General features: G+C 46.3%; 1 protein-coding gene across 3 annotated transcripts; it reads right to left on the bottom strand.

The window, feature by feature from the left end:
• Positions 1–13,854: 13,854 nt before the first annotated feature.
• BOD1L1 (biorientation of chromosomes in cell division 1 like 1) lies at positions 13,855–59,479 on the bottom strand. Of its 3 annotated transcripts, none has more exons than XM_070399234.1 (26): positions 59,113–59,479; positions 52,953–53,077; positions 48,257–48,447; positions 46,934–47,548; positions 45,981–46,130; positions 43,924–44,090; positions 42,775–42,886; positions 41,881–42,019; positions 40,681–40,753; positions 33,038–38,900; positions 32,224–32,288; positions 31,087–31,171; positions 29,664–29,707; positions 28,311–28,371; positions 26,735–26,805; positions 26,067–26,139; positions 23,680–23,759; positions 22,998–23,082; positions 22,573–22,646; positions 21,519–21,594; positions 21,402–21,436; positions 20,507–20,552; positions 18,651–18,700; positions 18,469–18,553; positions 17,941–18,097; positions 13,855–15,166 (listed from the first exon to the last, which is right to left on the bottom strand). In XM_070399234.1, the coding sequence occupies exons 1-26, from the start codon at positions 59,353–59,355 to the stop codon at positions 15,049–15,051; spliced, it is 8,883 nt and encodes a 2,960-aa protein (XP_070255335.1). In that variant the 5' UTR covers positions 59,356–59,479; the 3' UTR covers positions 13,855–15,048. The 3 variants fall into 3 exon arrangements, with proteins under 3 accessions (XP_070255335.1, XP_070255353.1, XP_070255343.1); XM_070399252.1 differs by having other exon boundaries at positions 17,968–18,097; XM_070399242.1 differs by having other exon boundaries at positions 17,956–18,097; positions 59,113–59,478.
• Positions 59,480–71,696: the final 12,217 nt, after the last annotated feature.

Raw genomic sequence — 71,696 nt, 5'->3', positions numbered from 1 at the left:
TCCCGAGTTCCTCAGTCGTCTGCTTTCAGACACCAGGGTTTTTTCACACACGTGGTCCAGGTATATCTGACTTCACAGGGAAGCATTGCTATGGGTCAGGGTAGTTTTATATTTTAAACAAATGCTGTGCACCAGCAATGTTCCAGGAGCCAAAGCCTATTGTTTTATTTATTTATTTATTTATTATTTTTTAAATGTATTTTTATTGATTTCAGAGAGGAGGGGAGAGGGAGAGAGAGAAAGAAACATCAACGATGAGAGAGAATCATTGACCGGCTCCCTCCTGGACACCCCACACTGGGGATGGAGCCTGTAACCAGGGCATATGCCCTGACCAGGAATCGAACTATGATCTCCTGGTTCACAGGTTGACACTCAACTACTGAGCCACCACGGCCAGGCCTATTGTTTTATTTAATCTACACAACCTTCAGGGTGTGGTGAGTAGAAAACATTATTATCCCCACTTTACAGATGAGGAAACCGAGAGTCACATAGTTTAAATGACTTGACCACCGTACACGGCTAAATCAGGATTCAAAACTGTCTAATGTCAATCCTGTTTTCTAACCAGTTTTTCTATGAAGCTTCAGGTTTATTCTCATTAAATGTTTCTTATTGTTTTCCTGACCCATTTCAATGGACTCGTTCATCAGAAAAAGAGCCTGGAACTTAAGGAAATCAAAGGAAGAATTCAGGCAGGCAAATCTAATGATTTTTCTGTTTCGTGCCTTTGAAAATAAAAGACGTCAAAGGCCCATGGATCTGGACATAAAGCTTGGAATATGGAAAGAAAGAAACACCATTATTATTATAATCAATAAGATGAACCATGTGTAAAGGGAAACAGTTGGTTGCGTTCAGAAATATGGGGACCTGGGCCTTGCTCGAGGGTGCAGTGATAAAGACCTCACGGAAGACGTTTCCTCTTTGGAGCTTTGGTTTTCTTACTGGTAAAAAGCCCCTGTTGGAGGGAGATGACTTCTCACGTTTAGAACGTGAAGTACGGTCTCGCGAACCCGCCTGGGTACAGTGGAGGACGAGCGCCACCTAGCGGGGACTCTTGCGGAATGCGTGGCGTACGGATCTACTGAAACACCGAAAAGAAAAAGTTGGTTTCACAAAACGGAATGTTTTTGCTGTTAAATGTCTCCACAGTCTCACGTTATGAGCAACCTAATAACGGAGACGTTCCTTTCAAAAGACTCATGCAGACACAGCCCGATCCCCACTGAAAAATCACTTCACTCCAGGGCAGGGATAGGTAGGGGATCAGCTGTAGTTGCAGTGGCCCAGGACCTGACCTGACCTAACACATCATCCTTGACTCCTCTGTGCTGGCTCCCCGGGCTGCCTCTGTGAGTGCTCGACCCAGGCTCTGACGGGATGCTGATTTAGGGCACATGTAGTCTGTATGCTTAATTGGAGTCATAGGACGGTTTTTCAGTTCTTCAGAAACTAATTTCTTCATGAGACTAATGGGGGTATTTCACCCTAAACATCAGAAATTTCAGGCATTACAAATAAGCCCATCTTGTCCCTCAGGTTTTATTTTCTCATTCGGGTTGTAGATGGTGCTATTTCATTTTTTTGCTTTTGTGGGACGAGGTTAGGAGAAGGTTTCAGTGGATAAACAGGAAGATGATATGTCTGATTGTTTGTGTTGAGATGCTTATACGATTTTTTAAAAGTCTTCTGATTCTATTACCTTTCTGAGTCTAAGTAACTATATGGGGGACTCTCAAGGTGATATGCCAGGTTCTCCTTGCAACATTTCCCAACTCATTTCCCTTTCTCTATTCTCTCCCTTTCACTCATTTAATATTCAACAGATTTTCCCTGATGCCTACTATGTCTCAGATGCTATTCTAGGCTTTGGGGTTCAAGGTCCCTTTAGACACTACTCTCCATAGGCTAACATTTCAGTGGTGGAATACCATCAAGAAATAAATGCTTGCCCAACTGGTTGAGCATCGACCTACGAACCAGGAGGTCATGATTCAATTCTCAGTCAGGGCACATGCTTAGGTTGCAGGTTCGGTCCCCAGTGGGGGACGTGCAGGAGGCAGCTGATGGATGATTCTCTCTCATCATTGATGTTTCTGTCTCTCTAGTCCCCTCTCCCTTCCTCTCTGAAATCAATAAAAATATATTTAAAAATTTTTCTCTTAAAAAAAGAAGAAATAAATGCTTAAGTACCACAATGGACAAAACATCAGACAACGTAAGTGCTATAAAAAATTAAAGCACAGTAGTTGGGAGAGGTGATTTGGGGATACTTTTGATGGAGTGAGATGGGAAGCAGAGGAATATAGTGGACAAGATTTTTAGACATAGAGAAGAACTAGAACAAAGGACACGTAGTGGGAACCATTAGAGTATGCTCAAGGACCCAAGGGGATGCTCCTGGGCCTAGAATGGGCAGAGTGGCAAGAGTTGGGGTCTCAGAGGCAACCGGAGGCCAGACTGTGCATCCTTCATAAGCCACAGAAAGGAGAAGCCACGGGAAGATTCGAAGCAAAGAGTTAACTGAATATGATCTGCACCTGAAAAAGATCATCGCTCTGGCTGAGGTGCAGAAAGGCTGTGGGGGTTGCAAAAGGAGAACCGTGGAAATCTGTTAGCAGTTACTGAGTCCAAGCCAGAGATGATGGTGGCTTCTATTAGGTGGTGCTGAAGATGGAGGGAAGGGCCGGGCGTGGCATGGATTTGGGTGGCATTTATTATTTTTTTAAAATTGTGGTGAAATATACATAACATAAATTTTACCCTCTTTGAAATCTTTTGAATATGCTGTTCAGTGTCGGGAAGTACATTCACTCTGTTGTGCAACCATCACCACCATCCCACTCCAGAACTTTTCTCGCGAGAGCAAAACGCATTAAACTGCACCCATGAAAAGATGACAGTGCTGGCTGGAGTGGGAGCCTGAGTATCAGGGATGTTAGTTGGATGTTAGTTGGCCATAGATTTGGGAACTTAGTGAAGATTTCAGAAGTGCTGCCCTAGCCAGTTTGGCTCAGTGGATAGAGTGTCAGCCTGTAGACTGAAGGGTCCCAGGTTGGATTCTGGTCAAGGGCACATGCCCCAGTTGCGGGCTTGATCCCCAGTAGGGGGCGTGCAGGAGTCAGCCAATCAATGATTCTCTCTCATCATTGATGTTTCTCTCTCTCTACCCCTCTCCCTTCCTCTCTAAAATCAATAAGAATATAAATACATACATACATACATATACACACTGCCTTAAAAAAAAAAAGACTTCAGAGATGCTCAGGTTATCCGTGACACCCAGGTGCAGGGTGATGGCCGTGGGTGGAGGCCTTGAGTACTGGAGGTGCCCTTCTGCCTTATTCTCCCAATTCCTCAAACAGCCCAGAGAACCTATGATATTCCTGTGAACACCTCCCCCCACACCCTTGGCTCCTGTTTCTCCTACCTACGTGCCATCTGTGCTGTTCCTCGCTGTGGAGATCCTACCGACCCACAGGTCTGGAAAAGGACACGAAAATAAGAAAATATGCTATTTTTAAAAGATACTGTTCTTCACAGCCAGGCTCAGCTCATGCATTCCTTTAGTTCTGCGTCCTTCTGAGACTCTCTCACCCCACCTGCTGCGACCTTTCCCCCCTGGAATCTGGGAAGCCCAGCTAGCCCTCTTTGTCTTTAACTAAATCAATTCATGGGGCAAGTTGCCAGCTGATGATGATAGATAAAGACACATCCTTGGAAAGTCTTAGCGTAGCACTTCATACACTACAGCCATTTGCAGACCTCTTCACACAGCTTGCCATCTTTGCATATCCTCCTAGATCACTCTTTACTTAATATCTTTATGTAAATGCTTGTAATCTAAACCACCAATTTACACCATACACAAAAATAAACTCAAAACGGATAAAGGAAGACAGGAAACCATAAAAATCTTAGAGGAATCCACAGGCAACAAAATCTCAGACATATGCCAAAGCATTATCTTCATCGATACAGCTCCTAGGGCAATGGAAACTAAAGAGAAAATAAACAAATGGGACTACATCAAAATAAAAAGCTTTTGCACAGCAAAAGAAACCATCAACAAAACAACAAGAAAGCCCACTGCATGGGAGAACATATTTGCCAATGTTATCTCCAATAAGTGTTTAATCTCCAACATTTACAGGGAACTCATACAACTTAACAAAAGGAAGGTAAACAACCCAATAAAAAAATGGGCAATGGACCTAAATAGATACTTTTCTAAAGAGGACATGCAGAACACCAAGAGACATATGAAAACATGCTCAAAGTCACTAATCATCCGAGAGATGCAAATCAAAACAGCAATGAGGTACCATCTCACACCTGTCAGAATGGCTATCATCAACAAATCAACAAATGACAAGTGCTTGTGAGGATGTGGAGAAAAAGGAACCCTCATGCATTGCTGGTGGGAATGCAGACTGGTGCAGCCACTGTGGAAAACAGTATGGAATTTCCTCAAAAAACTAAAAATGGAACTCCCATTTGACCCAGTGATCCCAAGAAATATCCCAAGAAAACAGAATTACCAATCAGAAAGGATATATGCATCCCTATGTTCATAGCAGCACAACTTTCAATAGCTAAGATTTGGAAACAGCTTAAATGCCCATCAGCAGATGAGTAGATTAGAAAACTGTGGTACACCTACACAATGGAATACTATGCTGCTGTGAAAAAGAAGGCACTCTTACCATTTGCAACAGCATGGATGGACCTGGAGAGCATTATGCTAAGCAAAATAAGTCAGTCAGAGAAAGATAAATATCACATGATCGCACTCATAAACTGATGAGCAAAAACAGATCCAGAGATAGAGAAGCATCGATCAGATCATCAAACCTCAGAGGGAAGGCAGGGGAGGGTGGGGGGAAGAGGGAGAGATCAACCAAAGGACTTGTATGCATGCGTATAAGCATAACCAATGGACACAGACACTAGGGGGGTGAGGGCATGAGCAGGGGGGTGGGGGGGGGGTGAGAGATCAACCAAAGGACTTGTATGCAGGCATATAAGCATAACCAATGGACACAGACACTAGGAGGGTGAGGGCATGAGCAGGGGGGTGGGGGACAATGGGGGGATAAGGACACATATGTAATACCTTAATCAATAGATAATAAAAAAAACTCAAAAGAAATGATTGTTGGTGAGCTTGAAACACCATAATTTCAAAAGAATCTTTGTATAAATACATACAAATAATATATTTGTATGTAAATATATAAACAAATGGAGCACCTCTCACCACATATAATCTTACCCATATATTTTTTTAAAATTTAGATTTTTAAAAATTAATTTCAGAGAGGGAGAGATAGAAACATCAATGCTGAGAGAGAATCATTGATTAGCATGGCCCCTACTGGGGACTGAGCCTGCAACCCAGGCATGTGCCCTTAGTGGGAATCAAACTGTGACCTCCTGGTTCATAGGTCAATGCTCAACCACTGAGCCACCCAGCCAAGTCATATTCTCTCTCTCTCTCTCTCTCTCTCTATATATATATATATATATCTACACTAATAAAAGAGAAACATGGTAATTAGCGTACGACTGCTACCCTTCCCATTGGCTAATCAGCATATCCTTATGCAAATTAACTGTTAGCCAAGATGGCGGCCGTCAGCCATGCACTGAAGCGAGCAGGGAGGCTTGCTTGCTCCAGTGACTGCGGACTCCAACGTTCCTTGCCTAACTTGCCGGCCTCTCAGCTGCAACTCTAAGCAACTATGTACTATGTTGCAAATAAGAAGCTAAACAAAACCCCAGAAACCAGCCGGACTGAAAGCCAGCCAGACCGCAACATTGTATCGATGTTTTCAGCAGCGAGGCCTCAGAGCTAAAGCTGGCCCAGAATAAAAAAAAAAAAAAAGAAAACAAGGAGCGGTTGGAAGCTTCAGTCACTCGCCAGCCGGAAAACAGCCCTCAGCCCCTCACCCAGACTGGCCAGGCACCCCAGTGTGGACCCCCACCCTGATCCAGGACACCCTTCAGGGCAAACCAGCCAGCCCCCATCCGTGCACCAGGCCTCTCTTCTATATAGTAAAAGGGTAATATGCCTCCCGGCACCGGGATCAGCGGAGCAGCGAGGCTCCCGGCACCAGGATCAGCGTGACAGGGGGCAGCGCCCAAACCCCTTGATCGCCCTGCGGCTCTGTGTGTGACAGGGGGCGGGGCCACAACCTCCCTATTTGCCCTGCTCTGTTCGTGACAGGGGAAGGTGCCCCAACCCCCTGATCAGCCCTGCTCTGTGCCTGATAGGGGGGAGCTCCCCAATCCCATGATCGCCCTGCGGCTCTGTGTTTGACAGGGGGGAGCTCCCCAACCCCCTGATCTCCCTGGGCTCTGTGTGTGACAGGGGGCGGGGCCACAACCTCCCTATCTGCCCTGCTCTGTTCATGACAGGGGAAGGCGCCCCAACCCCCTGATCAGCCTTGCTCTGTGCCTGATAGGGGGGAGCTCCCCAATCCCCTGATTGCCCTGCGGCTCTGTGTTTGACAGGGTGCGGCGCCCCAACCCCACCCCACCACGGGCCCTGCTCTGTGTGTGACAGGGTAGAGCCATAACCTCTCCATAGGCCCTGCCCCGAGTGTGACAGTGGCGGCGCCCCAACCCCCTGATCGGCCCTGCTCTGTAGGTGATAGAGGGTGGCGCCCCAACCCCCCTCCACGGGCCTTGCTCTGTGTGTGACAGGGTAGAGCCATAACCTCCCCATTGGCCCTACCCTGAGTGTGACAGGGTGCAGCGCCCCAACCCCCTGATCCGCCCTGCCCCGAGTGTGACAGGGGGCAGTGCCCCAACTCCCCTATTGGCCCTGCTCTGTGAGTGACAGCGGGGAGCTCCTCAACCCCCTGATTGGCCCTGCTCTGTGAGTGACAGGGGGCAGCGCCCCAACCCCCTGATTGGCCCTGCTCTGTGAGTGACAGGGGGCAGTGCCCCAATCCCCTGATTGGCCCTGCTCTGTGCGTGACAGGGGGTGGCGCCGCAACCTCCCCATCGACCCTGCCTTGAGTGTGACAGGGGGCGGTGCCCCAACCCCCCAATCGGCCCTACGCTGAACGTGACTGAGGGTGACATCGCAATCTCCCGATCCGCCCTACTCTGTGCATGACAGGGCAGCGCCCCAACTCCCCAATCGGCCTTGCTCTGAGACTGACCAGGGGCTTCACTTAGGGATTGGGCCTGCCCTCTGCCACCCAGGAGCAGGCCTAAGCCAGCAGGTTGTTATCTCCCAAGGGGTCCCAGACTGCGAGAGGGCACAGGCCGGGCTGGGGGGCCCCCCTCCCCCCCCTCCGAGTGCACAAATTTTTGTGCACCGGGCCTCTAGTATATATATAACTAGAGGCCTGGTGCGTGAAATTCATGCTCTTGTTCGGGTTCCCTCAGCTTGGCCTACACCCTCTTGCCGTTCGGGAACCCTCAGGGGATGTCTGACTGATGGCTTAGGCTTGCTACCCATGGGGAATGGGCCTAAGCCGTCAGTCAGACATCCTTAGCGCTGCCATGGAGGCAGGAGAGGCTCCTGCCACGGCCGCTGTGCTCACCAGCCATGAGCCTGGCTTCTGGCTGAGCAGTGCTCCCCCTGTGGGAGTGCACTGACCATAAGGCCAAAAGGCTGCTCCTGCGTTGAGCGTCTGCCCCCGGTGGTCAGTGTGCATCATAGTGACTGGTTGTTCTGCCGTTCGGTTGATTTTCATATTAGCCTTTTATTATATAGTATGCTGATAAAACAGTGTTTGTAAGCTAACGAGATATAGCAGGATGCTGAAGCATGGGCCTGAAGCGCTCTCTGTTATAAGGACAGATGGACAAGGACTAGAGAGATATTATCGCACTCTAGCATCCACCTGAGGCTTTTTGATGTTCCCAGAAAGACAAGAAAGGAATGGACCCAACAGAAATGTGTGTGTAAGTTCACCAAAAGACACATGCCAGGATGTTCATGGCCTTACCTTCTAGTTCCCCAAAACCTGGAACCTTTTCCAAGGCTCATTAAAAGTAGAATGGATAAGTCAGGTGTGATCTGTTCACAGCATAAGATGTTACACAGCAATGAGAATGAACAAGCTACAGCTACATGCAGCCATATGGACCAATCTCATAAATGATGCTTCCTGTGACTCACCATGTGTCCCAGGTGCCTAGAATGAGCCTGGCACTTGGGATGCTCTTAGCAAATATTTACTGAATGGATGGTCTCATTTTAACCCTCTGAGACCAGTGGGACAGGTACAGGAATTTCTATTGGCAGATGAGGAACCTGAGGCATAGAGAGGCCAAGGGAATTATTCAAGGTCACGGTGAACACGGCCATTGAATCAGGACGCCTGTCTAACAGCCTGTTCTGTAGGCCGGGCTGGCTCCCCATCGCCCTCAGGTACACAGCTATTCCCTTAGCCTTTTAGCACAAATAACATAGTTCAGTTTCTTTTGTTGTTGTTAAATCATTTTCTGAGGCAGAACTTGGAGATGTTTATTTCCATGATGGGATATTTTGGAAAGGGAAAGGGCCAGAAGGCTGTGCTTTCAGAAAAAAGGGGTGTGGGGAGAAGGTGGGGAGAGAGCTCACTGGGGAGATTTATGTCCAGGCATTGCAGCAAGCTGTCATTCTGCCTGAGTAAGTGTGGCTAGGAACAGGAAGGGGAACACAGGATATTGTGGGAGATCTCAGGCTTAATGGAATGTCAAGTGGACAGATGGGACCGAGCTGTCCTGGGAACCATCAGAGGAAGAAGCTTGAGGAGGCTTCGAAGAGAGATCTCCACACAGACGCAGATGACTGGGGCTGGGACGTGGGCTTCCTCTAGATCAGTGGTTCTCAACCTGTGGGTCACGACCCCTTTGGCGGTCGAACGACCCTTTCACAGGGGTCGCCTAAGACCATCCTGCATATCAGGTATTTACATTATAATTCATAACAGTAGCAGCATTACAGTTATGAAGTAGCAACGAAAATAATTTTATGGTTGGGTCACAACATGAGGAATTGTATTTAAAGGGCCAGAAGGTTGAGAACCACTGCTCTAGATTCAAAGAAGGTTCTCAGGGAAATATCCAAAGGAAAAGTAAAGGTGCCTTCTGTCCAAGCCATTTTTCTAGTCAATCTGTATCCAGGTCAGAAGGAAGTAGGACAAAATAAAATGCTGAACAAGACAGATCCAGAGACATGGAAGCATGAAACAGACTGTGGAGTCTTAAAGGGAAGGCAGGAAAGGTTAGGTGGGTGGGGAGAGATCAACCAAAGGACTTGTATGCATATATGCATAGCCCATGGACACAGACAATAGAGTGGTGAAGGCCTGGGGCAGGGGGTGGGGTGGGCAAGAAGAGGTCAATAGAAGGTCATAGGTAATACTTTCAACAATAAAGATTTTTTAAAAAACATGAACAAAAAAAGGAAGTAGGGATGGAGGGGGTGGTGAGTGGACACATTTATTGAAACATGGATTTCACTTAAGGGTTAGCTTTATTTTTTAATTTTAAGATCCAAAACGACCGATTATATCTTTTTAAACTCCGAGGATGTTTACTGGGGAAAGAACCTTTCTGAAGGACCAGAGGACCCCAGAATGACAGGGATGAAGTTAGCAACAACGTTTGAGGGTAAACAGAGACCCAAGAGCCAAAAATAGGCGAAGGCAAGTTCTTGTTGAATAGTTCCTTTTGGTTGAAAAAAAATGGGAGTTTGACTATTTTGAGTCAGAGTTGCTGAAGACTGACAAATTGGTTCCCGCAAATAAAAACAACTCTGAGCTCTGAGGATAAACTCATTTTGAAAGGATGACATTTTAAACAGAGCCTGGACCCCATTCTGGGAGAGGTCACAGGGAAGGCATGTTCTAGATGCGAATGAGGAGACGGGTCCTTCAGGAGATCTAAGCTGAGTGTACGAGGACACACGGTTTCTGCAGAGGGTCTGAGAGAGAGATGCCCGTGGACTTGCCATTTTAGAAAGCAGGGCATCCTAGCATATGTCAAGGCCCTGTTGCCGCGGAGTGCTCAGGTGCCAGGTGAATGAATCCCACACTTGAATCGCACGCTCAGAGTGCATTGCTGAGCTTACCAGGGAAGAAGGGAATCCACAATCAGTTATTTTTTAAGATTTTTTAATTGAATTTTTAAAGAGAGAGGGGGAGAAAACATCCATTGGCTGCCTCCTGCATACCCCCTACCCAGGATTGAGCCCGTAATCCCTGGGCATGTGCCTTGTCTGGGAATCGAACTGGCAACCTTTCGCTGCACAGGATGACACCCAACCAACTGAGCCACCCTGGCCAGGGCATAGCTGTTCTTGTAGAGAAATTTAAGTGTGCTTAGGAGGGTGGGTGGGTGGGTGTGGGTGAGCAGACGTGTGGGTTGTACCGATCACTAAGCTGTGGTCCCTTCACTTTATGCAGCCATCCCTGCTCTGCTTTGTGGTGGGGGCTGGGAGTCTGCAAACATCATTTCTCCTCAGCTGGCTGGCTCTCAGCTTCTGTCAAGCAGAGCACTAAAAGGAGACCGGAAGGCTCAAGTGCGAGAAGGAATTTGCTTCCTCTTCTTTGCTCACCCTTCCTTCCGTTAGCTAGCTTCCCCTGGCCATGGCTTTTCACCCGGCAGTGCCAGCGGGTTCCAGATTCCTTGCTCACCCAGAACCAGCCACAGGGTCTGTCTGAGGCAGACGGGCAGCACCCTTCTCTAGGTCTGAGTCTCCACTCTGCACCCATCCCCTCCCATCGCTTCCCAACTCAGGCTTCCCTTTCATTCCCCAAGCCCAGGGCGCGGAGGGCTGCTTTCTGAAGTTCCTCACTCTGTGTCACATCATGCTGCCCTATTGCTTTTTCGTTCTTAAATAGTGGTTGAAGCCCATTCTCAATATTCAATTATATGTTAAAATAGCTGATGCGGTCTGGCTGGTGTGGCTCAGTGGATAGAGCGTCGACCTGTGAACTGAAAGGTCCCAGGTTCAATTCCGGTCAAGGGCACATGCCCGGGTTGTGGGCTTGATCCCCAGTGGGGACTTGCAGGAGGCAGCCGATCCATGATTCTCTCTCATCATGGATGTTTCTATCTCTCTCTCTCTCTCTTCCTCTCTGAAATCAATTAAAACACAAATAGCTGATGTGGTTCCCAATAGCGGACTGCACCCTAAGACAAGGTCTCCGGTGCAGGATGCAGTAGGAAGAGAATGGTTGGTGTCAGGCCTTCAGTCCAACTGGGAGGGGTGCCCAGCAGAGGAGGAAAGTGACCTGGAGGTAGAAATTCTTGTCCACTTTAATGTTTGACCTTCGGACAAACGGCTGACGGGGGAGTAGGTACTCATGGAAGGTCTTTAGTGGAAGGTGCCTGGTCTCTCCAGGAACAAGACACACAAAGAAAAACCCTGGAAACCTAGTGGTTTACGGGGCACGGCTCCCTGGAGAACTTCACACCAGCCAGGCCACCGGAGGGGAGGTGTCCCACCTCTGTCACAGCGTCCGTCGTGTGTGGAGCTGCGGGTGTCCTCAGACACTTCATGTTAGTCTGGGCACCTTGCGTCCTGGTGGGAACCCAGGGAAGTAGGTCGGCTGTCCCGAGCTCTCGACCTCACTTTTGCCCAGCAACTACTTACATCCTTGGCCTTATGAGTAAGCTCGATGCTGGGTATCTCTCGCTCACGATTCTTAGTTATTGCAGAAGTCATTTCTTAGATGCTATTAGTGCTTCAGCAAACTAGGGGAGCAAACAAGCAAGAGGAAGGTGTGGGAAACAGGTCTGATGGGATCTAAAAGGGAAGAGATGTGAAGGGCAATGGTTAGAGACAGACCCCAGGGGGCGAGGCGGCCAGTCCATACTGGAGCAGTCTGACTGAAGCTGCCCCAGCTGCATGCCTCTGGCCTCGGATCCCATTAAAATCTGTCAGTGCCAGGAGTTTGGCCTAGACCCTTTTGTGGACTTGGCTTTCTGGGTCATGCGCTAATATTGCTTTCTTTCTTCTCTATGCCATAAACATGGGAGGCAAAGCATCAAAGCTTTTAGAATATAGATATGGTTTTCAGCCAAGATGCATCAAGAACTAACCACAAAACGAAGTTTCTATTCACTTACATTAAAATTAAAAACTTTTCACCAAAAAGTACCATAAGGAAAATGAAAAGAAAAACTACACATTGTGTATATGTGTGTTGGAGAGTATTGGCAACACATATACACAAAGTTTTATTATGCTGAATATATAGATATACTAGAGGCCCGGGGCACAAGTCATGCATGGGGGTGGGGTGTGTCCCTCAGCCCAGCCTGCACCCTTTCCAATCTGGGACCCCTCTCACAATCTGGGACTGCTGGCTCCCAACCACTTGCCTGCTTGCCTGCCTGATTGCCGTTTACTGCTTCTGCCTGCCAGCCTGATCACTCCCTAACTACTCCCCTGCCAGCCTGATCGACACCTAACTGCTCCCCCGCCAGCCCGATTGCCCCTAACTGCCCTCCCCTGCCAGGCTGGTCACCCTTAACTGCCCTCCCCTGCTGGCCTGGTTGCCCCCAACTGTCCTCTCCTGCTGGCCTGGTCGCCCCCAACTGTCCTTCTCTGCCAGCCCGGTCACCCCTAACTGCCCTCCTCTGCTGGCCTGATTGTCCACAACTGCCCTCCCCTGCCAGCCTTCTTTGTGTTGGAGTAATGGTCAATTTGCATATTACTATTTTATTAGATAGGATGTTTACTAGTCTATCTTCATATAAGAATATATGAAAAACTTCTACAAATCAGCAAAAAAAACCAAACAAACAAAAAAGCCACTAAGAACAAAATGGACACAAGATATGTACAGGCATTTCACAGAAGAGGAAGAAGGATGGAAATAAACACATGAAAAGATGTTCAATCTCCTTGAACATCTTACCACAGTGAGATCTTTCCCACCTCCCAGAGGCACAACTGAAGCAGCCCTGTACTGAAACTGAACTACATGTCAGGGAAGAGAAGTACACTGCTGGCAGGAATACACCGTGGCAACAGCATCTGGGAAACAATTTGGCATTATCCTGCAGAGCTGAAAGCACGCTTACCCTAGGAATGAGTGGTACCCTGGAGCAGAAAGCTGGTGTGTCTTAACGTGGGGGATGGGACTACATTAAAGTCCTAGCCTTCAAAGTGCCGGGTGGGCTGGTGCTCTGATTCACAAGTTATTGGCCCCCTCGGGCAGCCGCCAGCCTTGTCCTCCCACTTACCTCCATGTGCCGACAAATATTGATTTCTGCATGTACAATGATATTAATAAGTTTGGAAAGGTCTGCCTGCCAAATATTTATAGGATATTCATAGAAATGTTGTTTAACCTGGAAACAATCTGAAGACCATACAGGCAAATGGATAGCTTAGTACAGTGGTTGGCAAACTGTGGCTCGCGAGCCACATGTGGCTCTTTGGCTCCTTGAGTGTGGCTCTTCCACAAAATACCATGTGCGGGCGCGCACGTACAGTGCAATTGAAACTTCGTGGCCCATGCGCAGAAGTTGGTATTTTGTGGAAGAGCCACACTCAAGGGGCCAAAGAGCCGCATGTGGCTTGCGAGCTGCAGTTTGCGACCACTGGCTTAGTATATTGCGATACAGTCTTTAAATGGAATACTATGCACCAATGAAAATGAATGGACCGGAACTACATACAACTCTGCCAATTCTTGGTGAACCTTGTCAGAAAAGCAATGCCACCTAATATTCCGTTCTATCAAGGGGGACACCTTCACTATTTAAATGTGAAAATGGAACATGTCTAAGAGAAGAAATGGTTTTCACAGGGAGAAACTGTAAAGTTCAGGAAAAAAAAATTCTTACCACTAAAGTTTTGGGAAACATTTTATAATTTATATATAAAATCTCAGTAAGAAACCATGTAAAATGACAGAAATAACCACTTTACATTGAGTCAAAAAAAATTTCACACACACTGAATGTAAATTTTAATTACAAAACAAGAATATGAATAAAACATTTTAAAATAATCTCAATTATTTGGCAACTCATCACATCATTGCTAGAGACAAATTTGATCGTAAGAACAGTTTAATCTTATGAAAAATGTAAGTTGGACAGTTTGCTCGTATGGGAGTTGAAGGTGTTTAAAAAAGGACCTGGCAGCAAAGCCAGTCTCTATCCTGAAGTAATTGTGCAGGAAACAACACAAAATCCTGAATCATGATAGCAGTGACCTGATCTTCGAGGCGTTTCTCTTCCGGAAAAGGTGATGGGGAAAGAACAGGGCCTCAGCCTAGGGGCAGCAGAGGGGCGCGGCCTCGGGCGGAGGGGTTTCTGCCGCAGGTGACAGCCGCAACGCTACCAGACCAGAGCCCCTCCCGCCCGTGGGCTGGTAGTAAAGTCACAGATGCGAGAATCGTCTAAAACAAGTTACATTCCTAAAACACCGACCCACGACTGTGAGCAGAAGAGCGGTGGGCGGTGAGCTAAGCTACTTCACTGGCTGCATGCGCGGAGGCTCCGGAGTTCCTGCCAGGCCAGGCGGAGACAGGTACAGGGCAGGCAGTCCTAAAACACTTCTAATGACTGCACAGCCTTTAAAACCCTTCCATTAATTAAAAAAATAATAAAATAATAAACAGATATATAGTAAAGTTCACAGATAAGTTTTCTCTGTAAAATAAATAAAGTGTTCATTGATTAGCATCATACACAGAGTAAAATACAACCTATTTTTACATGTTTATATACTGTACACAGGGGACCCGCAGGCGGCCTGGTGTCCGATGGGCGGGAGGGTGTGTGTTGGTGGTGTGCCCCGTGGGGAAATCCCAATGTTAAAATATACAGCTCCTTTGTCTTGAGTTCAGATACAAAGTAAACATTTTCCTTTATCTGAAGTAAATGTACATAATACCTTCTATGAACAATAGTTTATAAAGCTGCTTCAAACCTACGAGGAAAGCCTGCACTAGGAACTCAGCACATGCGTGTCCTTTCCCTGGTTAAAGCCCGCTGACGGCGAGGCTGGAGCGTCCTCCCTCTTCTCCATCGAGACCACTCGGGCTCAGGACGCCCAGGGCGGCAGGCAGATTACCGCTTCACCTTCTTCGTGGGCGCTTCCTCCACTCTCTGCTGGCCTCGCGTGCGCGTCCCTGGTGGGCTGGCCTCCCTCTTGCGCTTGGTGGAAGGGGACAGCTGTGCCTTCGACCTGCAGTGGACAAAATCCAGGCAGGGGTGAGAGGTCATAGGAGCTGCTTTGAAGGATTTGTGAATTCTTTAAAAAGATGGAAGGTTTTTGACCTTGAGCGCCCAGAAGAGAAAACTGGGGTAGCGTTCTATGGGAAAAGGAGAGTCCGGAAGAGCTGGAGCCGACCCGCTATTTGCTGATGGCCTCATCCAGAGTCAGAAGCCTGGCCTGGCTCCGCTCTGCCACACTGTAGGTGCTGACCTTGGTCAACTCGACCTCTGAGCCCCAGTTCTTCCATCTTCACACAGCCACTCACGCACACTGCCCCCTGTGGGAACAGTGGCAGCAGGCATGCTTGCCCATGCTGCGCCGAGTTAGCCAGGCATTCAGACCTGTGACCGACAGGAAAACAGGCCTCGCCTTCGGTCCCGGTCAGGCGCTGGCATGCAAGGCTCCCAGGTGTTGAGGGCAGGCCTGTACAGGAGGGCCGTGTGGGGAGGACAGACCGGTGAGGCCCCTGAGACGCCCTCTGCACCTTCCTAGTCCATTTGGAGTAGGTTTCCACTTGGGAAACCAGTGATCCCCAAAGACAGTTATTTGGCAAGACAAAATTCCTCAAGGAACTTGGGAAGAAGGCATTGCTGTACCAGAACTCGTTTCAGAGGGTTAGTGACCTGAAGTGCGCAGGGGCTTACCCTCCTACTGGGACTGACTAGCTGTTTCTGGCTGCCCAGTTTGGCGCTGGCTGTGCAGATGGCTCTCTACAGTACTTTCTGAAAGGACTGCAGAAAGCTGGGCCTCTGGAAAGGACGAGGCCCCCGTGGGTGAGTCAGAGAAAGGGGACGAAAGGAGGACAATGGCTGGTCTTCGGAACGTTGCTAAGGAGCAGATCTCATGTCTCCAAGACTAACTCTGTTTTTTTCTGTGTGAGACAGTTTCCAGTGATTTACAGAAAGGCGAATCTGTGATACACAGGATACACATTGGCTGACAAGGTAAATATCCCAAAGTGTTCACGAGAGTGGAGTCCGGGGCCGAGCTTAATGAAGGCGCAGTCTGCAGGCTGAAGGTGGAGGCCCTGGGACTGGGTCCACATAGTCTACTACCTAAGTTTCAGGTGAAGAAGACCTGGGTCACCAGCAGAAACGCTACGAGGAGGACCTGCTGGGCGCATGCGGGTCAGGCGGGAGCTCAGGGTCTGCCGCGCCGACGCAAGGCCTCGGGAACGGAGGTGGGCAGTCCTCCGTGTTCATCAGCCTACACTCGGTGCAGAGCGCTTGCTTCTTAGAGGAGACGTAGCTGAGGACAGGGATGACCAGGGGCGCACACGAGAGAAGCCCAGCAGCTGCCCTTGGATGTTTAAGGGGGAGCCTCAGGGAGGCCGGCTCTTGCTGAGGCCCAGGAAGGAGGCCAGGAGAAGGCGGCTGAGAGGCCACCGCGGCTGTGCTGGCGCAGCGCCTGATACCAGCTGTTAGCGGTACTGACCCGCCAAGACCCCTCCCCACCCTGAGAATCTGTGTAACGCGGGGACTGTGAAGACGTGGTACCTGGAACCCATCACCCTGCCAAGGCACCTGAACCAAAGGGAAGAACGCTTGTGAACCAAACGCTTTAAAGCACGTAAGGCAGAGCACCGATAAGTCAGTGGTTACAGGACCGAGTCAGGGGAGATGGACTTCTGAAGAGGGAATTGAACGGGCAGATACAACAGCTACTCTGAGACACTCATTGGAAGATGCTGAGGAGCCGGTGGGACTTTCTGAGGGGCCCTGACTGAGAGGGAGGCGGTGGTGCTGGGGGTGCCCTGCACCTGACACAGGGCACTGGGCTCCCGCACCCACCCCTCCTCTCAGCAGGGATCTAGATTCTGACGTGTCTTCCATTGATCTGAGCTGCCCCCCCAACAAACACACACGGGACCACCTCCCTCCCAGACATGTGGGCACCTCAAGTTTCCAGCTCGACAGTCCGAGTCTCTGAGGAATTACACCAAGGCCCAGTGGCTGCTAATGACAAGCTGGGAGGAGTGATAAATCGGTTGGTATTCAGCCTCTATGTAAACATAAGCCACTCCCATGGCAGGTGTTAATAAGTGATATTCTAGAAATAAATACTCCTGAACTTTTTAATCTTGGATAAGAAAATTACAGATGATGATACCAAGATTAACAGCTGTGAATCACATTAAAAATGGAAAATAGTCTCACTTCAGAAAAATTATTAAACTATAAAGTGATGTGACGTTTCTGAAAAGTGCAGTGGGGCGGGGAACACTGGTGGTAACAGGAACACCGACCCGGCTTCTCTCCTTGAGGACTATGCCAAGCCCCCGATGTTCTAATGCACCCTGAGACGTAAGGGATTGCGCAAACACACTGGACTGTGGTACTATTTCCCAGAGGCTTCTGGCTAGACTAGGGTTTGGGAAACATGAAATTACTAGTTCTGTAAGCTAACAGTGGTCTCATGTGGGCAATTTCACGTGAACAGCCCCTTCCGGAGACTGGTTGGAGGCCCCTCCCTCGCTCGTTGGAGCGAAGCTGCTGCCTGTGGGGACTGTGCTGCATGGGTTGTGTCTCACCCTGGTGATCAGCGTATCAGAGACACCTACGCACGGTCGATAAATAACGTGTAAAGGCTTCCACCAAACAGGTCTCTGAAGCCTGGCCAGGACTGTGATCCCCAGTAATGGTGGAAGATGGAAACAGGTTTTCCAAGGAGAACGAAACGTCAGGGGCTTAGAGCACAGGCTCCCTGACACGCAAAGGCCTCTGGGAGCTCTGTGTGCCCGTTACCTCTGGGCCTCTGACCTGGCGGCGGACCTGGTGGTGGCCCCCAAGGGCTCGTCCTCTTCCTCCTCCTCCTCCTCCTCCTCCTCGGACTCCTGGTCTTTCCTGTCCTCGGTGGCTTCAGAAACCGACTTCTGGCGTTTCCTTTCTGGTTCCGAGGATTCTGCTCAAAGAGAAGAGTCACACCTGGATTGTACAATTCCCAACGTGCTTCCCAGGCCAGAGCCCGGAGTTCAGAGCGTGGGGTGTTAGGGACCTGCAGGCAGAAGTGGTTTTCCATTTCCTCTGGGTTTCGGCGCTTGCGACTCACAACTGTTTAGCTTAGTCTCAAACACATTTGGGAGAGTTTACTTAGGCAGTGCACAGCCAGCGTTCATGCACACTTCACGCCGACTCAGAGCATCTGGGACGTACCACTTCTGACACGGGATTAGAGCCGGTTCACACGTATTTATGTAACATTAATACCAGCTGTGCCCCACCGGAGTTTTCTCACCCGAAGGCTCTGCAACCGAGCACTCGCTGGGAACGTACCGGCATCGTCAGACGAGGTGAGAGAACGCTTGGGCTTCCTTCCTCGCCGCCGTGCACCTGCCACCGTTCTCTCGTCACCGTCATCCTGGAAGCAATTATGTTAGAGTTGAAAGGGTGGTCCGCTGAGCATTTACTGAGTTTATCTCTAAAGGCCATGTCTTGATAAGAAAATCAACACTTACGTTGCTTCCACTTCTTTCTTGCAGGGCACCTGGTTCTTTACTGGACTCATCTTCAAGAAAAGGAAAACCTCCGCATTAATACTTCATCAGTGTAACAATTAAATGGCAACAGTCAGGCTTGTGGTCTATGAATACACCAGTGCTGATGAATGAATTTTCAAACAATTCATCATGTTTTGTATGAGCCAAGCAAAGTCCGAGTTGCAACTCTGGCACATATGGATGTTGAGTCACGACACTGAAGGTTTGTCACTAATAAGCTCTGTGATCTGGGCAAACTCCCGGAGCCTAGTGTTTTCAGCTGTAGGATGAGGAGTTGGGTTAGACTACCTTTATGGTCCCTTTCAGCTCAAAGGCTCTGAAGCTGGAAAGGGAGGAGAAGGGGCCATGGAGGGCCCCCCCAAGGGCACCAGAAACTGTGGTCAGGATTGCAGACTCCACTGGAATCTCAATGTAACTCTGTAAATATTACAATCCCATTATGTAGTTAGAAAAAATGAGGCTCCAGTAACTTCATTTAAGCAATCTGTTCATCACATAACTGAGAAATTGGGTGATAACTGGAATTCTTTGACTCCAAATACATTATGGTAACTAAAAAAAAATTAAAAAAATATTTTAAGACACTATTAGTTTGTATAAGCCTATTCTTCATGTATTTGTTTCCTGTGTCTTGGTAAGAAAAATGAATTTTAGAGTTTAGTTTGATACACTATCTTCCAATAGCTAGATTATGGGATCCTCGTAAGACGCTCCACAACCCAGACACTTATCAGTGATGGGACCATAGCAGTCGCCCTTCTCTGCAGTCAACAGACAAGCACACATGGAAGAGTTGCGTCAAGAAAAGGGCCCACAAAGAGGAATCCGCTCTAAACTGGTCATCATTACCCCGATTCAGAACCCCACTGCTAAACAACCCCAAACACAATCACACAGCTTACACTGGAATTCTTAAAGGGCATTCAAGTTATAAAAACCCTTGCTATAGGGATTTAAAATATTGTAATATTGTGAATAAAAATTGGCTAAAAGCCAAGCATAAGCAGAATCTCCTTTTTAAAACAAACAAGCAAACATTAATCTTCGAAGAGATAAGAAAAACTAAAGTATGGCCACAGATCACATGTGTTAAGTGTGGAGAAACTTACATTCTCCATTTGCTTGACCTCGGTGATCAAAATACATCCCCTCCTGATTTGACCATGCTGCTCATTTGACCCAAAATAGCTGCCACACCCATCTTTTTGCCTATGTCGAACCTACAAAACCCCCTAGTGGCTCTTCTTGCTTTTATGTAAAAATTGTTAGACCATGAAATGAATATATACACATTGTAAAAAATTCTGGAAAATGTAGGCAACAGTAACAAAAAACATGGAATGTGCCCATTATCCCAGCATCCGGAGCTAATCACCATCAACAGTTGGAACCAAGACACAAATACTTGAAACAATTTTATCACTTGCATCCTGGCTTTGACACTGCAAAAGCTGCTTTCGAAATTCTTCTTCTGAGAACAATAGGCTCTTGATAGCAGTGCCCAGCCCCAAGGCTGGTTTATTTCTCCCGGACACATGTTCAATAAGTTATGGTTTGCACATGGCAAAGTGCCTTCCCTAGTTTGCGTTTTCCTGCCTTCATGCTCCTCTCTGAAGGCTTCCCGGACTTCTAAAACCAAGAATGGCTCAGATCACAGGGAAAGCCAAGAGGCACAGTCTCTCATGGCGGTAAGGACAGCTGTCTTCTCCAAGGAGGCAACCCAGTCCAGTGAGAAACCATGAAACTGTAAAGCTACCCCTGCAGCAGCCTCGTGCCTTTCTTACATCACACAGAGCAATGCTGTAGGTACACACCTGCTTGCATTACTTTCGGTTTGCCACCAGGGGGAGACTGTTCTACCTAAATTTAAACAAACAAAACATTGAAGTCAGCATTTGTCATCAGCACATAGAGAGGTTTAGGACCTCCATTTAAATAGACAGAACATTTGGGTCCTATTTTCTGCAGGGGATGAAGAACACCAAGTGAACATGATGCCATGCTTTTATCGGGGCTGCCACAGCCTCCTCCCCGGCCACTCCCCTCCCTGGCACTGGAGGACATGCAGCACAGCCCACTGTTAATAGTCCCCAACTCCCATGACCAGCTCGCACACTGAGAAATGCATTCACATGTGCCTCTTTGGTTTTGTTGTCTTACAATAATTCTATGGTACCCAAGGAAATGGACTCTCAAAGGGCCATGTGGCTGGCCCCATGTCATGGCCTGAGAGTAAGGGGCAGAGCTGAGGCCCAAATCCCACTGCCCTTTGTTAGTTCAGCGGACATATCTGTCCTTCTGATGATGCTGTCACCAAAACTCACGCAGTGAAATCTGGATTCAATGATCTCGTTGGGCATATGTCTCAAAGACAAAGATAAAGAAGCCACTGTCTAAAAACTATGCAATACAGCGAATTTCTGCATTTTAATTAAGAGTGACCACAGAGGGCAAGTTCCTAGAAAATTTTTATGTAACCAAACTCTCACGTGAGGAAGGAAGCAGACTGAAGAACCAACAATGCTGAGGTGAAAATATTAGCAATTAGATAGTAGTTGAATGGTTATTCAATATTTTCTTTAAGAAAGCCTTTTATAGTTTTTCAAATACGGTTAAAAAATAAAATTGTTCAGAATATTAGATGCTGCGGTATACCCATTCTAGGTCAAGAGCAAACGTGAAGAGTTTTTATCTTTTGCAATTACTTACAGTGACAATGCCGGTATCTGCTTTGCAGTCTTCTTCTAAAAAATGCAAAAACAAATCTCACTTAGAAAATCAGTTTGAAAATGTCTTGTGTGAACTACAAACACACCAAGTACCCACTTGTTTTTAATGCTGTTTCCACAGGGTGTTTCCGAGGTCTTCCTCTCTTCCTTTTAATGATCACTGGCTGGTCTTCCTAAGGGGAAAAGGAAAAAATATATATTCATTTTACCTGCCATTACACAGATCATATGTCATTTTCTCAAAACGAGAGTTAGGGTTCCTTCCGAAAGGTCTCCGATCCTGGCTCTGTCACGTAAGAGACACAGGACGCTGGGCTCAGCATTGCTTTTCTCAGTGCTGTCCCCTCACCTCAAACACAGCCAGTGCAGTGCGAACTCTTGGCTGTGAGAATTCTGAGATAACGAGGCAATGCCAGCAGGCACTTGGTGTTTAACTTTCACTTCTGAATCAGTTCGCACACCCATTTACATTCGGGTCCGGTCCAGTCACTTGTGACCACACGTGATTCCTTATAAAGAGGAAAGGAGGCCACTGAATTTCTCATATAGAGTATGAGAAAACAGAAAGAATGATTAAAAAGTCCGGCAAACTAGGCAATGGTTATCCAGAAGGCCTGGCGGGGGCTCAGGCTGTTTCCCTGGATTCATAGGCCTGTCCCAGGCCACTGCGGTTCTGTGCCTCACTGGGCTCTCTGCAAATCCGAATGGAGAGGGAGCGAGCAGCCTCCCAGGAGCCTCTGTCGGGCCTCGAGAATCTGGTCCCCGTGGGAGCCCGCACACCTGCTGCTGCTGCTCCCATTCTGTCCTGCCCAGACCCTGGGCGCAGCCGCACTTGCACTCTGGCCTGCATGGCTGTGTGGGTAGCTGTGCTGAGCTGCCTGTGAGGGACCTGAGTGGCCGTGAGGACGGCTCTGGGCTGATCCTGTGCGGCTGTGACAGAAATAGGCCTCATATAAACGTTTGGGTTAAATGAAGGTGAAGAGAACATAATGAATCAAAATGACACTGATAAAACGGCACCCCCTGTAGTTAAAAAAAAAAAACCCCAATTTCTTCAACTCCTTCAAAAGAAAATTGAGGTCACAGCATTTTATTTGTTTTTAGTCCTTAAGTAAATGGGAACAACAAGTATGAAAGCTGTCCTCACTCACCTCCTGAGACTTAGAGTTGTCATCGTCATTCTGCTCTGTCTTCTCGCCAGCAGCTTCGCCACCGCTATACTCATCTGCAGAAATGGCAGAGCTCCGTCGGCTGGGGACCAGGGTCCGCCTCACCGCCGACCCCACCCAGGGGACCACACAGCCCTGCCACACACGCACTCCACTCTCAGGCCCAGGCCTCCACAGTTAAGAAGCCAGAGTCTGGTTAGCTGGTAAGCAGCACATTTTGGGTAGAACAGGATCCAAATCAGAAACAATGCCCACGCCCTCAAAATATCAAGCAGGCGTGTGACCAGATTGTCATGTGGGAACGAGTGGCGAGTGCCGTTTCTGTTGGGGATGCCTGGCCCCAGATGCTGCTGCCTGAACAGTTAGTCTCCTCTCAGCACATTTCATCTCAGCAGATGGCCCCTCACCTCGCTCCTCCATGGCCCGAGCGGCAGCGGTGCGCGTGCTGGGACTGGTTTTAGATGACTCTTCCGAATCCCCAGAGCTCTCTTCCTGCAGAGGAGTTGAACAAGATAAGAAATGCCTTTTATAAACTCGTCCATTTAGCCTCCAAAAGTTTTCCTTTTTATTATAAAAACAATTCCACAGTGATCTTTTAGAATAGTCTGTTGTAAACTGTTTTAAAAAAGGAACGATTGTTGCTACCAGTGAAAGTATAAAAAGGATACAAATTTTGAAGACAGAAGGACATGAGATAAGGTTCAAGCATAAAGCACCAAGGCTGCCAGTTTTCTCCCTGCAAAATGGAAATCGCTCTTCTCCCTCACCCTTGACTTGGTGTTTTCGAGAGAAAATGCAGGAGAACAGGAACTTGAAATAAATTTCATGAAATAAAAAAAAAATGTACCTGGATTTTTATTAGTGTCTATCTTATAACAAGCACATTAAATATAGTTTATTATTAAAAAGATAAAAAATAAAGTGCACCTTTTGTTTCTTTTTTGAGCCTAAAAAACACACCTTTGATAATACAGTGATTATTATTAGAGATTCATAAAGGAAAAGGGGTACTGGAAGGAAAATATGTACGTGCTCACTCTGCAGGAATGGGGTCACTCCTGACATTTAAACTAGTGTGTGGAAAGGTACCTTCGCATCTCGTGGCTCAGCTTCAGAGCGTCGCCTCCGTGCCGCTTCTATTTTGGAATCCGGGGCATCTGAATTATCGTCTGAAAATCAGTTTGGACAGAATCACAAAGGGATAAAAGCTAAGTGGGAAATGAAACGCTTGGTTCTGTTTTAGGATAGTCTGAGGCTTCTTTCTGGGGCTTGTGCTTCAGAGATGCTAGGTATTCTAAATGTATGTATAATGTCATGTGATTTGAACACTGAACACTGGCCTTGAGAAAGCCAAAAAAAATAAATACTAATATAAAAATCCACAAATGCTCAATGACACCACAAACACAGCAGTTCTATGGAAAGGGCGTAGGGCATGTGGATACTCCACCTTCCTGAAGGAGTTTCCTATGAGGTGCAGTTAGTGATGAAGACCATGGGCGTGGCTGGGAATCTCTCAGGATCTTATTTTCTTTATTTATGAAATGGTGATAATACCTAACACATAGTTATTGTGAATGTGTATATTACCATGGATAATAACTAGGTATAGTATGAACTGAATAATTGTAAAATAGTTATGTTCCCTGCCAAAGAAAGAAAAGTATTTATCCATTCTTTCTCACATATTATTTAACTAGTGGCCTGGTGCATGGATTCATACACATTGAAAGGAAATTAATTAGAAGAAATATTTTAATATCGCTATTCGTCCTTTCTCTATAATAGAAGTGTCAACCAAATTCACGATTGACAATGACAGATCGAAACACATGCGTGCGATTGGCACCAGCGAGAGCTTTATATGTATACTAGAGGCCCGGTGCACGAATTTGCACATCAGTGGGGTCCCTCGGCCTGGCCTACAGGAGTGGGCCGAAACTGGCTCTCCAACATCCCCCAAGGGCGCAGGCCAGGCTGAGGGACCCCACTGGTGCACGATTGGGGCAGGGAGAGACGTGGGAGGTTGGCCAGCTGGGGAGGGACCGCAGGAGGGCCCCAGGGCATGTCCAGCCTGTCTTGCTCAATCCCGATTGACCAGACCCCAGCAGCAAGCTTACCTACTGGTCGGAGCACCTTCCCCCTGGTGGTCAGTGCATATCATAGCAACTGGTTGACTGTCTGCCCCCTGGTGGTCAGTGCACATCATAGAGAGCGGTTGAGCGGCCTTAGCATATCATTAGCATATTACGCTTTGATTGGTTGAATGGCTGACCAGTCGACTGGACACTTAGCATATTAGGCTTTTATTATGTAGGATTTTTAAACTGCCATTGTGTGTTATATGTACTGGCCGGTCAGTCTCGAGCATGTACTAGTCAACGTTTATTTTTAAATTGCCAGTGTGCGTCAGATGTACCGGCTGGTCGGTCAGTCTGATGGACGGAAGGACGGACGGTTGGTCACTTAGCCTTTTATGTAAATAGATAAGTGTTTACTGAACTTGTACTTTGTGTCAGGTATCTATAAATATAAAAGGGTAATATGCAAAGTATCCCCATGGGAGTTCAACCAGGAGCCGATCGCTTGCTATGACGTGCGCTGACCACCAGGGGGTGGCGAGGAATGAAGGAAAGCCCCATCCAGCAGCCAGAAGGCCCTAATCAGCCCTAATCGCCGGTGAGGCCTACCCATGCATGAATTTTGTGCATTGGGCCTCTAGTTAAAGTATAAAAATCTCTGCACTGTCCAGTAATGGTAGCCACTAGCCACATGGGGCTCCTGAAATTTAAACACAATAAAAAATTCAATCTTTCATTTACATGGACCACATTCAAGTACACAGCTAGTAGCCACTGTCCTAGACAAAACAAACATAGGACATTTTCCTGCTGGACAGCACTGCCACAGACCAGGAGGAAGCCAACGAGGCACAGAAGGGCCATTAGGTGCCTTTACTCTAGTGCTTCACTAGCTCCGTGGGGCACTGGTTTATGACCTAAAATAAGGAATTACGTGGTGCCTGGCTGGGCCTCAGGCCCAGGCTGCAGGAGTCCCAGGGGCTGGGTCTCCTCAGCAGATAATCTGGACCAAGTCCATAAAAGACCCTTCAGGCGTCAAGCTGGTCTGGAAACAAACTAGACTCGAGCTGGGAAGTAAACAACTACAATTCATCCGTGAACATACGGGCTTGATTTAAAAATCCGTGTACATGTGGACCCAGGCAATTCAAACCCACGTTCTTCAAGGTCAACTGTATTTTCGATCCTGGTTGGGAATCTGTGTATACGGAGGGCTGACCTAAGTTACACTCAGATTTTCTACTGTGCAGGCGGTCAGGGTCCCTACCCCTCGTTCTGTTCAAGGGTCAACTGTACCACCCTCTAGAATTTTCTGCTCTTAGCCCACTATTTCACATGTGAAAATAACATGATTTTCAAATATGCCTGAAACAAGGACATGTATGTTCTAAGTACCCAGTTCGTCTTCTGAGGAGGGGTCGTGCTTCTTCCTTTTCCTCCCACGCGTATTCCTTTCGTTCTCCTCCACCTGGAATTTAGAATGACCCTGTTAAAGGCACCTGGATTTGCATCCTGCCCACTGAAATGCGGCACATTAACTTCTAGCCTTCAGAATATAATTTCATATAAATGTAAAAGTCTAGAATAACACTTTTGGCATCTAGATTTGGATTAGTCTAAGCTTGAGTCTTTTCTTTTTTTCAATTCGAGTATAAATCTACATGAAATATCAAACCTGTCTCTGGTTACATACTATACTTCAACAGTTCTAAAATACATTTACAAAGCATTTCTCATGTTGCCATCTCTGCAGTCGAGCTATGCGTGACGATCGGCGGCACATAATGAACTAACTGGTGTTTCTCTCCCCTCAGTGGCCCATGAAAGGGCAGATGAGAGGCAGGACATGAAAAGAGATTCTTGAGTGTGAACAGGGACATGTCCAAGTCACCCTGGGGTCTGTCCAATTACCTGAGCACCACCTGAGCAGACACAGATCACAGTGATATGGAGAACTCTCAACCCTCCCCTTTATTTTTGACATATACACAGAGTGAAGCCTCTGTGCCCAGGTGAAAACACTGTATAAAACACGAACTCCCCAAGTGTCTTATAAAACCCACCTCTGTAGGATCTGCTTCAGCACCTTGACCCCGTCCGACTTCTGTGCTGTCATCTCTAGCACTGGAAATCTCTGAGCAATAAACACAAAAAAGAAAAACAACCTTAAATATTTATCCATCCCAGTACCTACTGTAGGGGTGAGTGTGGCAGCGGAAGGAAAGAGGAGGAGACTTTGCAGACGACGTGGCGGGACCCTCTAGGCACCGCCAGGGAGGCCCAGGACTTCCATGTCCAGATGTGAGCCAAGGGGGTTCAGGGAGGGAAGAGGACCCCTGACTTCACAGCCACCCTCCTGGCTCCGGCAGCAGCACAGCATGAGTGCCCAAGGAGAACAGGCATCACTTCTCAGTCATCAGGTTAGCGAACACCCAAACCACAGGATAATTAAACACGGGAGAAGGCGCGGGGTGAGAACTGAAAAGCCACCGGGGACGATTTGGCTCATTCAGTCAAGTGGAGGAGGTGTCTCTCCCACCCACAGCTGGAGGGACAGTGCACTCACTGCACATGCACTGGGAAACGGGCAGGATCACGCGCAGGGACCCTCTGTAATGGGAGAAGTGACAAAAACCTAACGGAGCAAAAAAGTAAGAACTGGCCTATTCACACTCGGAATCCTAAAGAGCAGCCGAAGAAAAGTAACTAGAGTAGACACATGGACAGGACAACCTTTCAGAACACAGTGCTGCCGAACCAACGTGGTGGAGTTTCTGCAATGAGATACCCTCTTCCTAAAGCTCGCACCATAGGCTACGTACTGTGTGTGAGAACATATACAGTGAATACAGAGTGGTGGGTCCCTGTGGGGTAGATAAAAGGAGATTGGGATTGGGATGGTATAATGTAGATTCAACTGTATCTATAACATTTTTAAAAAAGCATCTGAAGCAAATATACTAAACTTTAAGTTATGACAAAATTAGGTGATGGGTACGTGGATTTATAATTATTGCTGCTTTCTGCTGGTTTGAAATATGGTGTAACACGCTATAAAATAGCTGTAGCAAAAAAAAAAAAATAGCTGTAGTGAGGATTAAGACCACTTTCCCCATTCTTGATACAGAATGAACAAAATCTATAGGAACAAACCGAACTCTGTGTTCTGTTGGAAAAGAGAATTATCCCTCTGGAGTTGGCAGCCTTCCCCGTCATGAAGTCATGAAGTGAGGGCCCACCCCTGGGAGAGACCGACATAAAGGTGACAGCCCTGATCCATGAGGAACTACCCCAGCCAACCCTCAGCTCAGAATTCTCCTGCAATGCAGACCACAGGGGACTGCATGTCCGTATGTGCACGGGAACGGAGCCCAACATGAGGTCACTCACAAGGTGTAGTGCTCCAGGCACCACTTACACACTGCATGCTGCAGGGCCTAGACTAAGCCCCTGGGCCTCTTGGGGCTCACTATCCTCAACTCCCGATGTGGTGCCACCAACGTTCACCTGACTGCATTACCTTAATTCAATGAGAGGAGACCTAGGGGTACTTGCCCCAGGGCCTGGCACACAGCAGGCACTTAACAATTGTCATTGTAGCTGCTAGTAAAATGACTACTAGGAAATTAGTTAACTTACCTTCTTTGTTATGAGACTTGCTGTGAACGTCTTCATTTGTTCTTGAGCCTGAATTTTCGACCTAAATATACAATAGGGAAGTTGCCGTGGTTAGTCTGAGAAGTCTGGGAGGCAGAAGGGAAAGAGCATCATCTGCTGTTAGTGGGGACGCCGAGAGGGGCCGGGATGCGTGCTCTTTTCATTTTCACCTGGAAGTTCAAGAGCACAGAGCATCTTCCTCTGGAGGAAGGTCCCGATCAACAATTACCATTCTACCGTGCTTATTCTCCTTGCCTTTAAAATTATTGCCGCAAAAGTGTTAAGAAAGAAAACATCCCTGAATTCTGATTCCTCTTCCCATCCAACGATCCCTCTTGATATTTTTTCCCTTTACTTAAAATGCTAAAGGATTCTGTTGTTCTGTCATAAGATTTCCCTTTGGCAAATCTTGTCAACTACACCTTTTGTTTCTCTCTTTACTGAGGGAAAGTTTCAGAATAGCCTATAACATTCAAAATCCAGTATTAGAAAGGACGGCTGTGACTGGATGGGGAGGCAGCTGCCGGGACGCAGGCATTCAGGGGAACTCTGAGGTCGGATGGGGCACATGCTGGGAGCTCACAGTCGCCTGCTAGCTCCGCAGGGAAAGCCTGAACCAACCCAAGTGGGCTTCTCCTTCCTTCTCACTCAGCAGCCTGCACACAAGCTTCCTGCTCCAAACGGGGTGTTTCCACAGGGTGAGGGCCCTGAGGCCACAGGGGGCTGGGAAAGACCATGGCTGCCTGCAGGGTGCGTTTCACAGTGTTCACTCCTGGTATGATCTCAGGGCACAAAAGGGATTATGAGCCACATGTGAAAAAAAGTATATACGGCCATTACAGTTTGGTATTTTCAGAAAAACTACTAAAACATAAAGTCAACTTTCATTCTCAAAAATATGTTGTGTCCACAACACTGTGATTAATGACTGCCACAACCCGACTTGCAACACAGCAATAACCGATGGAAAGGCCAGTTCTCTGACATTTCCTTAGTATTCGCGCCCCAGGTGAGCATTCTAGTCTCAGCGATCTGGGCAGCCTTCCACTTCCTTTTATTTCATGACACTGGCCTACATTCAGTGCTGAAAATTCAGAGTGACTTTTTTTTTTTTTTTTTGAGGAAAACAACTATATTTCATGACATCAGTGGATATAGTTGGACATGAAAAAGGACAAGTAAATATTTTGGTCAGGTGAACTCGAGAGGAGAGCATGCTACCAATGGCCTCCTGTCTCCTAAAGTAATGCACAGGACAGGCCTCCCTCATGGCTCTCAAACACTAACCCAAAACCACCCCAACCATGAGGAAAACCAGCTGTCACAGAGACTCACCTTCAATGATGCCTTCACCGACCCAGACTCCCTCTGCTGTTCAGCTGTTCAAAACAACATTGAGAAATAAGGAAGCTGAGTACTGTGCCTGAACCACAAAGAAACAACTCAGATGTTCAGAGCAGTTAGGCAGGGCTATGATGCTATACGCCTGGCTGCCTCTGTGAATTATAAAACTCTGACCACTTACTCTCTATGGTCCATGTTCTATCAGAACATCCACAGAAATGGAAGCCGCCGGCCTCTTTACTGCAATGGCAGTGTCCCTAATTCACCCCCTGATCTCATGGCTGAGGACCTGAGGCTCGGAAGAGACCTCCACTGACGGGCAGGCTGCAGTGTGAAGTTGGTTCATCAAATGAAAAGTTAGGTCCTCACCATGGAACAGCAAAGGTCTATTTATATTCTTTGGAAACTTGAAGTACAAGGTCTACTGCTTCTACTCAACATGACAGAACACACATTTTTCTTTCAAACAACTTCCTTTTACGTAAGTAGATCTCTTACTGAATCATACCCAGACACAGTGATCTGAAATAACTGGGAACAAAGGACTTCAGAACCTCCAAAGTGTTCTTTTTTTTAAAAAATATTTTTTATTGATTTTTACAGAGAGAGGAAGGGAGAGGGAGAGGGAAAGAGAAACACAGATGTGTGATCCATCGGCTGCCTCCTGCAAGACCCCCACTTGGGAATCAAGCCTGCAACCTGGGCATGTGCCCTGGGAATCGAACCAGCAAACTTCTGGTGCATGGGAGGACGCCCATCCAACTGAGCCACACCAGCCAGGGCTCAGTTTTCTTACTTGGTAAATGTCAAGAGGTATAATCCACACAACAAAAGCTCTCCAGGGTCCTCAATGAGTTTTAAGAGTGTAGAGAAGTTCTGGACCAGTGTGTGGTGCTGCCCTAATCCTTTCTGACACAGGGCACGCACTCTCCTAAGAAGACTGCAGTGGCCACTGACGACTGTGGTGTGGACAGGCTGGAAGGCCCTGCAAGCTGGGAGCAGATTCGCGGAGTCACCAGGGCCCACAGCGGGGGTTAGAGAGGTGGGCGCACGGCAGCAGACCTGCCTGTTGGAAATGAGCTGTGATAAACAGCTTCAGCCCCTAGGAGGGCAGGGAGGTGCAGAGACACATTTTGGGGATGGAGCAAGAGCTTGCTCAAAGCTACTTTCTGTTTGCCACAATGATTGGAGCTATCACAGTGAAACAGTTACTTCCTATGAAAATGACTGGCACTTCATAAGGAAAGGTTTATGTTAAAAATGAAATCTCTCTAATCTATCTTAAAAAACGCAAGGCAAATTCATATAACCTGTCAGCATATTGTGATGAATTGGCTACTGATTCTAAGCCGCAATGAAAGGTACAACCACATGCAAGGGAAAATGATGCGAACACCTGTTGAAAGGAGCTTACCTACTGCAGTCGGCTTTCTTCCACGTGGACTTTCTGACGGTGCTGGAATTGCATGAGTTGTCTCTTCCACTGCTGGTACAAATGTCTAAAAAGTCCAAAGTGCCATAAAAACATAACTTAGCTGTGGTTTTTATAACAAGAAGGCAAGACTAACCTCGAGGGATGTAAAAAAACCACCCAGAATTTTGTAACAATATAAAAGTCTACTTCCAAGTCTGCAAAATTTCAAAATGAATACATGCCGGCTTTTACGAACAAAAAAAAACAAAATGAAAAATCAATCTAATTTCATATTTCACCCATCAATGGCTCTCCTCCTGCTTTAAATTAAAACTCTAACTTAGTACAACACTAAGGCTCTTCCTGACCGGCACCGCTCCCACTCCCGAGGCTGGGACCTCGAGACCACTGCAGTACTCGGATTCACCACGGGCCCTTCCCTCTGTGCCTACAACAGGCTTCCCTGACTGGCAGGCTTTTTGTTCTTTCTCTGGTGAACTTCTACTCTAATTGCAAAATTCCAACGCAAGCTCCCATGTCCTCCTTCAAGCCCTCCTGCCTGCCTACCACTGCCCTGCTCACCGCTACCTCGGCACACCGGGAGGGCGCTTCGGGAGCAGGCTGAAAAGGGGATACAGCGACTAAAGTATGTAAACCACAAAGGCCATGAGAAACCAGATTTCTTCTAAGTATGATGGAAAGCCACTGGAAATCTTAAGCAGGGTAATGGCACGACCTAATTTATGTTTTTCAAGCTAGCTCCCAGGGCCGTGCTAATCAGAGCAGGGCTGGAGAGGAAGGAAGTTAGCAGGGACCCACTGAAGCAGGGCTGAGACTAGGGCAGTAACTGCAGAACCAGAAACAGATGGACTCCAGTTACACTCTGGACGGGAGCCTATGAGAACTGGCCATGGATTAAACGTGGGTGACTCGGGTTTCTGGTTAGAGCAAATGGAACTGATGATGGCCCTACATTCGGGGATGATGGAGGCTCTTGGCTCCCCACCACAGGATGTAACATTAACCATACTTGAGTGTTTTAAGTTCAGTGAGACACAGCTTACATGTCTGTGTGTACATAGGGTGAAATGGTATGGACACACTTACAGCGCAGCGCAGTTGAACCATCAACCATACCTCAGTCCTCAAGCTGGCTTTCAAGTCCAATCCTCCCAAAACATCCGATGGAGACTCTTCGCTGCCTAATGAAATTCAAAGCCATTAAACCAATGTAAGAACTTGCTTGCAAAAATACATCCTGAACCAAAAGGAAACAGAAGTTTCTTATCTAGCACACTGCGCCACTTTGCTGTTTTATTTGGCAGTCAATAGAAAATGATAAAAAGGAATATGTATGAAAATTACCTGAGGAAATGCATGGGTCATTTAAGTTTTTGTGGAGACAGTAAAATTGTTTCTTGCTCTTAGGAGGGCTGCCCAGAAAGAGTGACGCAGTATATTATCTGTGGAGACATCTATTCCCAAGTGTTTTTCTACAGCGATCTGGCTCCCCATTTTATACAACAGAAAGCTGAGCTTCAGAGGTAGTGTTTTCTACAGGCACCCAAGTACCATGCAAGTTACATAAGTTCTATGACCCTAGTTGCCCATTTGTAAAATGGGTGATAAAAGAGTACTGATTTCACAGGGCTGATGTAAGGTGTCCGTCTGGATGGACAAGGAACCTGAACTGAAGGTCAGGGCGGTTCAGTAACCTGCAGCTTCCAGTCCCTCAGCCTCCTGCCTCTGCCCTGTGTGTCCATGAGAAATGAGTCTGAGGCTTTGAGCTTTTGAACACAAGTTCCTCTTGGAGAGGCTTGATAACTGAGTTTGATAAATTATTTTGTGACATTATGGAACCAAAACCATGTTTTGGAAGGTTGCTGTAAATGGGCTCAACATATAATCATCTGTGTAAAATGCTAAAATTTGCCATTAGAGAGATTCTCACCTTTGTCACCCAAATTCTCTTCAGGAGAAACAGTGACCGCGAGGGCTCCTTCCTTCTGGGATGGCTTCACCATGCCATCTCCTGTTTTCTCAGCTGGTGCCTGAATACTCTTGATGGGCAAGTCCTGCTCACATGCGGCTGCTGTCAGAGCCGCACTGCAGACATCCGGAAGGATGGAGTGGGCAGGAGTGGCATCAGGTCCTTGGCCATGAATACGTGCGGTGGTGGTGGGGTCCTGCTGGGCAGGAGGAAGAGATGGCTGCTCCACTGCAGTGTCTCTGCCCTGTGGCTCGCCCTCAGCCATTTCAGCACCGGCTTTCCCTGCTGTCACAGAGTGGGCACTGATGGAGGAGCCCTCTGCCGTCTGCCCAGGTGTTTGCTCTGGTCTCAGGCTCACAGGCTCGTCAGCACTCCTCTCCAAGTCCCTCCTTGCCGAAGGGCTGGCTGTACTGCTGTCCCCTGCCGTCTCTGCCTCGGGGCTCAAGGGTATTCTCTTCTCTCCCGACTGGCCTTCCCCTGCAGAAAGTGCGCTGACTGGCACCCCATCCCGCTTCTCCTCGGGGCTCACTGCTTTTCCTCCTAAGAGTGGCCCAGGGCACTGACAGTTGTTCTCAGCAATGAGGCTGGGCATGGGGGCCTCACACTTGCTCACCTTTGCAGCAGACTGGCCCCCTGTCCCTTCTGGGTGGCCTGCAGTCAGCGGAGTCTCCCCATGCCCGTCCAGGCCAGCGAGGATCAGCGTGCATTCAGCTGTGCTGGTGGAGATGAGGGCGGCCTCACTCACATCCTCCGCCCCTGCGGTGGCAGGCCGGTCTTCATCCCGCAGCCCAGCACCCCTCATGACCGCTTCCCGGCCTTCGGAGGTGCTTGTGGAAATCGCAGTGGTGTCGCTTACCTCCTCAGCTGGTGTGGCCGAGGGGCGGACTTGCTCCCGAGGGATGGCACTGGACACCGGGCCCTCACAGTCCTCCACTGAGCTGGTGGAGATGACCGCGCTCCCATCCTTCTCCTCCATGGCCGGGCCAGGCTGCTCACCTCCACTCTCTGCAGCGACCCCGACAATGCAGGCCTCGCAGCCCTCGGCCACGCTGGTGGAGATGAGGGCACACTCGTCCTTCTCCTCCTTGCTGGTGGAGGCGAGAGGGCTCTCGGCCTTCGTGGGTGCACTGGGCATGGGCACCTCGAAGTCGTCGGTGCTGGCCAGCATGGGGCCGGTGGCTCTTCCTCCAACCGCTGTGACCGGCTGCTGGCTGCCAGCACCCAGGATGGTGCTTGCGCTGGAGACAGGCACTTCGCACTCTTCCCCGAGGCTGGTGGAAATCATGGCGCACTCGTCCTTCTCCTCCTCTCCCACAACAGCGAGGGGGCTCTCCTCTCCTGATGCCGCACTGGGCATGGGGGCCTCGAACTCCTCCGTGCTGACCCCGGTGCCTTCCGCACCTTCTTCAACCCTCAGAGAACTGGGATGACCCTCCCCGTCCATCCTGGCGCTCAGCTGCGCGGTGCAATCACTCATCGTGCTGGTGGAAATCACCAGGCCCATGCCTCGACTCTGGTTGGTGATGTTGTCACTGGCAGTGGCAGCCATGCGGCCAATGCACTCCTCACTCTCCACAGAGGTGATGGCACCTTCATCTTCTTTCTCCCTGGGCGATGTGTGATGAACTTCCCGTTCTGGGCCTGCAGCAGATACCAGTCTCTCGTGACTGCCCCCGACCAGGCCAGTGGAAATAGCCGTCTCTTCGACGTGGTCTTTTCTGGCCAGCGGACTGTCGCTCTGACCTGAAGCTGCACTTGTCATGGGCCCCTCACACCCTTCAGGCCCAAGTGCTGCCCCAGCCTTTGCCAAAGCCACACTGGTCACGCTGCTTTCCACGATACCCTTTGCACTGGAGCAGATCTCTGTGTCTTTCATCTCCTTGTCTGTGGCACTCATGCTGTCGACGTTACTTTCATGGGCGCTGACGGTGGCCCCAGCCTCAGCCGCCACATGCCCCACTGCAGTCCCGATCTGAGCATCCCCTTCCTCCGCACTCTCACACACGGGCACCCCTTCACTCTCCTCTATCCCCGTGCAGGCGGAGGCATGTCCAATCTCGTTGCCTCTTCCAGTGCTAGTCACCACACCCTCCCCTTCCTCATCCTCCTCTTTGGCACCCGTGCTGGTGACAATGTCTTCATCGTCACCAGGACCGGCAGCGACCAATGGCACGTTGGTGGCTTCTTTGGCTGCGGTGCTGCCCGTCGCACTCTGTCCATTCTCTTCTGATTCACAGCTTAGAGCAAAGCCTTCACTGCCCTCCTCCGAGCCTGTGCAGCTGGCTGGCCCCTCTGTGTCTTCCGTGATCCCTGTGCTGGTGACGGCGCTCTCCCCCTCTGCCCCGTCATTCACAGACCCACCTCCCTCTTGGGGGGCACTGGCTCCCGGTGGCGTGTCATTGTTGGCCAGGACCTCTGCTGCACCCGTCACCAGGCGCTCCTCCTGGGGCCCTGCTCCAGTGACTGTGCACGCCGCCATGCCTTCGCTTCCCCTTTCTGCTCCTGTACATGTCACAGTTCCCTCGGGTTCCTTTTTGGGGCCCACTCTCGTCACAGTTCTCTCTCCACTGCTCAAGGATCTCTCCCGCAGTTCTGTCCCAGCACTGGTTACGGCCCCGTCGCTCTCGCCTTCCCCAGTGAAAGTCACAGTCCCCCTGACTCTTTCTGAGTCTCGACTGGAAGAACCTTCGCATTTCCCTTCGGAGCCCGCGCTGGTCACAGCATCATCCTTCTCTTCCGTCATAGCACTGTTGACACTGTCATTGACTGTGGCTGCCTGGGCAGCTGCTGGGTCTGCGGCTGGCTCTCCAGATCCGGCCAGAGCACACTCCCCACTCTCTCCCTCCTTGGTGCTGGTGAGGAAGGTCTCGCTCTCTGAGAAGCCCTCTGTCACCACAGCCCCACCTTCTTCTGCTGCGGCGAACACGGTGGCTGGGCTGGCGTGGGCCCTGGCGTGCAGGGCATTGGTTCTGGAGCCCCTTGTGAGGCCATTGTCTGCCTCGATGCTCGTGCAAGGCAGCGCCACCTCCCCCTCGACTGCTTCTGAAGAGGTTGTGGCAGCCCTGGTGTTTACAGGATTCAAGGTCATGCCTTTGTCCTTCCCTTCAGTGCTGGTGGTGAGAGGCTTCGCCCCATCCTCAGCTTTCCTATTCTTTTGGTGTGAAATGGAGGAAGCAGTGCTACCTCCTGCACTAGTGTCTACCTCACTGTTTTCCTTCCTTCTTGCAACAACTGTTAGGTGTTCTACTTCACTTGGGCCTCTACTGTGCTTAAGTTCACCGGTTTGAGCATCTTTTTCAGTGCTCATGCTCACACCAGGGACAACAGCGAGCCCATCCTTTCTGCCACTTTCTGCTGCAGTTCTAACCATCTGCTTTGAGGTGGGCTCTGCACTCAAGGTGCTTTCTCTCCTGGACTCATCCATCAAGCCGCCTTCTTTGCTAACATTCTCATGTCCCACAATCATGTCTATTAACTTGCTACCAAGAGGTACGTTTACTTTCCCTTGTTTACCATGCAGTGTGGTGGCCTGGGAACCTTCTGGAATGTGTCTTTTGCTATCTAGGCTCGCTTTTGCTGGCATATCTGGTGTGGAAAGTGCTCCACCTTCTTTGCTGTGACTTGACCTCAGGACTTCCGATTCTCTCACCAACAAGCTCTGCTGCGGGAGACCCGAGTGGTCCCCCAGGCAGGTGCTGCCCGAGCCACCGTCTGAAACAGGTCTTCTGTCGCCTACAGGAACATCTGCACCATGGGGTTGTTTCTGAGGCACAGCAATCACAGGACTTAAGGACAGCGATGGGTCCAAATTTGTGGAATGTTCATGAACAGCACCTCCTTGAGCAACACGCTCCTCAGTGGGTCTTGGGTGCTTCCCAGTCTTTTGTGCCCGGCCATTTTCTGCCGGGACACGAGGCACCATTCTGTGACCAGCCTCTGAGTCCACACTGGTTTCATGGGTTCCTGGCTGAGGGGGATCCCTCTCCCCGGGACTCAGCTTGGACACAGTGCTTTGGACGTGCGCTTTCTTGGTCCCGGCACTTTTATGGTTTGTGTGCTTTTCAGAATTACTAGCAGCCACTGTTCCACGTTCGGGTTTACAGGCGGGAGCAGCTTTTGCATCTCCTGTGGAAGTTCTTAACTCATCCTTTAGGACCGTGGCTGTGGCTTTTGGTTTCGTCACATTTTCAAGGCCGGTGTCTTGCTGAGAACCGCTGCTGCTGCTCTCCGGGGTTTTCGATACTTCCAGTGCGTTTCTGACAGCAGGCTCCATGTCGGTCTCCATTGGCTCTTGCCCGGGGATCAGTGTGGCATCGCCTCCTCTTTTTGGTCGCTGAAGGGAGGAACTACTGGGAGTGCCTGCAGCATTGGCTGCCAATTTCTCTTCTCCTTTGGTCATTTCTTGGGATGAGCTGCCTCTTCGATTTTCACACACCCTTCTACTCAGTTTCTTTTCCATGACTGAGCTATTCCCTCTGGCCTTTTCAAGATTACTGTCAACTTCTTTCCCATCCTTGTCATCGGATTTGCTTTCTTCCTTCTTCCTCATGTCCTTACTACTGTGCTTTGTGCTTCTGCTCTTGTGCCCATCTGATAACCTCCTCTCCAGTCTGGAGGAGCCTGACTCCCTCTCCCCCTTGTGTTTGTCCTTTGCCAGCAGCGGCTTTGCTCGGTGACCGGAGTCCTTCTGTGCACCGTGGGCCAAGGATGCCGCACCCTCAGCTGCAGGGTCAGCACCGGCCTCCTCGGATCTGTCCTCGGCTTTAGACTTCCGCTGTCTGTCTGGGTCACTGTCTTCTGTGTTCCTCTCCTTATCTGGTTTGGAAGTGGTTGTCTGTCTTGTGATACCTTCTTGTGATTCTATGTCACTGACTTTTAACGGTTTGCCTTGACTTTTTGATTTTGACTTGAGCGCAGGTTTTTCATCTAACAAGCTCTTGGTTCTCCGCTTCTCCTTGGGAACAGCCTCTTCAGGTTTTGAACTGCTATCGAAATGAGTCGAGTCCATGTCACCCTTATCCTCTGAACAACTTTCACTTCTTCTCTGTAATGGGGTTCCATGTTGCTTGGAACTCAGAGGATCTTTCTGAATTTTAGAATCACCCGATCTTCTCGATTTGTGCTCTGCCTTAGTTTTCTCTGTCAACAGGTGTTTCTCCTTTTTGCTGTTTTCTTTACGCACATTCTCATCTGTTTTTATAATATATTCAGAAACTGGCTTTCCATCTTTGCCTAAAATTGACAATTTCCTTTCATTCCTATGTTTATTCTTCCGTTCAGCTTTATCATCCGCAGAAAGCTTAGGTTGTTGGCTTTGCTTTTGAACACTGTCCTCCCCTTTGACCCCTTTCTCAGGGGGGTGGGGCTCGGTCTCATCGCCTGCTTTATGCGTACTCTCCCCTTTATGTTTATGCTTCACAGACAACTTGTCTTCAGGGAGAGTTTTCTCTTTCTCAGGCTTCTCCTTAAAGGACTTTGTCTCTTTCTTAGGCAGGTTCTTCACATGCTGTGTTTCAGAATCCTCCTTCCTAACATGCTTTTCACTTTTCAGGGTGCCTTTCTGTTTTGGGGGTTCTTCTGTGACCACTTCTGAGCGCTCTGCTTGCTTTTTCCCATCGCGCGCGTCCGTCTCCTCCTGTGCCCCTTCCACCACCACAGGAGCAGAGGTCCGCCTTTTGTGTTCTTTTTCCACTCTGGACTCATTTTTGCTTTCATCAGCTGAATGCAAACACTCTGAGAGTCTCCGGGTAGGTTTACTTGCTTCACTTTTTGTATGAACATGCTTCAAATCCTTGGAAGAAGACACCTTTTCCTTTTCACAATGCTGTAAGAAAATAAAGGTTCAAATATAAGAAATACTACAGTCCATTTTTGTATCAAATTTAACACCTGGGTGCATTTCATGCTGAGTGGTCACATATTTTATACCCTACTTAGTCTGTGCAAGCAGCCTGTGGTTGGGATTATTAATTTCATTTTTGCACGAGGAAACTGGAACTCAGCATGACTCAGTAAGCTCATACCCGGGCAACGCATTCAGAGCGGTCTAAAACAGGGGTGGGCAAACTTTTTGACTCGAGGGCCACATGGGTTCTTAAACTGGACAGGAGGGCCGGAACAAAAGCATGGATGGCGTGTTTGTGTGAACTAATATAAATTCAAAGTAAACATCATTACATAAAAGGGTACGGTTTTTTTTTTTTTTAGTTTTATTCATTTCAAACAGGCCGGATCCGGCCCGCGGGCCGTAGTTTGCCCACGGCTGGTCTAAAATCTAGTACTTTCCCCCTACACCGCAGGCACCTTCACAGAGACTAGCTGCTTCTCCAGAGCTGTCCATGCATGTAGGCCTTCTTTAACTCTCAACCACTACAGTCCACCAATGCCCAGTGGTCATTAATAAATATAAAATGAGTGGATGACAATCCAATGTTCTTTTCAGTCCAAAAGCATTTGTAGCCAATTAAAAAACTTTATACTAAAATAAAAGTTTCCAACATTTTAGTTTAGACACCAGAAGTTTTTCTTATTTAAACGATGGGCTGAAGTTCTCAGAAAGATCTCTGTGCCTCTGGGTCAGCTTACCATGGCATCTCCTTACAATTTAACACAAAGATTAACTTACTTCTACTAACATAGGGACCAGGATATAGCAAGATCTTAAAAAATACTTTAAAAATTAAATACCTCAAAGAAAAAACTAAAAGGGATTTCATCAACCTAATTTTACCTTAAGTTCTAACAAATTAATGTGAATAAAATTTTGGGATCATTTTCCAAAGAAATTTATCACAAAATAAAATTAAATATTTTTTAAAGTGACATTAAAATATCTGAATATACTTAAATATGCCTCAAATTTATAAATAAAGAAATCAAGAATATTTACTGGCTGTGAATAAGTAATCATTAAATTATTAGTTTTTCCCCTGGGAAGTGTTAAGATAATTCATCTATAGAATTATAAGTAAGGATTTAAAACCAATAAAAGCAAAAGTTTATCCCAAGAAAATAATCCAAACAGGGGAAGAAATGTATTCATTGCCCATATTTTTACAATTTAAAATGATTAAATCTCAGAAACATCTAAGTGCTTGACTATAAGGAAATGTTTACATTATGGTCTATCCGTTCAATATACACTATGCTACCAGTAAATATAATACTTAGGAAGCTTATAAGGTAAGATAAAACAAGAGTGAATGGTAAAACATTATGCAAGAATACATCCACACTACAAAATTATGTGCATATGTGGATGAGAAGCAAAAGAGAACAGGTGCTTTGTTATGGGGGAGGGATTTCATTCATTCCCCTTTTCTTCTACGTTACTGTAACTGGCAATTTGGTTATTGCCAATATAAGAAATGGGGTGGGTGGGGGAGGGAGGAGTAGAAAAGTAGCTACTATCTAGATATAAGATCACATGAATCAACTTGCCAAAATGAGGAATTCAGACCATAATGGGAATTCAGACCATAATAGGATGTGAGGGATTTTTTATTTAACTTGGAAAAGATCAATTGTATTTCTAAGTGTTACTTCAAAGGATGGAAGTATCTAACAAAAGAGCATTGAAGATGGGCTTATTAATCAAGACACACCTCACTTGTTTTGAGTGTTTCTCTTGAATCTTCTTCTGCTTGCTGTTTCTTTTTAGAATTCTCTTCAACATTCCTATGTAGGAGGAAAAAGTCAAAATAAAACTTTGAAATGCAAGAAATTTTCAGGAAGGTTAAAAAAAAAGTGCTTAGCTTCCCTTTTGTATAAACACTTGATCCATAAATGGAGACTTGTTATGTTTCAATTGAAATGCTATTCTTGCCCTAGCCGGTTTGGCTCAGAGTGTGGGCCTGCGGACTGAAAGGTCCTGGGTTCAATTCAGGTCAAGGGTACATGCCTGGGTTGGGGGCTCAATCACCAGTAGGGGTCATGCAGGAGGCAGCTGAGCAATGGTTCTCTCTCATCATTGATGTTTCTATCTCTCTCTCTCCCCCTCTCCCTTCCTCTCTGAAATCAATAAAAATATATTTTAAAAAAATAAAGACTTTTTTAAGAAATGCAATTCTTAGTGAACAGAGAACACAATCCAAATGTGATGTGGAACACTCTTGGAACACTTACACAGGAAAATATAATGGACACAGAAATTCCTGAATTGCTGCTTGAAATTGAATATGTTATGATCTATAATTACATATTGAAAGTCTCACTATTTTTTTAGTAAACAGGGTAGTCTTATTTGTACAGGTCAATAGGAATGAGGTATTAGCAAATTGAGAGCTAACTCTCTCACAGATTTTTGCAAATTACTGACTTAGGTGTCTTGAAGTTGTAAAAAATTCACATGACTGCATCTTAATGGCACAGCAAATTGTAGCCCATGGCTCACATGACGCTGGAGCCACTCTGCCTCTTCAGATTTCTAATTCTTACAGAATTAACTATGATAATGCAGTATTACAAAAGAATTTGGGTCAGACCTCTGGTTTATGGGGAAACTCTAGGGACAACTGTTTGTTTATTCACATGTATTTTTCCGGGGAGAAAGTTCAAAGCTTCTATCAGATTATCAAAAAGATCTGGGCTCCCTCCACCCCCAGAGATTATTAAGGTGAACACTTGGAAATATTATAGATATTAGCACACTGAATTAGGATACTAAAAACAAAACTCCCAGGTCTTTAACAAGCATGCAACATACACACTCAAGTCTGGCTCTTCACTGTCACTTTCAATGCCTTTCTTCTGAAAGCATGCTGAGAGAATGCTACAATGGGACTGTGGCCAGGTAAAATATGTACCTTGAATCTTTTTTTCTTTTTATGCTTAAGGCTACTTTTTTCTCTAAAACTTTCCGTTCTTTAAGGACTTCTTTAATTCTGGGGGCTTTAGGTTCCAAACTCTTTGCTGATGATTCTTCTAAATCCACACTACTTTTGCCTAGGAAAGAAAGGAATTTATAAGGGATTTCGCAACAGTTCTAAACAGTGTAATAATTATTTTTCATTAAAATTTTATAATCAGTGTGAAAATGCAAAATGGATTTAAAATCAAGTTGTGCTGGAATACAAATAATATTTTAGATGGAGATGACTTGTCTTTTATTTCAAGTACTTACATAGGGATGGGCAAGAGTATTAATAACAACAATAATAATACAACAATGAATAGTAATATAAGAATAAACTGTGTTTCAGGTACTCATAGCTGTAAACCCACCTTTGCCCAACCTCCTATATGTGTAATATACAAATACAGAGTCAGTGACAAGAGGAAGTTCAATTTTGTTGAATAAAATACTGCAGACAAATGTTTGACATTTGTGTTGACATGAAGCATAGATTAATTCCGATAATATCACCAGCACAGCTTGATTACTCACTTGTTAACAAACTATTTTCCAGTGATAATTCATTCCACAGCCATTGGGAAATAAATTGCTAACATGTGAGTGATATAAGCTGGTACCTGATAGAATGTTTAATTTAGAAACAGCAATATAACTTTAAAAACTTGACTAAACACATCAGTTTAAAAAATAAGGAACTCTTCCACAACTGAAACTATAACAGCTTTACTGAGATATAATGTAGATAACTTTGTTTTATAATCATATCTCATAAGTACTATAAATTTCTAGGAACTAAAAGAGTATGTAAGATAGTTTAAAATATTAAAGTTAACATCTCCTATACCTTGACTCTTAGCTTTTGAAGACTTTGTCTTTTCTGCTTTCTGTTTTCGTTTCTCTTCAAGTTTTTCTCTATTAATCTGCCTTCTTAAAAGCCTCTCTTCTTTTTCTTTAGCCTGAAACCACAACATACTCACAATTATTCTGATTATCAGGCAAAAGCAAAACACTGAAAAAACAATGTTTTTCCTTCAAATGTTCTTACAAATGAATGGGCTCTGCAAAAGTGCACATGCACTACACAATTTGGAAGCTACCAGAATAACAGAGACAGATGTGAATACCATTAGTTTAAATGGGAAAGGTATCATTTTGAGCAATGGTGGTTTAATAAACTGGCTGCCTCAATGGAAAGGATAGCGGTGAAAACATCTTTGAGCATCAGGGGGACATAGCAGGTCTCTGTAATTTTTGGATTATTCATTAAAATGTAGAGTGCAGTGACAGGCTAGTCCTACAGCAAATATGACTTGTTGGTTATACTCTGAGGATGCAGGTTTTGGAGGTGGAACTTTCTGCCATTGAATTTTAAAGCCAGAGAGAATACAGTCACTGTGTTACTCCTACCGCCCCTTTTCGGTCAGAATTCACTGTCTCAAAGTTTGTTAACTCCTGATCAAACAAACTTTTCAAGAGTTAAGCCACTAGTAGCATTTAGTGTACATCCTTCAAATCATTTTTCTACATAATATATTTCCTCATTGTAAGATGCACAACCTCATAGTTTAATGTTTCTGAAATTTCAAGTCATCTTAAAACTGATGAACGTGTATGATAAAGTAGTAGTTTTTTTCCTAAAAAGCTGCTGTCAATGACACATCTTATAATCAGAAGTATTTTCACACCCAGAAAACACGTGGACTGTACTTCCCTCTTAATATTACGCTCATGACTACACCATAAGCTCGATTCACACTTGAGTCAAACATTTCCACACCGTGAAACCTCCGAGTTGCTACCAGGTTTTCACTCTTAATCACAATGACACGAACACCTACTACGTGTTCGTGTCCATTCTGACCAGTGAAATAGCAAGGTGCCTGAAGGCAGAACCTGTATGCTGCCAATTCGTATGCTCACTACTCTGCACCCAGACAAGTCATTTGTCAACCTGATTTAATGTGAAAATAACAATAGATCTAACAAGACTCACAATCGACTGTCGCCGCTGTTCTACCGTGAGCTCGTCATCGGAATCACTGTAATACTTCGAGTAAAGGTATGGCTTGTGAACATAAGCCTGCCGTACACTTTTAGCTTTTCCTTCACTGGGTTCACAGGTTTGAGGTTTTGTTTTATTCTGTTTGTTCTTCTCTTCATCTGGAAGAAAGTCAACAGAAAGGAATGGCCCTGTGAATTAGTAATAAAACCAACATTATTCTTGATCAACATCAAGCAGCAAAAGCAGTATCCATGTAGTTCAAGTGTATTTGCAGATCCAACAGAGGAAATATCAGTATGAGATATTTCAGAAGTTTAGACATTTATAAAGGCTGGAATCCATATCTTCATTTATTTCTTAACGATCATAAGAAAGATAAAGGAGGGCGGTAAAGAAAAGTAAAGCTTATAGTTATTCATGTTTTCCTAAAAAACAGTGAATCCTTATGTCAGTAGCCTTGACACGAACGCTTCACCACTGTCCAACTGGACAGAGGCACTCGAAGCTGAGCCTTGCCTGCCTGTGTCTCCCTTACAGAGGACGCAACAATCAGTAACTGGCCCCCCACCAAGCAGACACTAACACCCCTCCACTTCAGGAGGCAGATCAGCTTCCCAGGGACACAGCAAGAAGGAAACCTGAGAACAAGGTTTTCCTTTCCTACCACTGGGAACTCTCAAAATAGGTCTTTTTTTTCCTTCTGGATCCCATATATATAAAATCTAGCTCTGTCCAGGAAAAAACTTGAAAAGACCCAACAAAGCATCTAGAATTAAAAAATAGATCTGCAGCACTGAAAGCGTCTCCTTTTTCCTCTAGATATTCCATCCTAAAGCCAGCGTCAAATTTACATGCTATCTACAGGCGGTTGCAAATAATATTCAATGTTTTTGATTTTTAAAGAAATCATAGAAAGAATTAAATCACGTGGGAAAGAGCAGCACATGGAGTTGGTCAGAAGCAGAGGCAGGTCTGAGACAGGCACTGGTGCTCATGAGCTACGTGACCCTGGACGAGACATCTCCCTCGGTGCCTCTACTTCTTCACCTGGACCTCCTTCCAAGGGTGGTTGTGAGGACTACAGACGTTATTACACAGAACAGAGCGATAACTTAGCCCTGGGCCAGGAATACAGTAAGTGCTTAATAAGGGTTACTGAAAAACCAACTGTATAGTAAAGGGAGGTCCAGGCTTTGCCCCTGGCTTCTGGGAGGTCATCTCTAAGACTCTGGAACACCAGGCCCGAAAGGAGTGTTTTGGTCGCCTGGGGGTCTGGTGTCAAGCCACATCATCTAAGAGTAAGACTTAGGGTGGGGGCTTTGGATCATGGAGCATCAGCTGGACGTCCAGAGGGGCGGCAGACTTAGACCAGACACCTGGGAGGTAACTGTGATTCTTTGATGGAGCCCCACAAAAACGTTGGACATCAAGACTCGGGTGGGCTTCCCCGGTTGGCAATAACCCGTGTGCACTGTCAGACATCAGTGTTGGGAAGGTAACGCTGTCCACGATTCCACAGGAAGTGAAAGCGCCGTGTTTGGAACTTTCCTGGACTCTGGCCTATGTCCTCTTCCCTTGGCTGATGTTAATCGGTGTCCCTTACTATAATAACCTGTAACCAACAGTTTCATAGATTTCACGGAGTACTGAGTCCTTTCAGCAAATTACCAAACCTAAGGGTGATCTTGGAAACCCCAAACTTGCAACTGGTATCAAAAGTGATGGGAATCTTGTGGACAGTACTCCCCAAATGTCGTACACATACACCTGGTAAACACACATCTTCATACACATGATCTCGTCTAACTTGTATAATCATCCCAAGGAATGGAGATAAGAAGTGGGGAACCAAGACTTGAGGTTTAGGAACTTACCAAGCTTGCTCAGACAGAAAACCTCGGAGCTGGGACTCAGAAACCAATCTTCCAACTACAAAGCCCCATGCTCTGGCCACTCTACCACACTGTCTTTCATGATATAGCCATGTGAATACACACAAAACGCTCGGCGGAAGCTTCACAGAGGCATTATTAAGTAAAATGCTTTACCATCTGACGTAATCTCTCCTTCTTCCATGCTATCAGACATTACAACCTCCTCTTCAGTGTCTTCTTCAAAAGATGAGAGGTCACTGGTATGGACAGAGCTAACTGTAATGTCCGTCAGTCCATCCACGTCAGAATCTACTGCAGAGCAATCTTCAAGAAGACAAAGAAACAAAACAAAAAACCCACAGGAAGTAAATCATTGCGTTACAAGAACATACTCAGCACCCAATTCCCAAATTACACTTAAGATTTCCTTCTTTAGATACATTTCAAAGAACTTCAACTTAAGAAATAAAAATCTCTCATAACCAATATCAAACAAGATAGAGCTGTTTCCAGAAAATACAAAGGCAAACTATTATCCAGAAAAAATAACAAGAGTATTAATTTATGATGTGATAGAAACAAAAGCAAACTTTAAGCAATTAATACAGTTACTATGTGATATTTTAAAGATCAGGATATACAACTATAAATTAAGTTGCTTGAATAATGTATGGTAATAAATTATGAGTTAAATTATAAGGTTTAGAGCCTCTCTGCTCATTTACTTTGTCAATTCGAACACTAGTATAGAAAATAAATACACAAATGTTATCGTCCATTTTTTAGCAAAGGGGATATGTTCCCAGGCTTTGAAATATAAGAATTAAATTTATTGTCCTGGCCAGTGTGGCTTAATGGTTGAGCATTGTCCCCTGACTGAGAGGTCGCTGGTTTGATTCCCGGTCAGAGCACATGCCTGGGTTGTGAGCTCAATCCCCAGTAGGGGGTGTACAGGAGGCAGCTGATCAATGATTCTCCCTTTCTCTCTCTCTCCCTTCCTCTCTCTCTAAAATAAATAAATAAATAAATAAATAAATAAATAAAATTTATTAAAATTTGAAGGCAAATTTGGTATCTCCTGGTGGACACTGCCCTTTACACTGTTGTATATTTTTGTAAGTTTGTACCTTCTTTTGTCCCTTCCATGGCTTTAGCTTTATTACTGTTCTTTTCTGAAGGAACTTTTGTGCACTCTGCTTCTTTATCCTTTGCTTGTTTTTCATCTTTGACTTTTTGTGTATCTTTACTCCTTTTTGAGTGATCAAATTTCTTTTCAGTCTTTTCCTTCTTTTCTTTCTTTCTTTCTCCTTTTTCATTGCTGTCTGGTTTCTTTTCACCTTTCTCTGTTGACTTATTTTTTTGGTCACTGCTTTCCTGTTGAACATCTTTATTTAGCGGAACTGAACTATTACTCTCTTTTGTGTGATTTTTAATTTCTTCAACTGGGCAAGGAAGATCACTACATTCTTCAGACCTCGGGGCCGTTTCCTGTCCTTCGCCCGCGGAGTCTGGCACGGACTTGTCTTTATCAGCCATGTCCTCTGCAATTCTCTCCTTCTCAGTACTGGTGTCAGTGCTTGGCTGGGACGGGAGCCTTTTGGATACCCGCTCGCTAGTCTTAGGGTTTGATGTTTCTGTGGAGGCCCTGGCAGCAGTAGCTTCTTGGTTAAGAGAAGTGATGGTTTCCAAGATGGACATGGCATCATTGGCCACATTGGCACTGGGCCCAGGAGCAGGGACACCTTGAGGGAAAGACAAGTTCTAGGATAAATTTATATAGAAAGTCAACCCCCTGACTGAATCAACGCTACATGCCACGGTCACCTTAGTCTGATGCACATGCTGTGTAGACCGTCCATATGCCCATAGCCTTTCGGGCACCAGTGCCGGTACTAGGCACACTCTGCCTCTCTACTACAGTATCTCAGAAAGGCACCATGCAAATCTGAGAACAGCCTAGCTCCAGAATAACAGTATCTTCTCTAATTATTTTAATTATTCCCTGTTGAAATATACATATACCCCGCATACATCACTAAAATTATTTTGTTATAAGGCAAAAAACATTATGCCAGTTAAGGACTTTGGGTGGTATTTGAAGTAACACAATTTCACTATTGTGCCAAGTAGACAAATGGTTTAAAAACCCAAATATCCAGCCCTCGCCGGTTTAGCTCAGTGGGTACAGCGTCAGCCTGTGGACTAAAAGGGTCCGGAGTTCGATTCAGGTCCAGGGCACATGCCCGGGTTGCGGGCTTGATCCCCAGTGGGGGTCGTGTAGGATGTAGCTGATCAATGGTTCTCTCTCATCATTGATGTTTCTATCTCTCTCCCTCTCCCTTCCTCTCTGAAATCAATAAAAATATATCTAAAAAATAAATACATAAAATAAAAATCAAAATCCAAATACCCATAAACTGACACTCAGTTCAAGAGGAAAAGGGATGCACCTTGCGTGCTGAGAGCAGAGTCCGGCTTCTCCTCCTCGGGGGTCACGCTGCCCCCGGCTTCCTCCTTGTGATTTAGTGTGGCCAGAAACTCATGCACAGCTTTCTCTACCTGAGGTCTGAATGTGTGGTTGATCTTTGGATCCACAACTTGAGAAATAATTCGGTCGATGCCAGACTCCAACATTCCTGATCTGAAACACAGGATAATTTACAGAAAGGTTAAAAATATATATATTTCATTATTATCCTATATAATAAAACCCTAATATGCAAATTGACAGAATGGAGGAATGAACGGTCACTGTGATGCGCACTGACTACCAGGGGGCAGATGCTCAACGCAGGAACTGTCCCCTGGTGGTCAGTGTGCTCCCACAGGGGAAGCCCCGCTCAGCCAGAAGCCGGGCTCACGGCTGGCGAGCTTAGTGGCGGTGGCGGGAGCCTTTCCCACCTCCGCGGCAGCGCTAAGGAGCAGCGAGCAGGTGGACAGTAAGGAGCAAGGGGCCCTGGACTGCGAGAGCGATGTCTGACCGCCAGCTTAGGCCCAATCCCCTAAGCTGGCAGGCGGACATCCCCTGAGAGGTCCTGGACTGCAAAAGGGCGCAGGCTGAGCTCAGGGACTTCCACCCCTCCCCCAGTGCATGAATTTCATGCACCGGGCCTCTACTAAATATATAAGTATATATAATAATTGCATTAATTACTTTTAGGTAAAACAGTCTCTCTCCAACCTTAAATTTTCTTAATATGTTCATCTAGGTAGAGAAAGAACAGGCAATGACCAGTTTCACAGGATAGCAATGGCATCTGGATATACCATCTAGCAAAAATTTCTAAACTCTTCACCACTGTCACTAGAACCACTGAAGCAAACCAAACAAAACTAAAACAAAATTAGACACAGCACACTATCTAGAGCCCAGGCTTACAGATGATGCTTATTTACTCCAACCCTGCCCCTAGAGGAATAAATAATCACTAAAGCTCAGTTCTGGATGTAAAATAAATCAATGGACTCTGCACTTTTATTTTTAAGCAGAAAAATGTAAGACTTTTATAAGTATTAGAGTCTCCAGGAAAATGGAAGAAAATACACAAAGTGTAATTCCATCAAACTTACAAAAAAATACCTTTAGAACAAAAATAAAACTTAAGATTTTTTCTTTCTTTTTATTATCTTCTTGCTATAAAAATCTGGGTGATTTATTCATTCAGTAAGAATGAGTGTCTTCTACACTAACAGGCACCCTGCTGGCCACTGGACTGCTGCAAGCCAGACCTGGTCCTTTTTCTCGTGAAGAGACAGACATAAACAATTAAAATACAAGGCGACAGGCACCAGGACACACCATCTACTGTAGGGAAAGAGCGGAACACGGATTTATTAGATATAGCGAGATAACTGAGGAATGCTTCACAACAGAGAAGACATTTGAGTTGAGAAGAAAGAGCTTAAAGAAATATCACTGACAAGAGACAGAAGAGCAAACAGGGCAACTAAGTTCCAAATGTGCAGAAAATCATAAGGGTGTATGAGCAAAATAAGAGGATGTGAATTTATTTTGAGAAACATATTTAAACCTTGTTTCTTCCTAAAAAAGAGCTTGAGCTCGACGCTCATTGGTTGAGCGTTGACCCATGCACCAGGAGGTCACTGGTCAGGGCACATGCCTGGATTGCGGGCTCGATCCTCAGTAGGGAGAGTGCAGCTGATCAATGATTCTTTCTTATTGCTGATGTTTCCATCTCTCTCTTCCTCTCCCTTCTCTAAGATCAATAAAAACATATTTAAGCAAAATAAAAGAGCTTGAGGAGTTCCCTGGATAGTGTCAGAAGAGTACGGGTGCTGGTCCTTTCCAGCTGCTAGACCTCAGGCTCTCTCTGCAGAATGAGGGGGTCTCTCCTTACCACTCAAATGCCGATTTGAGTACAGCCTTGTCTGGAGTGGAAGATGAATTTGATTTTCATTTCCTGAGGCACCTTGCAGCCTTGTAATACTATAATGCTATGTTATGTGGGCCATAGAGAAAAATGAGTCAACCCTGCACAAAGTAGGTAACCTGCTTTTTCAAGTTCTAAGATAAAAAAGTGAAAATCCTGCAATGCATCTTAGAGGTGACTTTAGGCCAGCGCTTATGACTCCACCCTTCCCAGTGGGCTCACTCTAGAGCAGCGGTTCTCAACCTGTGGGTTGCGACCCCTTTGGCGGTCGAACGACCCTTTCACAGGGGTCGCCTAAGACCATCCTGCATATCTGATATTTACATTACGATTCATAACAGTAGCAACATTACAGCTATGAAGTAGCAACGAAAATAATTTTATGGTTGGGTCACAACATGAGGAACTGTATTTAAAGGGCCAGAAGGTTGAGAATCACTGCTCTAGAGGCATGGCCATAGACAGCTACCTCAAAGAGGGAAACCTCACTCTAGGTTCAAGGACAAAGCGAAATGCTAGCAGCTGGCACTGTCCTGATTAAAGCTATTTCCTTGTCTTCCTTTTAAATCCTGTTCAGTTAAGATAATTATTTCAGAGCTATCCAGCATTTTTAGATTCTGTTGTACAAATGAATACATAGATAAAATAAGTTTTCCCTGTAGTGAGTCTGCAGATTAGCTATTAAACTGAACCGTCCCAAATTTTTGATAGTAGACTGTTGTCCTACAAAAATGACAACTGTAGATGGTTCCACATAACAGTCAACTGTTTCTGGAACTATAAGGATGAAAAATTGTTTGAAATTGTATTAATGGTGGCCAGTACATCCTATACCATTAGCTAGACACAACTAAATAGTCTCTTTCAGGAAGCTTTAAAATGTTATCAGTAACGTAACTTTACTAATAGAATTTAAATAAGAGAAGTTTATTACAAATATTTCATTTCATTATATAATTTCTTTGCTATTTGAAATCCAGTGTGATATTGTTTTCTTTAAAAAACAGAAACATGCAAGGTTACCACATTTTTCTTGGTTCTACTCATAAGTACTAACTTATTCAAGAGACAGCTGCTTCCCCTTGTCACCCACCGGCAGAGCACTCCTATACTAACCTCAGTGCAGAACCTCTTCCTGATGTGCCCCGCACCCGTCACCAAACACCAATTCTGTGGAAACATCGTCTCGCAGCGGTACAGCAAGAATGGTTAAGTGCCTGGTCTTACATGGGCAAGACTGAGTTTAGTTCCCATAAGAACAAAATAAGCAGCTGCTTCCCTACTTTACAGGTTTGGTGTGCTAGGAAGTAAATGCAATTCCAGGAAACTGGCCTTCCATTTAGTCTCAATCTGAAGACAAAGAAAGTGAATGTGCTTTTAAAGAAATGTAGTCATTTGCGGAAGGGAGGCAGCTATGCAGATTGTTGAGTGAAAGCACTCAGTATTCAGCAAGGCGCTGTGTCAGTGTGAGGAACACTGGGGAAGCTTGCCCCCATCAAGAACCCCCTACTTTCTTGGTTACTGTTCTCCTAAATGCCTGGAAATGAGTCAACTTTCAGGCCTGTCAACCCAACAGACCCCTTCAGTCTCACCTTTTTCAAGAAAGGCTTTCACTTTTCCCCACAGGTGCTGTTACGCAGCCTCTAATGGCATCTTTTGATCTCATTTGGACTCTTTACAGGTTCCTCAAACATCTTTTAAAATGCAGACAACAAAGTTATTGTTGAAGTTCTCTCTTCCCTTCTTCCCTGGAGACAGGAGTCAGGCTCCCGGTTCTAGTGTTACCTGTGGCTAAGTGGGCCTTGGAGTCAGTGTGAGCTGTGCGTGCGGGGCTTCCTGTGGGTGACAACTATCAGCAGAGGAGCACACAGGTAGGCTTGCCAGGTTCCCAGGGGGCAGGAGGGAATTCAGAGGAGGCAGGTATAAAACCGATCTGCTTAACTGTTTTCAAGCAAGATTTCATTCTAAATGATGTGCTGGAATGTAAATATCTGTCAAGGCGGGAAGATAACTTAGTCACCTTTTTCGGGGGCTGAAGTAGGGACAGAAGGCAAATATTTCTTGTCTTGGCAAATATTTATATTTAAGAACAAGATAATATTGCAAATCTGCTTTTCTGGGGAATAAATATGACTTTTTTGTCCCTCTAAACATTTCATTTCTTCTCATTCTCTTTATCTTATGTTCAACCAAAAATGGCTGACAGGTCTAAATACACTTTTCTTGTTCTTTTTTTTTTGCAATAGCATCACTAAAAAGCAGTTTAAATCACACTAAAATGCAAGAGATAAAATGGGCTGGGGGGAGGGGGCAGACTGTATCAGAAGATAGAAGATATGGCTTCAAAAATCAGGGAAAGGTATTTTAATTTCAGTGATTTTCAATGTCTTCATTTGAAAAATAATAATAAAGCCTTCTCTTTATAGGGCCAAGAAAATGGTTGTGAAAATAAACGGTACAGAATACGCCAGCATTTACCACCTATTAGTATTCTATCTAGGACTTTTCTAAGTCACATTGTCATTCCCTTCCTCCAGTATTTCCAAAGGGCTGCGGAGAAGTCCGACTATTAAAATTGTGGGGGAAATGTGAAGTGACTGGAGCCTTTTAAAATCACACTATATCACAATACAAAGGCACCAAACTACACAAAATTAGCAGAGGTAAACAGACTTTTGCACAATGTCTCTGCTTTCAGGTAAAGTAGACTGTGGCATTTTCAAGCCCGCCTTGGAACTGTAATTATGGGACTTACTTGAGCACTTGTTGTCTAATATTGTTTCTTAGCTGGTTCTTATTGAGGTGGGGACTCCAGGTATGAGTTGCTAAGTGGTTAGCAACAAAGTTGTCAACACGTTGTCTCAGATTCTGATAAGCAGGCTAGAAAGAAAAAAGAAAAGACACAAATGTTGAAAATCTCCAATGTTATACAGTAACAATATTGATGGTCTCAGAATTTGAGTATCTTAACAGTGACCACATTTCTTAGAGTATCAACATGGCAACAAAGTTTTACAGCTTATGTCTGGAGATATGATGCTTACCAAGAAGAAAGAACATACCTCTTATTTGTAGACAAGAGACAGGACACCGATAAATGTGTTACTGTGATGATTTGGCGCAAAGAAAGGGAGAGGAAAAGAGGGAGTAAGCCTTCACAGAGAATGTGGCATTTGAGCAGAACCTTCAAGGTTCCACGATGCAGCTGGGAATTCGAAGGTTGTCTTGCAGGCACCCCCAACAATAAAGCAAAGAGCAAGTGGGTGAGAAAACATGAGGTTGGGAACACTTGGGGCCCCCAACCCAAATTATTAAGTCCAATTTGGTTGGAAAAGAGAATATAAAAAAGCAGAGAAGTGAGGTTGGAGACAGTTTGGGGCCAGGGGCTGGAAGGACTTGGATACCTGAAGAAGTCTGTAATTATGGGATAGAGAATGGTAAGCCCTGCACATATGAGCAGAGTGATATGTGATGGCTGAGCTTTCTGATGATTTAATATCCTACAGTGAAAGAGTAAACAGACACTAAATACACCTAGAACAGCATGCCACAGGGGCGGCAGAAATGGGCTAAAAGGCATGGATCCGAGAGAAGTTATGGAGGGACAACCATGGGAACTAGGCATTACATTTGATGTTAGGCAGTGGCTCTCAGGGGGGAGTGACTACTCCCCAGGGAACATTTGGCAATGTCTGGAGAAAAATAGGGGAGCCACTACTCACATCTAGTGGGAAGAGGGCAGGGATGCTGAACATCCTACAGTGCAGGGGAACCCCCACACAACAAAGAACCATCCAGCCCCAAACGTCCACACTGCTGAGGCTGACAACCCTGATGGAAGGGAAGCAGGAGAGAGGACACATACCATGCCATCTCCACTGAAAAGGCTACTACTGCCTGGAAGGGATGTTTGGAAGTAAGTTCTCATCCACCCAAGCAGGACCACGCACTCCATTCCTAGTTGTTGCCCGTCACTCACATTCTTCATGTCTTTCTTTTAAGTGGCTTTAATTCAGATAGATTTGAGTATCTCCAAATGTTTTAAACAAAACTGTACAGCCTCATCTACCATTCCCTGTACTTGTCCATTTGGCAAACTTCTCACTTTCAGAACTCACCCTAATCTGTACAGTCATCCCGACACCCAAAGGTAGCCCCATGAGGCCCATCTCCACATTCTTCCTGTCTTCTATACCTTCTATCTGTCTATTATCTCAGCAGTTCTTCCATTGCATTGTATTTTGGGGAGGGGGGATACTTACCTCCCCGCTGAAGGGTAAGCCTGCTCCTACTGCTCTCTTAATCTTTGTGTTCAGGAAGCTTATTACACTGCTTGACAGATAAGCAATTAAAATGTGGTTGTTAGATGGGTCACCAACTCCAACAGGGATGCTGAAGGTTTCATCCCTTGGTGATGACCTTGTATCCCTTCCAGTTTCCCGACTTCTGCTAATTCCCATTTCAATTCCACAAGAAACAGTCTCATGATCATTTCTCGTGTTCCTCTCTAGTTATTCACAATTAATGGGAACTGAAAAAACTAATCCTTTCTCTCGATGATTTTCAGCAGAACTGTAAAACATACTTCTTTCCAGGATTCCCAAGTCTCAGAAATATTAGGCTAAAAAAATCACAATGCATTTAGCACTCTAGTTGCCCCACAACACACTAAAAACTGGACCACAACAGGTAATTTTCCTTGTTCCCAGTTCTCCTGTCAGTAAAAATTAGCCTGGTGACTCTAGACATAAGGATTCCATTATTCTTCTGGGAATTTTTTTAAAAAATATATTTTATTTATTTTTTTTTACAGAGAGGAAGGGAGAGGGATAGAGAGTTAGGAACATCGATGAGAGAGAAACATCGATAAGCTGCCTCCTGCACAATCCCCACTGGGGATGTGCCCGCAACCAAGGTACATGCCCTTGACTGGAATTGAACCCGGGACCCTTGAGTCCGCAGGCCGATGCTCTATCCACTGAGCCAAACCGGTTAGGGCTCTTCTGGGAACTTTTTGCTGTCTCTTCTTCCCATTCCAGGGAGCTCTGGTCAAAAGCTTTGGAGTCATTTTTGACTCCCCTCTTCTCTTCCGCTGCAAATCTAAACCATTAGCAAATTCTGTCAGCACTAGCATCACAAGACATCAGGATCTGACCACTTCCCACCATCTTTCCTGCTACGATGCCAATGCATTTTCGTCTTCTGTCTGGATTACAGTAACTCATCTCCCTGCGACTACCCTTGCCCATCTGAAGTCTATTTTCAATATAGCAGCGAATGCAAATCTCTTAAAATTAGGGCAACCATATAATTTATTGTCCAAACCAGATCATGGCCTAGTGTGAAAGGAGACACTATTAATCATTACACATGGCCAATCCATCTAAGATGGAAGCCAGAGCAAGCCCGTCCTCTTTACGCACACCTACTAAAGGCTTCTCAGCTCAGGTAAAAGGCAAACTCTTTTTTTTTTTTAAATGTATTTTATTGATTTTTTACAGAGAGGAAGGGAGAGGGATAGAGAGTTAGAAACATCAATGAGAGAGAAACAACGATCATCGATGAGAGAGAAGCTGCCTCCTGCACACCTCCCACTGGGGATGTGCCCGCAACCAAGGTACATGCCCTTGACTGGAATCGAACCTGGGACCCTTCAGTCCGCAGGCCGAAGCTCCATCCACTGAGCCAAACCAGTCAGGGCAAAAGGCAAACTCTTAAAAAAGCCCGCAGGCCAGCAGAGCTGAGAAGAGAGGGAGGGGCGCCCCTACTCACCTCCTGTCACTTTCTCCTGACAGTTTCTGCCTGAGGCTTCCTGCACTTGCCATGGCCTCTATCTGGAACACTCAGCCCAGATAGCTAGCTGCCTGGCTCCTTCTGTGATGGCTCAAATGGCATCTTATTTGAAATCTCCCCTGAACTCAAGACAAATCGGTCCTTCCAGCCTCACCCTGCTTTATTGCTTCCATAGGCCCCATGACATCTGCTTTTTTCTGCGGGGCGTAAGCTCTGTAAGAGCAGGGACGTTTTGTTCACTGATATATCTCTGGCATCTAAAACAGTGCCTGGTACACCATAAATATCTGTAGGGTGAGCACCTTTCTATTTTTTTTGTCTTTGGTACTCCTTTCAAATCTAGGAAAAAACAGACAATAATCACAGTGACCAGGAGTCATTCACACCCCAGAAAGTATCTAAAAAATGGCCTTTATTACCTTTACTGGGGAGAGAGGTGCCATATTCACTTGTTTGACGAGAGCGCCCTGCCTGGGGCAGAATGATGGACACGGACCTTCCCTCCTCACATTCTCAAGTTGCCAATCAATGCAAAGGGGTCAGACTGGCTTTGTGACCGCCTAGCTTACTCCAGGGAGCTGGACTGGGCGTCCGCAGCAGAGGAGCCTCAGCGCTGGCTGGTCCTGGACTGCCCAACGTCCCAATTCTTTGGGTGAGAGGGCTGATGTGGTCTCATCCTCAGATCTCTCTCTTGGCTGGACCATCCGTGACCCCAGTACAGTTTGAGGGGTTCTAGGGTCCCCTGGAGTGGCAGCAGACTTTGGAACTTCTCATCTTGCTTTGAACACACTGGGCCGGATGGTAGTGTTGCTCTTGGAGAGCACCTGGCAGGTGTCAAATGTCTTGGTCCTTAACTATGCATGTGACGGACACCCTGCATGCTATATACTACAGGTCAGAGCTTGGCAAAGCCAGTCTTCAGGGTTCAATTAGCAAAAGCACCATCCCCCAAGTGGTCTAAACTCTAAGGTGTTCCTTACAGATGAGAGAGGCCTCAGGATCCCATTAAAATGATGCTCCTTTACATGAACAGGGAATCTTATTTCTGCTTTGGCCCACTTGCCAAATTGACAGGAAGATTAAGCTCATATAAAAGAAAACTTTGGCTTTTGTATGTTCAAACTTATTCTTTTTGAGAGAGAGGGGAGAATACAAGACCATACACTGTCAGGAGGGGGTATCATTTCAGTTCCACTCTTTTCTAGCATCAAACATCAAAACCGGACCTTATTCAGTAGTCCCTGAACACTCCCGGAAATTACATATTAGTTTGAGCCACATGAAACTGCCAACTGTCAACCATTCTTGAATGGTAAAAAACAGCGCTTTAACATGTACATGTGCATTTTTCTTGGGAGGAGGTCCTAGCTTTCATTAGGACCTTGTCTAAGAAACTGTGCTTCCCTCCTTCCCCCCAAGACAGGTAGTAAGGCTTCACTTTGAGAGGATCTGTAGCAATATCACAGACACCGAGCAGTAACATTTAGTGGGGGTGGCGTGAAGAAAAAGCTGAGCCTTATACACGGTACCCATCAGTATATTTTAAATTTCCATACCCAACAACACAGATCTGTCGGTTTCTGGGAACTGCAAATTGAAATCTCAGACACAAATAACTGGCTTTATCCGGGTAACGTTTAGCTGGCCATGCTTATCTAATATCCCATTAAAAAAATGAGGGGGGGGGGGGGAGGTAACAGGCATTATTTTAAAAAAGGTGGCTGTGCATATTCCCTAAAACAAAGCGAGAAAACGACATACTCCCTGCAGAGATAAACATCCTAAGTCAATTGAATTCTCTGTGGTGAAAAAGTCCAATGCCTGAAAAGGCACCCTGCACTCTGGTCTACACAGTGGGCCAGGGTCCTTGTAAGAAAAGACGTGCCTAGATTTTCACCAAGGTTTTCCCAGGGGACACAGAAGAACCGTGCAGTTCACCTCAAAGTTGCAGGAGAGAATTAACGGCTGGGCACGGCAAACACCCCTTTCTTAGAGAAACGGGGCTCCTCAGAACAGCTGAGCACGCTATGAGAAAACCCCCACCCCATCAAAACCACCCGATGGACCCAACCAGATCTAAGCCAAAACCAGCCACCCTCCGCCCAACTCAAACACAAGACCACACTCTATACTCTGTCTTGCCCCAAACCAAAAAAAAGAACAAAGTAACAGCTTTCCAACTGTTCCCAACTGAGGCTTCCAGTACTCCGTTCCTCTCACCAAGATTGCTCCTTCCCGGTGTCCTCGGCTCTGCCTTTGCAGCACCGCGTGAGCTTACCTGGTTCTTCCTTTGCAGAACCAGGCCCCGCTAACACCCCTTTCTCTCTGACATCTGGTGCTAAGCCCCGCCCCCTGGGCAGCCCCGACTCCTCTTGTCCAGGGGACCGCTTTGCAGACCTTCCCCCTCTCCTCGTCCCTCTCCTGAACTCTTCTTTCCTGCCCTCCCTCCTCCATCCTCTCCTCCATCCTTTCCCACCGCTCGGGTCTCCCCTCCGCCCCCAAACTCCTCGCTGTGGGGAAGTGACTTGTCCTAAGTTACCCAGACAGTCACTGGTAGACACTCAAGTTCCCATCTCCCCGACTCACCTTTTCGCTGTCCAGCTCTACCTTTGCACCTTTGCACACACCGCCCGCTCCCCCATCCAGCAATGCACCCGACACACAATTTGATTCACGTATCACTTAACTTCTCCAAAGGACAAAGACACGACCCTTCCCGCCCAGAATTCTCCAAGAGAGGAGCATGGATACTAAGTAAACCGCAAAAAAAAAAAATTCACCGGGGATGAAAGCGCTGCTTAGCGTTTCCAAACGTGTTCCCACAAGAACAGGGAGTCTTGCGCGCGGGTATATCCCTGGCGCCCAAGCCGCGTAGTCGGTGCTCAGCCCCGCGTCGGGCAGAACCGAGGAGCCGGCGGGCGAATGAATGAGCGCCCGGCGCGGCGCAGGCGGCAGCGCGCGGAGGGAGCGGCTGCCCGGGAAACGGGTAGCGGCGCGCGGAGGGGCCCCGCTGGGGAGGCAGAGGCGCGGCCGGTCCACGCACGCGGAGACCGCCGAGAAGGCGGCCCGGAGGACCCTCCCCTTCCTTGCCCCGCACACCCATGCACGCGCGCGCCCCGAACCTTCGTGTCCACGTCGGCCAGGCAGTCCCTGCGGAACTGGTCGAAGAGGCCCTGGCTCTTCAGGTGGTTCACGATCATGGCCACGAGCTGAGGATCTCCCGCGCCGGCGCCCGCGCCGCCCGGCCCGCCCGCGCCCGGGCCAGTCCCAGGGCCGGGAGGCGGCGGCGGCGGCTGCGGCTGCGGCTGCGGCGGGGGAGGAGGCGGCGCGGGCGGCGGCGGCTGCGGCTGCGGGTTAGTGGCCATGGCGGCTGGGCCGGGAGGGTGCGGGCCGGGAGGGCGGGCGGGCGAGCGGCGCTCCTGGGAGGCGGCGGCTGCACCGGTCCCGCTGCCTGAGGGAGGCCCACGGGATGTTGTTACGGAACCAGCGGATCCACAGCAACCCCGGAAGTGAAAGGGAACCGGGGGAAGGGAGGAAAAGGCGGTGACAACCGCGAGGGAGGGGCGGCGACGGAAGCCGCGCAGGGCCAGTTCCGGCCGCCGCCCGCGCAGGCGCACTGCGTCCGGAGCGGCGGCGGGGAGCTGAGTCCACGACGGGCGGGCGTTCGAGCCCTGCGGCTCCCCGGGCGCCGGAGACGCTGGCCTGGTGCCATCGGTGGCGCTACGGCCTGACGCATTGGCTCCTGCTTCACGGAGCAGTCGAGATCCGGAGACCTTTATAATGCGAACCGCACGTGGAACTGCTTGTTCTGACCTCTCCCCAAACCCTCGTTTTCAGGATCCAGCCCAGTTTTCCTGCACGAAGGTAGCTCCAGGGGCCTCTGTCCCGTCCCCACCCCATCCTCCTTGTCCTCGGGCCCATCCCCTTGTTACTCCCAGGGTGCCGGCCAGCTGGACCCGATCCCTGCAGCACCGGTCCCCTGCCGGTGAAGATGAACCCCCAGGCTGTTAGTTTTAAGGGTTTTGCTTTTGATTCCTCTGATCATAGCAGGTCACGCTTGCATAGCATGCACTGTGTACCAGGTTGGCGTCAAAAGCTTTCACCTGCATCATCTCACTCAATCTTTGTAGCAACGCTACACTGGGTCCCACCACTACCCGCAATTCGCAAAGCGGGAAACTGAGGCCCAGAGCTATGAGCTAAATTGCTGAAGGTTACAGAGAAAGCCAATCGCGTGATTCTGGACTTTTATCCTTAAAATATTAACACACAATCAAAGCAAAATAAAGATTGCCGATTTTCATAGCTATTGAGTAGAATGTAAAATGTGTTGGAAAATACATCTTGCCCAGCTGGTGTGGCCCAGTGGTTGAGTGTCGACCTTTGAATCAGGAGGTCCTGCTTTGATTCCCCGTCAGGGCACATGCTGGTTCCAAGTTGAATCCCCAGTGGGGGGCGTGTGGGAGGCAGCTGATCAGTGATTCTTTCTCATCATTGATGTTTCTATTGCTTTCTCCCTCCCTTCCTCTCTGAAGTCAATAAAAACCTAATTAAAAAGAAAATGCACCTTGGTGAAGTGGGTAGCATCCTATATAATAAAAGCCTAATATGCTAATTGTCCGGTCCTCTGGTGACCGGTTGACTGTTCAACCAATCAAAGTGTAATATGCTAATTATATGCTAAGGCCGCTCAATGGCTCTATGACATGCACTGATCACTAGGGGCCAGGCAGGCAGTCAACTGGTCAACCAGTTACTATGACGTGCACTGACCACCAGGGGGCAGATGCTCCGACCAATAGGTTAGCTTGCTGCTGTGGTCCGGCCAATCAGGACTGAGCAAGATGGGTTGGACATGCCCTGGAGTCCTCCCTTAGTCCCTCCCCAGACCTATCATGCATTGGTGGGATCCCTCATCCTGGCCTGTCCTCTTGCAATCCGGGACCCCTTGAGGGTTATCAGAGAGCTCCCCTTGGGAGGGTGCTAGACACAGGGCTCACAGCTGGCGAGCACTGCTGTGGCAGCGCAAGCCTCTCCCGATCGGGACTAATTGGTTGCTAACCCTCAGCAGGCACAGTGGGGCCCGGGATGAGCAGGAGCAGCAGGTAGGAGCTGCAGGCGGCATTGGACTGCAGGTTTCATTGGACTACAGGTTTTGGCCCGATCCCTGCAGGCCACCCAGAGGGTCTTCACCTGTGCGTGAATTAATGCACTGGGCCTCTAGTAGCTTTATAAAATTCATTCTTCTGTGGGTGATGTCATTGCCAGAACAGGAAGAGTTGCACATCCATTTAATCCTAATTCTAGCTTTTATAGCCGTATGCCGTCAGAAACCCTGTTCATATAAATAAGTACTGTACCTGTGGACAGAGTTTTATTGTAGCAATGTCAATTCTTCATATCAAAAAATTAGATTTGATGATCTGTGAGCTGACTATTCAATTAGGACCTCCAATTTTGTTGAAAGCAAAGAATTGAAAACCACCTCACTTGTCAAGGGGCTCGTTTACCTGGTGCTTTTTTCTTTTTCTTAATCTTTCAGTTTTGGGGAAATATACCAAATAGGTTTTACCAAAGCATCAAATGACTTTGAAGTTGACCTCCCCCCACTCCACCATGAGATGTACCATGTTTACCTGATATATTCAAACTTTGGGGAAAATGTAAACATTTTTCATTTTCATGAAGTTTTTGGATAAAATGCCTTTTGGTGTTGTTAGGTGGTTCAACTTTGTTTTTGCCCAAACTTTGCAGCTAATGATACAGCTCATTCAAGGTGAAACTGTCAAGTATGAAAAATGCTTGTCTTATAACCTAATTAACATCAAACTAGCCAAATTGCATTTACTTTCCCTCAGAAACAGTTTGGCTTAATTGCATCAATTCCCATAAAGTGTCATGCATTTTGAGGAGTATAATGAAGGCTGCAGTGAGAGTCATGAAATGAATCTTAAAAGATTTATTAGAAAAACCAAGATTAAAGTGGTGGGAGATATAATTATTCTATCCATTTTCAAAATTAGTTATGAAAACAAGATGGGAATATGACATATTTTCTCCTTTACCTAATTACCAACAATATATTTAGCAATATAACATGTCGCTAAATGTATATGTTATTAAGTGCGTAGAATGATAAAAGGTGAACATGGTGGATGGTGCTCGCCGGCAAGCTAAATAGCCATTTCAGATGGTAATTAAAGAAAATTGATTTTTTTTGGGGGGGTGGGGAGGGTAAGAGATCAACCAAAGAACTTGTATGCATATAAACATAACCAATGGACATAGACGATAGGGTGGTAAAGGCCTGGGTTGGGGGGTGGGGGTGGGCTGGGAGAGGTCAATGGGGGGAAAAGGGGACATATGTAATACTTTCAACAATAAAGAATTTTTTTAAAAAGAGAACATTGATTTTATTTTGGGAAAGAGGAAGAGGGATGGGATATCCAAAGGGAAGGGCCACACAGACCCCAGCCAAGGGGACATTGTGTTGATGATGGCAGCACCCAGGAGCTGAAGTTTCATTCTTTTTTTTTTTTTTTTTTTTTAAATATATTTTATTGATTTTTTACAGAGAGGAAGGGAGAGAGATAGAGAGTTAGAAACATCGATGAGAGAGAAACATCGACCAGCTGCCTCCTGCACATCTCCCACTGGGGATGTGCCCGCAACCCAGGTACATGCCCTTGACCGGAATCGAACCCGGGACCTTTCAGTCCACAGGCCGACGCTCTATCCACTGAGCCAAACCGGTTCTGGCTGAAGTTTCATTCTTATATGCAGTTACTGGCAGGAAACTTTGTCATCAGTGGGTTTGGGGGCTGAGCTGGTGGGCTTGGAATGCGGACGGAATCCAGTAGGTGTGTGATCAGGTGTCTTCAGGACAGTTTCAATTCCTTACATGTTCTGATGCCTGGTGTCCGGTGTTAATGTAAGAAACCTTCAAACCTGTAAAGACTTTTTGGTCAAGCCAGCGTGGTTCAGTGGTTGAGCCTTGATCTATGAACCAGGAGGTCATGGTTCCATTCTCCGTGAGAGCACATGCCTGGGCTGCTGGCTAGATCCCCAGTGTTGGGTGTGCAGGAGCCGCTGATCGATAATTCTCTCTCCTCATTGATGTTTCTATCTCTCCCTCTCCCTTCCTCTGTAAAATCAGTAAAAATATATCTTTTAAAAAAAGAATTTTTGTGAGTTTATTTGAGCTCAACTGACAATTACCGAGAAGCAGAATCTCAACGTATTGAGATAATGCTCTGGAGAATGGCGGGTTTTTACCTATTTTTGTAAATTACCATCAAAGCAGGAGATGTAAGTAGGTTCCATGGAACCCATTGGTGATAAATTAGGGAGGTGGGAGAAAGCAAAGCAGGGAAACCTCTGGGGATGGGGAAAAAGAAGAATGATAGACTCATGCTTCTTTTACATAGGTGGGTACAGGATAGTTAACAGTCAACAATGAGGGACTCTGTGGTCTCCACCCTGGTGCCCTAAGGCATTGGTATGGGAAAAGAGAAGTTACAGTTACCTTGACATTGTGAAGACTTGTTATCATAGATACAAAAACACAGTAGGCTCAGTTAAGATCAAAGTTGATCTTTGTCTGATATTGATCAACTTACAGTGGTGGTTAAAAAGTGAGTTTTGCAGTAAAGAGCATTTGTGTTGTTTCCCAAATTCAGAACTTGCAACAAGGAGTGAAGAGAGAAGAAAATGCACTTTTATTTCTGTAGTCCCATTTCCTGCTATTAGGCAGCTGTGCGGGTGCCTGTGCCATCGTGCTGGTCCTAGGCGGGTGTGCCTAGGAAGGGAAGCCCAGTGGGCTTGGGCCCCCATCTCAGGGAGACACCATCCTACTTGGAAAGACAAAACATGCTTGCTAAGCACACATTCTGCGTAGAAGATAAAATAAGAGTGGCTAGGTCATGTAGAAAATGAATGTGTCCATGTGTGGAAGGGCACTGGGGTGGGCTGAGTTAGTCACTGAGGCACTACGCAGGAAGGCGGCCTTCACCCTGCCTTTGAAAGAGATGACGGATGCTGGATGGGCAGAGGGAAAGGAAGGCATGAGCAAGTTGTTAAGTAGCTTAATATTCAAGGCTAGTCATAGAAGAGATAGATGCATACAATTAGGGGCATATTCACTCCTGAAGTGGGCATTTTTCTTCATTTTGATTTACATAGAGCAGCAGATAGCCCTTTGACTAATGAATGTCAGAGGAACTAATTTAAATTTAAGTCTAAAGCAAAGTCAGATTTATTTCCATTTCCTAGATTAGATGTGTAATGCATTAAAGGGGAGGTGGAGCCACAACGCGGTCTGCATTTCAGCTTTGCTGTTTTCCAGCTTGACGACTGTGGGCAAATTGCTCCACCCGTCTGCACCTTGTTTTCTCATTTGTGAAATAGAAAGAATAAGAGATCTACCAGATAGGGTTTTGGGGGGGGATTGATTGAGATCATTTATTCATTCCACGAATATGTTTTAGGCTCCTCATATGCACCCACAACAAGTGGGGGAGAGAGCAGGTGAGCAAGGCAGGCAAGCCCTTGTCCTTCCAGTGCCTCCATTCTAGTGGAGCTAGCGGCCAACAAACAAATGCACGAATAACGTATAAGGCAGCGATATGTGCTCTGCAGAAGGTTAAGTAGGGTGATAGGATGGAGGGCGACTGGGTAGCAACTTGGATGTTAGGGGAGCTCTTTCTCAGATCTGAATGTCCTGGTGAAGCCAGCCATGGGAAAAGAGGAGGAGCCGCCATGGCAGGGAGAACAGCGAGTGCTAAGGTCCTGGGGCAGAAGTCGGCTCAATGTGTTTGAGGAGCAGGTATCAGGTTATTGCAGATGAAGAATACTGGACAAGGGGGAGAGCAGAATCAGATGGAATCGGATCAAGTAGGTCTTTTACAGCAAGGACAGGGGATGTGCCCCTAGAGAAATTTAACCTGGTGGGTGATATGGTTTCATCGTGGACGTGAAGTGCTCACCACGGACTCTGGCTCAGGATAAACACACGGTACATTTCGCTGCTGTTACCGTTTCACCGAACGTTTACGGTAACCCGGTGTGGTGGTTACTGTGAAAGGAAATCATTCCAAACCTCATCTGGTGCAGAACTCTGGGGGCTGATGTGATTTTCAGCCCATTTGGGTGGGATCTAGCATTCCTGATAAAGCGCCGCAGTATTTTCCCGATGGACTTTAATGCAATTGGGAATCCTTCTGGGGAGGCAGACTGGCTCCACTGTGCTGACTACAGTTCATTGATGTGCCCCGTAACCCTTAACCAGATAGCACAGGTGCCATGAATGCCCTCTAAGCCCGAAGTTATCCCAATAACCTTTAAACCAGGCATTCCTCTTGTAAAACTCTAGCTGAGTAGTGCTTATTAAGTCACATTGATTTTCCTCCCTAAAGAACACCTTTGAATTAGTATTTTTGAAGTCTTTTCCCTGCCAACAAGCTTGAATTAAAGTGTGGATACAAGTGCCTGCTCAATTCACCTCAGCAACTGCTGTGACAGCATTGTTAGTGTCACTAGTCCACAGACGAGGAAACTGAGGCTTAGAAATGTTAAGTAACTTGATCAGTTCCATAGATTTCCACCCAAAGCCTATGCATTTAAACACCCCACTGAACTTGCCCCCAGGAAAACCAAACTCAACCCAGTGTTCGAGGAAGCAGCAGCAAAGGAAATCGGAACCCGGGGGAGGGCATAGGTCCCAGTTATCCCATTCCTCTTTTTTTTTTTTTTTTTTTAAATATTTTATTGATTTTTTACAGAGAGGAAGGGAGAGAGATAGAGAGTTAGAAACATCGATGAGAGAGAAACATCGACCAGCCGCCTCCTGCACATCTCCCACTGGGTATGTGCCCTCAACCCAGGTACATGCCCTTGACCGGAATCGAACCTGGGACCTTTCAGTCCGCAGGCCGACGCTCTATCCACTGAGCCAAACCGGTTTCGGCCCCATTCCTCTTTTATTGCAATTCCATTATTATTCGTTTTATGCTATATTGCTGGTTAAAGACGGTTATTCTGTGATTCATTGTGACCCACCGTCAAGTTATCTGCAGGTGGCCCAGAGTAGGTTTACATTTGTTCCTATGGAAAAAGACATGCAGGGTATGATTATTGCCATAGCTTTATTTACTCCAAGGAATGTCACTCACAACCATAAACTTATTTTTGCCCACCCCTATGTGTGTGGCTCATCCACACTCTCTGCTTTTTGATTTGTAAGAGTTTGAATTCATTCTTTCACTAATTGAACCCAATCTTCACCAGGATGGAGCTTTTCTCCAGTTTGTCAACAGCCATGACATTAAAGATTCTGGTCCGGGATGTCACCTACCTGACGAATCTTCAGTCCTTAGAGCCCAGAGCCGTAATTGCAATCACACAGCCAGACTGTGTGGGCCTGCCGAGCTGCAGTCAATTACCCTCGTGAGGAAAAACCTGCAGGAGCTTCTCGAGGGATTCTAAAGCATTCAGGATGATCTGGTACTGGGGGATGGGGGAAGGCCCCACTTCTAACTAACAAGCATTATTTTCTTAGAACAGAATCGATTCCACAAGTATACACTGAGGTTAAATTGTCAGGAAATTTGTGAAGTAGTTGATGCCAAGTTGGTAGCTGAAATTGGCCATAATGGGAGCATTTCCACCACAGACATTGGCCAGTGCCACAAATTAGGGCTTTCTTTCCCCCATGGAGCCAGTTTTAAACACTGAGCAGTACATACTGCAAGTGCCCCTATGGTTCACCCCTTTTTCTGCCCAGTTACAGAACAAGTTGGAGACCTGGAGAGAAAGGGGCATGGTTGCCAGGGCAGGTTTTTGGCTGGCATTCAGTTCCCTGTCTGCGTTTCCCCCTGTGTCTGTTCTGTAGTCAGACAGACCCCCCCCTGCCCCCGCCCCCCCTTCATAGTTACAAATGAGGATCGCTATGATTCCCCCCTAGGATCGACCCCACCTCCATCTCTACTTGCTCTGTGACTCAGGATAGTGAATTATCCATGATTCTAGGCCCAATTCTTCATCACTGTAATGAGAATATTGTTAGCTTTGTGTGTGTGTGTGTGTGTGTGTGCGCGTGCGCGCGTGTGTGTTGCATTGAAAGGCTTTGCTTAGGACTCAGGGCATTGTAAACTTTCAATAAACGACGGCTTTAATTGAAATGATAGCATTTGCTAGATATCCACCGACTCTCAGAGGGCTCCTGCCCTGAAGTCACTTGTAAGGTGCTAGTTCTGTGCAGCCTCACATCTCTCCGTGATGTCAGAAGCCCAGGAACCAGCCTGACTTGCACCATCTCCGCCACAAGATGGCGCTCCCTCTCTACCAGTGCTCCACGCGGCTGGGAGCCCTGGCACAGGTGTGATTCCCTTGTATTCTCAGCCACACACTTTCCCCTTTCACTCAGTGCCTGCCTCCCAGGGATACCTCACATGCAGACTTTTGGATTGTTGGCAGCTTTTGTCTACTCTGAATAAAGCTGCTATCTACATCCTTGTAATGCCTGTGGGTGGATATATAGACTTAGCCCTTTATTCTCTTGAGTCTGTATCCAGTAGTGGATTTACTGGGCTAAAGGTTAGGTGAATATTTAACATCAGTAGACCCGGGCCTTTGTTTTCCCAGTGGAAGCTCCACGAAGCCAGGCGCTCAGGTCTCCTTCATCTCTGGTGCACCCAGAACCCACAGCAGTTCCTGGCTTAGAGTCAGTACTAAGGAGCCACGTTGAGTAGGTGAACATATCTGCATATTGTGCATCTTGGTTCTTGGCTTTGAACTGGGGCTGTCAGTGAGGACAGAACCTCTCTCCCTGTGCCCAGCATCCCTTTGAAAACAAGTCTTTCCAATGCCTCTTTCAATATCTTGAAGTTCACAGATAATACAACTTGTCTACACAAGTATTTTCTTTTTAATCCATATGGAATCCTAACTATTATACAGTGGAAAAATTAAAAGAAAGTAACTTCGTATAGTAAGGTAATGTGTTCTTCAAATGTTTTGGGGCTACTATATTAGAAGACACAATGAAATACAAAGACACTTGTAACTACACATTTGGTCACTTCACATGCAGAGTGGAGAGGGAGGTGTGATGGTCTGCTAACTTCTATCATGAGTTGCATTGTTGTTGGTAATATAATTTTCCAAAAGATGACAGATTTCTAATAAAAATTTTCCCTCAATTGGCTCTGGAAAATTCATCGTATATTAAACTGGGTAAGGATGATCTATTTTGGTGTGTAGAATGGAGTTGGGGTCTAGGTTTAGACAGGTGTTTCAACTACAGGAATGTTCTGTGGGATATATGTGGCATGAAGCACATTGTTCATTGGACAAGACAGCCCCAAGCATCCCAGAGGGTGTCCACTGTTCTTGGACCTCAACCGTGAAAAGCCAGTGAGTGTCCTTTGTATCACCATGCCAATCATTCCCACAAATTTCCAAAATATCCTTGGGGGTGATTCCGTCCCCATGAGAACCATAGTTCTAACTCAACTCCCTGATTTCACAGGAGAGGGAATTATTCCCTTGGGAAAGGAAACGCTACCTCCTGGATTAAACAGGGATTTAGAGATTAAGCACAAACCACAATCTCCTGACTCCTTGCTCTGAATCAGGGTTCTATCCACCATAACAGTCAAGTAGACTCAGGTTCAAATCCTGACTCTGACTTTAGGCAAATTGCTTCATCTTTCTGAACCTCTGTTTTATTATTTCCAAAACTGTGATTAAAAATGGCATTTTTTGTTAAAGACTTGGGAGAATTAAACAAGATTTTGACTATAAATTTCTGGCACATAGTGAGATCTCAACACATAATAGCTATTATTACACCCCTTTAAAGCTCACTTATTTTTTATAATATATTTTTATTGACTTCAGAGAGGAAGAGAGAGTGAGAGATAGAAACATTAATGATGAGAGAGAATCATTGATAGTCTGCCTCCTGCACACCCCACACTGGGGATTGAGCCTGCAACCGGGCATGTGCCCTGACCGGGAATAGAACCGTGACCTCCTGGTTCACAGGTCAACGCTCAACCACTGAGCCATGCCAGCTGGGCTAAAGCTCATTTATTTAAGTGCCAACAGAATTTGGTGTATCATATTGCTGGAGAAATTATCCTTGAACCTTCCTCTGCAGAGAAACACTTCTTTATCTTTATCCTTCTAATTCTCCACACAGTCCCTTTCCAGGGGAAAGTAACCTCTTCCCCACCAAGCTGTCCTAAACCACATTGAAGAACAAAATGTCTTGGGCTGAGCAGCTCAGAACCCCTTGACACTGAAAAAGAACCTTGAAGCTGAAATTTGGTTTGAAAAGGAGGAAGGCAGATGATGGCATTTTTGAACACTTATTTTGTACCAGATGCATTGCAAATGGTCTATTTTTTTCATTCTCTTAACACCCTGAGAGGTGGATATTGTTTATTACTACCTCTATTTTATAGATGAGAAATATGGCCTTTCTTAAGGTTGCACAGAGCCAAGATGGAAATCAGATCTTATACTAGTAGACATTCTCTTGATTTGGGTTCTTAAAAAGCAGACCCTGAGGCCAGGATTTGGGGACAAGTATTTTATATGGGAGGAATATTTGTTACCAATGCATTGCCTCTCTGCTCTGTGATAAAGGAATTCCTTGAAGTATTTCTCCTTCAATGTGAGCACAATGTTCAGTTTTCTCGGTAGAGGGCGCTAGAGGGACACAGTGCTGGTGGTCTACTCTCACATGCACTCTGGAGGGTGGCCTCTTGCATTTATGAGACCTGCAGACTAGCTCCCAGCAGGCCAGAGCAGCAGACTTCTCTGCTAGTCCGTGGGCAGAACCACATCTCAGAGATCTGGATCCCTCCCAACTTTGTCCTTGCGTGGGTACTCACCCTAAGCCATAGGGTGCCTGATAGTTTCCTTGTATCTTTTAAAAAATTTTTTTTTTACTTTTTTTTTTGCTAAAAGTATTACAAAGCGTATTACATATGTGTCCTTTCCCCCCGCCCCTGCCCTTGACAATCCCCTGCCCTCCCTTACCCCCCAGTGTCTTATGTCCATTAGTTATGCTTATATACATGCATACAAGTCCTTCTGTTGATCTCTTACTCCCCTCCCTCCTGCCCCCCAACCCTCCCTGGCCTTCCCACTGCAGTCCGACAATCAGTTTGAGGCAGCTCTGCCTCTGTATCTATTATTGTTCAAAAGTTTGTAATGGTCTTAATTATCCATGAATGAGTGAGATCATGTGGTATTTTTCCTTCATTGACTGGCTTATTTCACTTAGCATAATGCTCTCCAGTTCCATCCATGCTGTGGCAAATGGTAAGAGTTCCTTCTTTTTTACAGCAGCATAGTATTCCATCATGTAGATGTACCACAGTTTTCTAATTCACTAATCTACTGATGGGCACTTAGGCTGTTTCCAGATCTTAGCTATGGTGAATTGTGCTGCTATGAACATATGGGTGCACATATCCTTTCTGATTGGTGTTTCTGGTTTCTTGGGATATATTCCTAGAAGTGGGATCACAGGGTCAAATGGGAGTTCCATTTCCAGCTTTTTGAGGAAACTCCATACTGTCTTCCATAGTGGCTGCACCAGTCTGCATTCCCACCAGCAGTGCACAAGTGTTCCTTTTTCTCCACATCCTCTCCAGCACTTTGTTGATTTGTTGATGATAGCCATTCTGACAGGTGTGAGATGGTACCTCATTGTTGTTTTGATTTGCATCTCTTGGATGATTAGTGACTTTGAGCATGTTTTCATATGTCTCTTGGCTTTCTGAATGTCCTCTTTTGAAAGGTGTCTATTTAGATCCTTTGCCCATTTATTGATTGGATTGTTTATCTTCTTTTTGTTAAGTTGTATGAGTTCCCTATAAATTTTGGAGATTAGGCCCTTATCAGATATGACGTTGGCAAATATGTTTTCCCACGCAGTGGGTTTTCTTGTTGTTTTGTTGATGGTTTCTTTTGCTGTGCAGAAGCTTTTTATTTTGATGTAGTCCCATTTGATCATTTTCTCTTTAGTTTCAACTGCCCTAGGAGCTGTATCAGTGAAGAAATTGCTTCGGCATATGTCTGAGATTTTGTTGCCTTTCGATTCTTCTAGAATTTTTATGGTTTCCTGTCATACATTTAAGTCCTTTATCCATTTTGAGTTTATTCTTGTGTATGGTGTAAGTTTGTGGTCTAGTTTCATTTTCTTGCATATATCTGTCCAATTTTCCCAACACCATTTATTGAAGAGACTATCTTGGCTCCATTGTATGTTCTTGCCTCCTTTGTCAAATATTAATTAAGCATATTGGTTCGGGCTAATTTCTGGACTCTCTATTCTATTCCACTGATCTATATGTCTGTTCTTGTGCCAGTACCAGGCAGTTTTGAGAACAGTGGCTTTGTAATACAGCTTGATATCTGGCATTGAGATCCCACCTACTTTGTTCTTTCTCAGGATCGCTGCAGCTATTTGGGGTCTTTTTTTATTCCAGATGAATTTTTGGAGAGTTCGTTCTAGATCTTTGAAGTAGGCCATTGGTATTTTTTATTTATTTATTTATTTATTTATTTATTTATTTATTTTTAAATTTTATTTTATCTATTTATTTATTTATTTTTTATTTTTCGCTAAAAGTATTACAAAGGGTATTACATAAGTGTCCTTTTTCCCCCCCCCCGCCCTTGACAAGCCCCT

The sequence above is a fragment of the Myotis yumanensis genome, unplaced genomic scaffold, assembly GCF_028538775.1.
Source record: "Myotis yumanensis isolate MYYU_CA2020_CCGP unplaced genomic scaffold, mMyoYum1.0.hap1 SCAF_1, whole genome shotgun sequence".
Taxonomy (NCBI): Eukaryota; Metazoa; Chordata; class Mammalia; order Chiroptera; family Vespertilionidae; genus Myotis; species Myotis yumanensis.
Note: the sequence above shows the minus strand (reverse complement) of the source record. Positions and strands in the feature narration are given on the sequence as shown.

Excerpts from the sequence above, each read along its gene's own strand:
- BOD1L1 (XM_070399234.1), bottom strand. The coding sequence starts at position 59,355 with ATGGCCACTAACCCGCAGCCGCAGCCGCCGCCGCCCGCGCCGCCTCCT. Across the intron at positions 53,078-59,112 it reads TGGCCGACGTGGACACGAAG|CCTGCTTATCAGAATCTGAG; the intron begins GTTCGGGGCGCG and ends TTTTCTTTCTAG. Across the intron at positions 26,806-28,310 it reads CAAGTCTCATAACAAAGAAG|AGATTTCCAGTGCTAGAGAT; the intron begins GTAAGTTAACTA and ends TTTATTGCTCAG.